General features: G+C 48.1%; 2 protein-coding genes across 5 annotated transcripts; both read right to left on the bottom strand.

Annotated features, from left to right (window-relative positions):
* Nucleotides 1–10,834: 10,834 nt before the first annotated feature.
* LOC309637413 (protegrin-2-like) lies at nt 10,835–45,840 on the bottom strand. Of its 3 annotated transcripts, none has more exons than XR_014250522.1 (5): nt 42,614–45,840; nt 41,870–41,977; nt 39,048–41,727; nt 24,533–24,661; nt 10,835–14,987 (listed from the first exon to the last, which is right to left on the bottom strand). XR_014250522.1 is itself a non-coding variant. In XM_082412021.1 (4 exons), the coding sequence occupies exons 1-4, from the start codon at nt 43,043–43,045 to the stop codon at nt 40,988–40,990; spliced, it is 675 nt and encodes a 224-aa protein (XP_082268147.1). In that variant the 5' UTR covers nt 43,046–45,824; the 3' UTR covers nt 39,876–40,987. The 3 variants fall into 3 exon arrangements, 1 of the variants encoding a protein (XP_082268147.1); XR_014250523.1 differs by lacking the exon at nt 10,835–14,987 and adding an exon at nt 17,655–21,279; XM_082412021.1 differs by lacking the exons at nt 10,835–14,987; nt 24,533–24,661 and having other exon boundaries at nt 39,876–41,050; nt 41,656–41,727; nt 42,614–45,824.
* Nucleotides 45,841–55,697: 9,857 nt separating this feature from the next.
* LOC309638202 (protegrin-2-like) lies at nt 55,698–60,058 on the bottom strand. 2 transcript variants are annotated; one of them, XM_082413816.1, is made up of 4 exons: nt 57,599–60,058; nt 56,854–56,961; nt 56,640–56,711; nt 55,698–56,033 (listed from the first exon to the last, which is right to left on the bottom strand). In XM_082413816.1, exons 1-4 carry the CDS (start codon nt 58,028–58,030, stop codon nt 55,923–55,925), a joined length of 723 nt encoding a protein of 240 aa, XP_082269942.1. In that variant the 5' UTR covers nt 58,031–60,058; the 3' UTR covers nt 55,698–55,922. The 2 variants fall into 2 exon arrangements, with proteins under 2 accessions (XP_082269942.1, XP_082269941.1); XM_082413815.1 differs by having other exon boundaries at nt 55,951–56,711.
* Nucleotides 60,059–70,764: the final 10,706 nt, after the last annotated feature.

The following is a 70,764-nucleotide window of genomic DNA, read 5'->3' as shown; positions in this document are numbered from 1 at the left end:
AGCCCACGTGCCACAAACTACAGAGCCCACGTGCTCTGGAGCCCGCGCTCCACAACTACAGAGCCCACGCACCACAACTAGAGAGAAGCCCATGTGCTGTAACAAAGAGCCCGCGTGCCGCAGTGAAAGATCCCATGTGCCACAACTAAGACCTGACACAGCCAAAAATAAATAAATAAATAAATATTAAAAAACAACAACAACAACAACAACGATTCATTCTTATGTGTCTGTGGATTGGCTGGGTGATTCTGCTGGGCTCGCTGGGACTCACTCACATGGCTGCATTCAGCATTTGGGTCCAACATGGTCTTTCATCCTGAGCTGCTTCATAGCATGGTTGTTTCAAGGTTCCAAGAGAGCAGGCCCCCATTCACAAGCTCATCACGCTTCTGCTTGTGTCATGTTTGCTGATATCCCATTGACAAAGGCCAAGTCACATGGCCAAGCCCAGAGTCCACGCATAGGGCATGGACAGTGGGAGGTGTGAATCTCTGGGGGCCATTACCATGACAATCTACAAACTGAAAGTCGTGAGGAGCCTTGAATTTATATAGAACTTATGAAAACAAATATTTGCACAGGTCAACAAAGGAGATGAAGAAATAGCCAGAGAAGGAAGGAAAAAACCGAGGGTGTGTGGATCAGGAAAGCCAAGAGAAGAGAGTGTTTAGATACTGAAGCAATGTTGAATGCTGTTGAGAAGTTCAGAATAATGAAGCCCTTAAAGTACCCCCTAAATATGGCAGCATGGAGATCGCTGTGACCTTGGCAAGAGCGGCAGCTCTGGAGTGGTAGGGAGCTTACTTTGTGTGGAAGACAGTGGGTTGAAGCATTTATACTGTCATACTACCTGTGGGTTTAGAGTGGGATACCTAGGAGTCTTAGAGAATCTTCTTACAACTGAATCTGTAAGTGTATGTCTACATATGCCTCCATCTTCTTCTATCTTCCTGTTAACAACATAGGAAGGGTCCTGCTTCCTGTTAAGCCAGTCCTTCCGTGTTGCTCTGAATCCCATCTCCTTGCTTTTTTGGTTGTCTAGTGTTTACTGCACTTTTACCCTTCTCCACTGAGTCCTTCCCCTTTGAATTCAAACATGTTTTGGTGTCTCCCATTTTTCAAAATCATTTTAACCTCATTTTCCCCTTTGGCTACCTGTTTCTTCATCTCTGTACAGCCAAGTTCATATCAGTTGTCTGCACTGACAGGCTCACTCCCATTTTCTCAGCAGCCCATTACAGTATGGCGTGCACACTCACCATTTGAGAGGAGACTGGTTGGTTTCTTTTTCTTCTTCTTTTTAAATATCTATCTATCTAGGCTGTGTCGGGTCTTAGTTGTGGCATGCGGAATCTTTAGTTGTAGCATGCAGGACCTTTTTAGTTGCAGCATGTGGGATATTTTACTTGCGGCATGCAGGCTTCCTAAGTTGCGGCGTGTGGACTCTTAGTTGCGGCATGCATGCGGGATCTAGTTCCCCACCAGGGATCAAACCCGGGCATCCTGCATTGGAAGCATGGAGTCTTACCCACTGGACCACCAGGGAGGTCCCAGGAGACTGGTTTCTTCATGCCTTTATTGCTGTTGCCCAGCACAGTGCCAGACGTGTATATCATTGCTCCATAAATAGCAATGGACTATCCATCCATACCCTGGTCTTTGACATCACTTAGAATTCCTACATCTCTAAATTCTTTAAATCCTACTTTAAAATCATTGTCTTCTACATCCCTCTCTCATGTCTTCCAAACCTAGACCATTCACTCGTCCATTCTCCTAGGTAACTTTCTTGTATATTCTTCTCCCTCTTCAAACCTCCAACACTTCTTCCTCCTTCCTCACTCTCCAGCTATTGACCTTGCTTCCTCTTTCAGGAAGGTAACAGAAACAGCCAGAAGAGACTCCTCACACTCCCAAGACCACATTGAGGACCTACCTGCATCTGTGCTTGCATGCTTCCCTCCCGTTAGGATGAACAATGAACAAACCTTCCAAGCTCCTGTTTAGAGCCATCCCCATTCTGTGCAGGAGATCCTATCTTCTCCCACATACTCAAGGCATTGCCCCAGCAGTTATTTTCTCTCTCTCCTACATCATCAGGAGATGGATCTTACAAACATGCTATAGTCTCTCTCATATAAAAAATAAAATAAAAGCAAACTTTCTTGATACTACATCTCTTTCATGCCACTGTCCCATTTCTCTGCTCACCTTTACAGCAAAACTCTCAAAAGATTAGCCTAGAACATCAGTGGCCAGTGACTTTCACTCTAGACAAAACAGTGTAGCCCCATTTCTCTCTGCTCCTCCCTGCTGAGTACAACTGTATACCTGAAAATAATACAAGACACAATCGAGAAAACTCTGTAAGGTTCTCTGAAGAACTAGTTTGGGACCTGAGGACTGGAGGAACATCACAGCAGCGGGGCATGTTCAGTCTTCCCACACAACAGAACAAGGCGGTCCAGACAAGGCATTTCTCCAACCCTAACCCAGCAACAGATGGAAGCCTGGCTGGCCTATTCTCCCCCGCAAAGCTAAACAAAGGCCAGCTAAAAACACCAGGCAAACTGACAAGAGAGACCGATCAGGAGCCCCAGCTATCGGTAAACAGCCAGAGGAAGCACTCTCCTTCCCTCCATTTTTCGTATCTAATCCTTAAAGCTCTGTACCTGTGGATATTTCTTGCTCCACGTGCCCCTCAGTCCCTACCTATATGGCCACTGTAGAGAAGACTTCCTTGGTGACTGAGTAGAGTGAAATGACTAGAGATTTAAGTGAAGGGAATGGATGTGACTGGCAAGACAGAGTGCACAGAGTGGAGGGGAGGGAGGAGAATGCTGGGACTGAAACAATCCAGCATGCGGTGGTGAAGTAACAAAAGGCTGAGGGTGACCACAGAAGCTGGAAAACAGTTGAAAGAGTGTGGAGAGAGGATAGGAATAAGAAAAAGGTAATCAAATTCTGCTGAGGCTGCAAGAGAAATGAAGACTGAGCAAAAAGGGGGATTAAAAAAATATTATTGCTGTGCTCCAGCAACAGTGTCCACTAAATGGTGGGTATAGAAAAGAGTGGAGAGGACTGAGAAGTGTTTGGGATGAAAGACTGAATAAATGGGGATTACTTCCAAGTCTGTTAAAAGATACAGTAGATGGAAAGAAAATCGGATTAGACGAGAATTTTTCAGAATAGTAATAATTTGAACATGCTTAAATGCTAAGGAAGTGGAGTCGTTAGAGACGGATTGGTTTACAATAAATATAATTTATAATCATTAAAATTCCTGAGAAGCAGGAGGGACTAGGACGCAAACACACTTTAGAGGAAAAGGTCAATCTTGGAATTAAAGATAGCTCCTCCTTCACTATAGGAGAGAGGCATAGGAATGCTTGCATGTTTCATTGTGGGGATGTTAGCTCTTTCTTCAGCAATATCTCTTTCATTTGTCAAACAGGAGTCAAAGCCATCTATTGAAAGTGAGGGGAAAGATGAAATTCATAAAGCATGAAAAGGTTTGAAATAATACTTATGAAGCATGGGAAAGGGAACTGACTCATGAGACACAGTAGGATTACCAGGCATTTCTGAGGGCAAATTAAGAACTCTGTGACCCCGTATTTGGAATATGAGTCGCATGCCTTGTCATGTGTTGTGCTGAGTTGCAGCCATGAAATATGCAATTGGTGGAATCATCTAAGATCAGGGATTTCATGAGCAGGTTTGGTGAAAGATCAAAGGGACAAGGAATATTTAGTCTTGGCAAGTAAATAGTTGAAACGATCATCCAAGGATTAAACTGGACACAAAAAAGAAATGGACAGAGAGGACAATGGAGGGTTCACACTTGGTGGCAAACCTGTGTGCACAAGATGTGAGTGAACAGGTTGGCAGTTTGGACACTGTGGTCGGGGTGAGGGTGTTCTGAGTTATTTGAAAGGTAGAATGTGCGGGTGAACACAGTGTTTCCTCTCAAGTTGTTTGGAAAGGAGGTGCAGGGATTAGAAGCTGGAGCTTTGGTGACAGATCGGAATTCAAATCCTGGTTCTATCACTTTCTAGCTATGTGACTTTAGCTATATTTGTCTCCACTCAATTCAGTTGTTAAATGAGAAAGTCATACTTAACTTTTAGAGTTACTGTGAGGATTAAACTAACTCATGCACATAAGGTCAAAAACCCAAGATCTCAATAAATGACAATTTAAATGATCTCTTCTTCTCTTTCTTTGGATTTCAGATAGAAAGAGTTAAGTTAATCACATCTCTCAGTGTATGACTTAATCTCACACTATTTTCCTTTGTCTATTTTAGCACATTTAATTACTGACAATGTTTTTGACAAGACTGTACAATTAAAAGTGGCTTTCTCATATACAAACTTAGGTAATGCATAGAGATAGCTGATAGATTATGATTAGGGTAGGACACAATTCTAGTTACCACTTTACCAAGAGGAGTTAAAACCAAATGAAATCACATAAGTTGATCTCACACTCTTTACGCTGAGGTTAAAGTAAGCATTCCTGTCCCCTGTAGGGAATGTAGACCACAGAAACGGCACCATGGCCAAAGTACACGACTGATTTCTTATGAAAGTGACTGTAATATTAGTCTAGCAGAAATAGAACTTTGATTCATTAAACCCATTAACAAAATAAAATAGGCTCTTTGACAGCTCAGACAGAAACCCAGCTCAGTGGAGTACAAAGCTAGGATTCAGGGTTGGAGGACCGAGACTGCCTGAGTCTCTCACAGTGAGAAGCCTGGATGACCGTGGAAGAAGGTTTCCAAAGGAGCAGAGGGCAGGGCAGGGCAGGGAGGGTGTGTGGCTCAAATGAGCTGGGCTGGAGGCTTAAGGAAACATGTTAGTGAGTTAAATCAAGTGATGGAAGTTGAGAAATTCCAGCAGTTTTCCCCCTAGAAGTAGAAGCCACAATCCTCATGTGACTGAGTCCCTCTGAAAAACATGTTATATATAAACCTCTGTGGTCCAGAGTTTTCTCACAAACAGAGATAAGTCTCTTCCATGTGGGCATCAAGAGCTACAAACTTATTTGGGGTCCTGGGAGAAATTGGCTCCTCCTGTCTCTCTCAGAGCATTTTGCATAAGCAGGTGGGCTGGGGGCGGGGGGGGGGGGGTTGGTCATCTAGTTAGTGGTTTAAGATTTTTAACTCACAGGTCTGGGAACTGTGGACAAGATGAGAATTTCATGGAGTCTTTCTCCTCTTTCAGCTTTGCCTGTCACTACAAAGGTAGTATTGTGGTAACTGGGTTACTGGCAGTGTAGCCACAGTTGAGTGGCCTTTTTTTCTCCTGAAGTAACAGCATAGCAGGAAATGAGGGCTTATATGTAGCTAGTTTATTTTGGGAAGTGATCTCAGAAAATAAGAGTGGAGGCACTGGGAGAGTGGGAGAGTAAAACAGCGAAGAGAAAGCCAACCCAAGAAAGGGGTACTGAGGTGGTCACCACTGTGGACAACTGGCCTCCATCTAGCTGGAAGTCCTCTCCCTCCCATCAGAGACCAAGAAGCTGGGGACCTGCCCACTGGTTTCCATCATCCATTGTTAAGCATTTCCACAGGAAGACTGAACTCCCCTGCAGGTCCAAATCTGCGTATTGCCAGAAAGGCTTCCTGCACCGCATCAGTAGAGAAGCGCCTGGGAGGAACACAAGAGAAATGGACTTAAGGAGCTCTCTGATTTCACCTGGGTGCAGCAACAGCCATGGTAAGGATGTGGCCAAGAGATGGAGTATAGAAGTTGTCCAAGGCCATCCTTCCCTGTTCATGCTTTGGTCTACGTGTAGCTCAGCATAGCCCAGAGCCAGGCAAGATGCTGGTGAGCCACAATCTCTATTTAAGACTCAATATAAGCCGATTAGTGGGGAAAAAAACCTCCCCATTTCCTACTACTGCAACTAGACATGAGGCCACAACTGATTCTTATTATCTCCATCCTTTACCAACCATATTATAATTCCTCCCCCCAGAGTCAGCACTTACAGGTCTAAGATGCTTATATACTGATCCCTTACATGTTTCACCCTGATGTAAGAGCTGACGGCTGTGAGGGTCCACTGAAGATTATCCCTGGTATGAAGCACATCAGAGAATCCCCTGGGATCAGATGTACTCTTCCCTTCCCCTTGGGGAGAAGCAATGTCAGCAACTCATGATGATCAAGGTTGATTACTTACATATGATAGCTCTTTGTTTTCCTGGTGGTCCACCACCATGACAAGCCCCAAACGACCCAGTTAGTCATAGCATTACTTCAGTGTATGCTTCCTGTGATGCTCTTTGGCTAAAGGATCTCCCCCTTTCCTCCTCCATTCCCCTCCCACCCCCAGTAACAAGGAAAGGGCCTTTCTAGGCACAGAAAGCACAAATTTTTGCCAGGTGCTATTTCTGCAGTGCCCTATCACAGAGGTTTCCACCTTGGAAACCTTCAATATGCTACCCTGGAATCCTTATTCCTGAATACCAAGCTGAATCCAAGTACCACCCCTTATTAGTTGTGTGAACATGGGCAAATTATCTACATTTCTGGGCTTCTCTGGTGGCGCAGTGGTTGAGAATCTGCCTGCCAATGCAGGGGACACGGGTTCGAGCCCTGGTCTGGGAAGATCCCACATGCCACGGAGCAACTAAGCCCATGTGCCACAACTACTGAACCTACGCGTCTGGAGCCTGTGCTCCGCAACAAGAGAGGCTGCGATAGTGAGAGGCCCACGCACCACGATGAAGAGGGCCCCCGCTCGCCGCAACTGGAGAAAGCCCTCGCACAGAAACGAAGACCCAACACAGCCAAAAATAAATAAATTAATTAATTAAAAAAAAATTATCTACATTTCTGATTTCTTCACCTACATAAGACTGGTTGTTCTTGTTACCAACATCATATATTTGGATTTTTTCCTTGTCTCTCTTCTTTACTTGTGGACAATCCACCATGAGTCCTAAGCATCCCTCTAAATGTTCATTTGGCAATGAGGATGTGATGCTGTGATAAAGACATGGCTTTCTGGAAGAAAGGCAAAGGATCCCATAGGCCAGTTCCAGGGATATGGTACTGGGATCTATCAGAAAATGTTCTCGCCCAGTGGGGCCCCACTGTCCTACCTGTTGATAAAAATTTATAGGCTGGGGCTTCCCTGGGGGCGCAGTGGTTGAGAGTCTGCCTGCCGATGCAGGGGACACGGGTTCGAGCCCTGGTCTGGGAAGATCCCACATGCCACGGAGCGGCTGGGCCCGTGAGCCACAATTACTGAGCCTGCGCATCTGGAGCCTGTGCTCCGCGACGAGAGAGGCCGCGATAGTGAGAGGCCCGCGCACCGCGATGAAGAGTGGTCCCCACTTGCCGCAACTAGAGAAAGCCCTCGCACAGAAACGAAGACCCAGCACAGCCAAAATAAATAAATAAATTAATTAATATTAAAAAAAAAAAAATTTATAGGCTGACTGATGAGAGGTAGGATTGTAACAAGCCCCTAGATGTGGCCTTGATTGTTGCTTACTTTCTTCCAGGAGAGAAGGGACGAATGCTCTGACAATGGGACAGACAGCTCTGCAGTCAAGCTGAAAGGTGATCCTTAGCCAAGCAGTCTCCGAAGCTGAAGTAAATGTCAGCAATGAAGACAGAACTTTCTGAGGAGTGAAAACACTCAGAAACCAAAGTTCCTTTGGTTGAGCCATGAGGCAGCCACTTAAAAGTGAAAAATGCAAAGCCTTCCATACTGGCACAGAGCAGCATTCTCCAAACTCCCTTCCTCTCTATCCCAACTGCAGCTGCTTCCAGGAGGGACCAGGCTTCCCTGTCCCCAAGGGGGACCAAAGGCCACAAGTATGCTGGGATATTTTCTTTTTTTGAAAGATTTATTTATTTATTGTTAATTTTTTTGGGGGGGGGCTACGTTGGGGCTTAGTTGCGGCACGTGTGGTCTTCACTGAGGCATGTGGGATCTTTCGCTGCAGCGCACAGGCTCATTGCGGTGTGCGGGCTTCTCTCTAGTTGTGGCGTGCAGGTTCCAGAGCGTGTGGGCTCTGTAGTTTGCGGCACGCAGGCTCTCTCGTTGAGGCGCACAAGCTCAGTAGTTGCAGCACGCGGACTTAGTTGCCCCACGGCATGTGGGATCTAGTTCCCTGACTGGGGATCGAGCCCACATCCCCTGCATTGTAAGGTGGATTCTTTACCACTGGACCACCAGGGAAGTCCCAGGGGTATTTTCAAAGAGGAGAGGTTCAAATTTTTATATCTCTGCTGGATACAAGTGCCTAAGTCACCATCCTACCTGGTCCTGTGGGAGGGAAGGGGGTGCTGAGTGCAGGTGTGGCCAAAAGCACTGAGGACTGCAGTGTAGAGTCACGGTGGCATGGTGGCCATGGAGCCATACAGATAACCCAGGAGCTCACTGGATGCCAGGAGGCACACAGGGAGGGGTAGCAGCACCAACCCTGGGGTGAGAACCCAGAGGAGGAAAAAAGCCTCCCTGCTGTCCCCCATGGACTCTGCCTTCCACGGTCTCCTGGTGGCTGTGGCTTTAGCCCCTGATGTACATGTACTAAACTCCTTGGATGGTCTTCCAATAGGGGGAAAAATGCACCCAAATTCAGTTGATGGGTTTGCAGTGGGGAAGGGCAGCTAAAGTGACCTTGGGAGTGGGGCTTCTGAGCTGACCCAGTGTACTGTCATTGTGGCTTTCACTGCTGACTGCATAACTGATGTGATGTTTTACACGCTTGTAATGAGAATGTGCATGTGCATTTAGGGACTGTCACATATACAGAATTGATCTGTCCTTCCGACTGGTTCAACAGACACAAGATAGAATCCCAGGAGCAGGAGAAATCACAGCTTTAAAGACTTAACAGCTGTTGGAAAACTCAGAGTGGACAAGGTCAGTGGGACAGAACGGAAAGAGCCCTGGATTGAGAGCTGGACTTCAAGAACTGGTTCATCTTCCAAAGATAAGTTTGATAGTGGGAAAACAAAATCATAACAGATCCTGCATGTTGTGCAACTACTATCTCCCAGATGCAGATACACCTTCTATATGACCATTATTTCCTATGAGAATAACTTCTAAAATTTAAAAATGATTATTTACAGAAGACGGCTGTATGTATTTGTCTCAACCTGAAATCAAGTAAGTTCATTTTCTATTTCTACATTTGCATATGTTTCACTTAAAATCAAATAAAATTTATTAAAATATAATTTTAAAATAAATTTTAAAATTTATTAAAAATACTTTCAGTACAGATTCAGCTTGAGAATAGGGAGTAAAATAGAAATCCAGCAAAATTTGGATATTTCAAAAGACAGATACTTCTTCACAGTGTCTTTCAGAACATTCACAAGTTTTCTCACCTGTCAGCCTTCCACCACACAAAATTCTTTCTCATTAAATTGGAATATCCAAGTTCAAATACTCTTCTACCCAAGAATTCCCTCCCACGAATTCATCATTCCACAAATTCTCCCAGAGGCTTATTTTTGGTCATATATGGCCCTGGGGAACATGAGCCCTTGAATCACCCAAGGTCAAGATGAAGAGTGGGATTCACTTGCCCAAATGAGCAGCCCTGGATGCCTAATCTGATGCTCCCTTTATCCCAGTTCTCCAGGAGCCACTTAGGATTCATGAGTCTGGGACTCTAAGGTTCTGAGAGCCCATGATCCCCTTATGACTCACAAATGCCTGGGCCTCATGGCCATCCTCCTCTCCTCCTCTCCTGAAGAGGCTAACCCTAGCGCCCAGCATCTGAATAACAGAAGCCAGTTTTGGGGGCCTTAATTCCACCTCTCACCCTAAGGCCCAGAAATAGGTATTACTGAGGTCAGGGTATGAAGGGCTCTTCATACCCTCTCAAGATGTGGAAAGTAGGGGCAACAAGGCAAGGGAGAAGAAGGAATGATGATGGAAACAGCTGCAGAAAACCAGGACCCCTGGGATGGAGTCGAGAGATCACTCCCACAAAGCCCCATGGGAAAGTGGCTCTAAATGCAGACCCACTGACGTGTTAAAACTGTGCGAAAGTAGGGTGAGGTAGTGGGGGTGCCTCTATTACCCAGGGAGGCGGAAGGTAGGGAATCAGTGACAGCAACTTGAGCTGATGTTGAAAGGGTCTATCCTCACCCCAATGGAAACTGGGAAACAAGCAGATGTAGCAAGTAGCCCCTTGGGTGCCCTCTCTGGTCCCTCCCAAAGCAAAAGAGGTCCCTCCTCCCCACAGTTCCATCCTTCGGGCACTTCAGCATTAGAAGAAAATTTGGGAAACAAAGGGAGAAATCTGCACTGGGGGACAAAGCTCAAGAAAAAGGGGCGAGGCATTTGGAGGGCTAAATGAAACTACCCCGAGAGAGACAAAGCCGAGCGCTTTTGGGGTGAGGTTGAAGGACAAGGCCAGCAAGAACACAGAGGCTGCCATGATCTCAGTTTTACTTACCAGGTCCTGCAGCCCTGAGTCTGAGATGCCTTATCACCCATCAGAAATGAGGCACCAGGGCTTCCCTGGTGGCGCAGTGGTTAAGAATCCGCCTGCCAAGGCAGGGGACACAGGTTTGAGCCCTGGTCCGGGAAGATCCCACATGCTGTGGAGCAACTAAGCCCGTGAGCCACAACTACTGAGCCTGCGCTCTAGAGCCCGCGTGCCACAACTACTGAAGCCCGTGCGCCTAGAGCCCGTGCTCCGCAACAAGAGAAGCCACCACAATGAGAAGCCCACGTACCGCAACAAAGAGTAGCCCCCGCTCACCGCAACTACAGAAAGCCTGCACGCAGCAACGAACACCCAATGCAGCCAAAAATAAATAAATAAACAAATTTATAAAAAAAAGAAAAAAAAAGAAAAGAAAGAAAGAAATGAGCCACCAGCCCCTACAGCAAACATCCAGCTATTCCTCCCTGGCAGGAAATTCTATGAAGCCCAACAGTCCTGGAAGTGTTTGCCTCCTTTTTCCATCCCGTCTCCTCCCACAATCCTTTATTGTGAAGATCTCACAACACCTCAAGACTATCACTGCAGAGATGGGGCCAATTTTAACCCCTGTCCATGAAGGAGTGACTCCTGACTGGAAGGCACCCAAAGCTATCTGCACCCACCTGGACAGAGGTCCCCTCTGCATCTCTCCCTGATTCCTAGGCCTGACAGTGGTCTTGCTGGGCCAGACTTGTGTGCTGTCTCTACAGTTTCTGCATGGATTTTAAGAGAAAATAAACATCTTTTTCCCATCATGTTTAAAGCAAGGTGTAAGACTATTAATTTTTCCACTTTTGTTGCCCTATCAGGAAGCAGCTTTGAGGTCACATGGAATGATGGTGGGGGGGCCCCCCCTTCTCTGCTTGGCAACCCCTAGAGAAAACACAGACTTCCCTCTGTGGGTTTTAGCTAAGGCCATGGGAAAAGGGGCAGCACTATGGTGGTAGACCGGGCAGTAGTGCCTGAGTTGAAGTGTGGGGGGGAACCTACACTCCAGGTGCTCCCAGCCCTTACCCCCAACCAGGCTAACTTTGGAGACAACCACTACCATGTGAGAGGCTGTGGACAAAGGCATCTGGACCAACAACCCCTTTTATCTCTCCTCCAGCCCCAAACCAAGCCAGATTTTGGTGGTGGTGGTGGGGGGTGTTACAAAAAATCTCTCTCCTTCCTCTCTGTGGCAAATATCCTCTTGGCAAATAAAGACACTGGGGCCTGAGTAGACAGCCCTCCAGGGTATACCCACTGATATACAGCGCTAGGGCCAAGAAGAAAGTTAGGTGAACTATCAGGAACCTGGGCCACATGGGCCCTGGGAATGTAAGATAAGTGAGAGTGGGTTTGGTTCAAAGGGCCTTAGAACAATTACTGGAGGACTGATGTGAGAGTGTGGCTAAAAGACTGGGCACTGAGATTGAAGGGCTCAGGAGGTGCTGTGTTTAAAAACACTAAAACCTGGTATTGGAAGGCTGATGGTGGGGCATTGCTAGTAACCTTATCCCTGTCCTTGGAGGGCCAAATAGCATGGTTTTCAGGTTTAGATCCTGAGACTGAAGAATTTGGGGGTGTGGTTAAAGGGACCTGGGTTTGGAACTGGAGGGTTAGGAAGGAGACATGGTTAAGGAGTCCCTCAGATTGGAGGGTGAGACTGAACCCTGAGTAATACCTAAAGTGGGGTAGAAGAGGATGCATCAAAGGCTAGAGACGTAGACAAAAATAGAACAGGAAAGTGTCATAGAAGCCAATAGAAGGACACAGCTGAAGAAGGAAGTAGGTAGAAGCAAAGACCACTTCTCCAAGAGGACCATCACTTGGTACCTCTGTTCTCAGAGGCTAGACCTCTGCCATCTTCATACTCACAGAGGGTGTAAGGGGTCAGAAGACTGTCTCTGAAGCCCTCGCAGAGCTCTAGCAGGGTGGTAATGGATGGTGGAGAGATTTGACTCCCAGTGTTTCTTATGAGCTCACCTCCAGCTAACACCTTACCCTCACTCCCTGTCAGGCTTCTCCCTGAGCATGTCCTCTGCTCTGTGATGAGGAGTGATGTCCAGCTAAAGCCTCACCCACACTACCTCACAATCAAGGCCTCTCCCTTGAGGGTGCCCTCTGATGTGGCTGACAACTGACTTGTTGCTAAAGTCACACCCTCACTCCTCGCACACCTAAGGCTTTTCCCTGAGTGTGTTCTCTGGTGTCTGATGAGGGCTGACTTATGGCTAAAGCCTTGCCCACATTCCCTGCACACATAAGGCTTTTCCCCTGAGTGCACCCTCTGATGCATGCTGAAAGCTGACTTGTGGCTGAAGTCTTGCCCACATACCCTGCAACTCGTAAGGCTTCTCTCCTGTGTGTGTCCTCTGGTGTGTGTTTAGGATTATCTTGCGGCTAAAACCCCACCCACACTCCCTGCAAACAAAAGGCTTCTCACCTGAACGTGTCCTGTGGTGTGTGATGAGGTGTGATTTCACCCTAAAGCCTTGGCTACAGTTCCTGCACACATAAGGCTTATCCCCTGTGTGAATCCTCTGGTGCTTAATGAGGTCTGACTTTTCACTAATGCCTCGCCCACACATCATGCAAAGGGCTTCTCCCTTGTGTGCGTGTGACTTGTGGCTAAAAGCGTGCCCACACTCCCTGCATACATAAAGCTTCTCACCTGAGTGTGTACTCTGGTGGTTGTAGAGGGGTGACTTATCTATAAAGCCTTGCCCACAACTCCCCACACATATAAGGCTTTTCCCCCGTGTGTCCTGTGATGTCTGTTGAGATGTGACTTCCTGCTAAAGCTTTGCCCACACTTTCTGCACACAGGAGATATCCCCGCTCGTGACAGCCTGTGTCTGAAGAGGTCTGACTTCTGGCTAAAACCTAGTCCACACCTCTAAACCTGACTGCTCCAAATCCTGAGAGTTCTACCCTCTCAGGAATGTTGTCTGCTTCCCCAGAGCTTACCCTCTGGGCTGGACTGAGCTGTACCTTCAACACTTTGTTGCCTCCCTGAGAGCTTACTGGTGGTCCCTGGGATGGGCAAGAGAAAACCACTTAAGTCCCCTTCTCATTTGTACTCCAAAACAAAGGTGTAGAGACTCCCATTCCTTGATCTTCTGCTTTGGCCCCCCAGTGGTTTTTATCAGAATGTTGTTGCTGCCACTGCTGGTGGTCATCTGGGCAAGGATCCCGTGGTTGGAGTTGATTTCCTGCACATGAACCTGGAATAAGATGACTGCAGGGGCTTCCCTGGTGGCGCAGTGGTTGAGAATCTTCCTGCTAATGCAGGGGACATGGGTTCGAGCCCTGGTCTGGGAAGGTCCCACATGCCGTGGAGCAACTAGGCCCGTGAGCCACAACTACTGAGCCTGCGCGTCTGGAGCCTGTGCTCCGCAACAAGAGAGGCCACGATAGTGAGAGGCCCGCGCACTGCGATGAAGAGTGGCCCCCGCTTGCCACAACTAGAGAAAGCCCTCGCACAGAAACGAAGACCCAACATAGCAATCAATCACTCAATCAATAAAATAAATAAATCTTTAAAAAAAAAAAAAAAAAGATGACTGCAGAGTTCATGGTGGCTGAGAAACTGCTGACCGCCAAAGGCCAGAGGGCAGAGGGCAGAGGGGCCAGGGATGGACTTCTGGCTTTGAATCTGCTGAAGAAAGAAAGTTTTCAGTCAAAGTAGTCAGAGGAAGGGCTGGCTGGGCTTTTCTTCCTTGTCTTATAGTAAGATCTAGCCCATTAATCATTCACAGCTGTTAATGTCTGTCTCTCCAAGACATGCTTCACCAGACCTGTATTTCCATTCAACTTCTTTTGACTTTTTATTTGGAAATAATTTCAAATGCAACAGAAAAGTTGCAAGAATAAGAACAATACAAAGAATAGCTGTATATCCTTTACCCTAATAACCTACTGCTAACATTTGTATTTTATAATATGTATATGTGTGTATACGCATATGTATATATATATTTTTTCTTTGAATCATTTGAGAGTAAACTGCATACATCAATGCCCTTTACCCCTAAATACTTCAGTGTGTGTCTCATAAAAGTAGGGATATTCACTTTCATAACCACAATACAGTTATCAACTCTGGTAAATTTTTTTTTTTAAATAAATTTATTTATTTATTTATTTATTTTTGGCTGCCTTGGGTCTTCGTTGCTGCTCACAGGCTTTCTCTAGTTGTGGTGAGTGGGGGCTACTCTTCATTGTGGTGCACGGGCTTCTCATTGTAGTGGCTTCTCTTGTTGTGCAGCACGGGCTCTAGGCACACAGGCTTCAGTAGTTGTGGCACATGGGCTCAGTAGTTGTGGCTTGTGGGCTCTAGAGCACAGGCTCAGTAGTTGTGGTGCACGGGCTTAGTTGCTCCGCGGCATGTGGGATCTTCCCAGACCAGGGATCGAACCTGTGTCCCCTGCATTGGCAGGTGGATTCTTAACCACTGTGCCATCAGGGAAGTCCTCAGCATTGACTTTTAAAGGGAGAGATGATGAGATCTGCTGGAGGGCTGCAGTCATGGGGTGGGAGAGAAAGAGGACTTGAGGATGACTCCATGGTCTGAGAAATTGACTAAGCTGAACTGCTGTTACCTTGATGGGATAGTCTATGGAAGAGGCAGGTGGGGGGTGGCAGTCATATCAGGAGCTTAGTTCTGGGCATGTGGAGACACTCATGGGACATCCAACAGATGTCAAGCAAGTAGTCTGATATATACGAATGTAGATTTCAGGGAAGGAGTCCAAGCTTGGGAGGATGACATAGACGGATTGACAAAGGTCTGGGACCCCTCATGCTCCTCTGTAGGCAAAGGTTTTCTGCAGTAGGGGCAGAATTTGCAAGTTGGTTCAACACCTTTGCCACAGTCTGGACGGGAGATCATGCTTTATGGGGTCACGGTCTGGCCCTCAGACTCACTGGGCTGGAAACTCCATCTTAACTGTGTCCTTCTCAGGTGCCCCACAGAAACTTCCGCTTGAACTCTGGTAAATTTAACATTTACATAATACTTTAACTATCATATATATTCCAATTTTGTCAATTGATCCAATAATGTCCTTTATAGCATTTTCCCTACAGTACAGGATTTAGTCTACAATCAGATATTACAATTAGTTTTCATGTTTCTTTAGTTTCCTTTAGTGTCTCTTTCATGAGACTGGCATTTTTGAAGAATAGAGTTCTTTTTTTAGGGAACATTCCTCATGTTCTAGAATATGTATAGAATGTTGCTGACATTTTCCTATGATTAGATTCAGATTATGTACTGTAGTCAATTTTTACATTTTACATCTTTTACTTGAATCAAAAAAAAAAAAAAAACCCACAGCAGAACCTATTATTCTACATATTATTCCAATAAATAATCTTCCAAGTAAGCATCAGAGGCATCTTCAACTTTGTATCTGCACTTACACTAAAATTATCTTCTAAGCCATAACCAGTTACACTGACACACACAGCTACAACCGTTTATTTCCAACAAGAGAGAACAATCCTATGACCTACATGGGAACGTACTTTGTGACTTTTCCTATGAGAAGAAAGAGTGGATTGACGTAGGAGTCACTCAGTCTGGATGTCTCCAATGCAGAAGGCAGCAGAGAATAGTTTAGCAGGGTTAAGTAACTTGTTCACAGTCACAAAGAAAGAAGAAACAAAACAGGGTTTGGGATGTGCTCTTAAACACTATACAAACCACAGATAACTCTGAACTAATCAGCATACAAAGGTTTATTTTCTACTAAATCTGTCCTTAAAGGAAAAAAAAAAAAGCTTCTAAGCAAATAATGAGACTCTTGCTGCTTTGACTAGGTCTCTGGAGAAAAGAAGCCAGTGAGAATTAAACCCCCTGACATAGAACAATCTGTTTGGGGAAAAACTAACCAAATTTGGCCTATAGACTAAATCTTGGGATAGGAGGTATTCTGGGCTTTGACCATGGTCTAGGGCTACAAAGCCATCCAGATATCCTGATCAGGAGATTCCCAGACACCCAGTCCAACTGCACTGACTCTCTCAGGACAGAATGAGGGGTGGCTAAGCCATGCTGCTCCAGAGGATCTACTGAGCCCAGTCCTGCCAGGACCCTCATCCATCCAAAGGAAGTATTCCCTAGAGCCATGAGAGTTCTGCCCTGGGATCAAGAATAGAAGAATGGGATGAGAGCAGGTCACTAAAGCCCATTCCAATCTCTTCCTTCTTTATTCTACATTCCTAATAAATAGAACTCTTTACTTTATTTTTAAAAAACCCAAAAAACCCCGTAATGTTCAGAGTAAAAACCAAGCCCTGAGAGTGGCCCACTAGGTTCCACATTCTTTCATAACCTATCGGCTTTCTGACTCCATCTATACTCCACCCTTCATTCCCTCCAATCTGAGCCACACTGAACTCCCTCCTGATGCCTTGCACTGGCTGGCTCCTATGTCTGGAACACGCTTCTCCCAGATATACTACTGGTATATTCCAAGAACCCAGAAGTGGACCTAACATATAATGGTTAATAAATACTTTTGCATGAATAAGTGATAGGAACAGAGTTAATTAAGAAAGAACTTAAAAGGTTAGGCAGAAGACAGACACGTTCTCAATACTGTCAGAATCAAAGGCTCCTTTTCATAGTCTATGTCTTGCAACATCTCATTTACTGTCTTGTAATGAGATTCATATTTAATAAAATGTCCCCATACACAGAATTTTTTAAAAATAATGTAATGCCCTAACCAAAATATAAAAGAGAAATAAAAGAAAGTAATTTACAATAAAAAATTATGTATTTCAATATGAATTTCACAGGACTACATTAGGAGACATAATGAAGCAATGAGATGCTTACAGCTACAGGCAGATCACTGTGGACATGACAGTTACAAATGCAGACAGACATGGATATGCCTTACTGATGACATGTGTATATTCTATTGGTGACAGACATAGGTGTGCTGTATGGGTGGTAACTCAAACACTACAACCAGCAATGCCATTGGTGATGTGATGTTTTCATTTTTTTTTTTCCAGTCGTGCTGCGCAGCTTGCAGGATCTTAGTTCCCTGACCAGGGATTGAACACGGGCCACGGCAGTAAAAGCGCCGAGCCCTAACCAATGGACCACCAGGGAATTCCTATGTTCTTCATGCTGATGAACACTTCTGGTTTTTTTTTTCTGCAAATGGCATTTTTATCTATCTATCTATTTATGGCTGCGTTGGGTCTTCACTGCTCCACGCGGGCTTTCTCTACTTGCGGTGAGCAGGCTCTAGGCATGTGGGCACCAGTAGTTGTGGCACGTGGGCTCAGTAGTTGTGGCTCGTGGGCTCTAGAGCGCAGGCTTAGTAGTTGTGGCATATGGGCTTAGTTGCTCCGCAGCACGTGGGATCTTCCCAGAACAGGGATTGAACCTGTGTCCCCTGCATTGGCAGGCGGATTCTTAACCACTGCGCCACCAGGGAAGTCCCTGGTGGACATTTCTTGATAAAGTTCAAAATTATTCTCCCTTGATTTATAATCTACTATGTAAAAACTACTTTAGAATATTATCTAAAATAGATTTATATTCTAGATTCAGAGCATTACAAACAGATCCACGGCCTTGAGAGAAAAACCAGAAGAGGGAGGAAGAACTGATACAGATTTAAGGGACATTTAAAAAAAATGGAATGTGTGGATCTTGTCTGGATCCTGATTCAAATTCTCAAAAAGACTTTTTTGAGATGATCAGGTAAATTTGAACAAAGACCAAGAGTTAGATGATACTGAAGCCCTACTGATAATGTGGTTACATATTAAAAAAAAAAAGTCCTTATTTATTAGTTACATTGTGATATATTTAGGAGTGGTAGTATGTCACATTATTTGGGATTTGTTTTAAGTAATTCATCAATAAAAGAAAAAAAGATATACAGAGAAAAGGAAGGATGAATCAAGTACAGCAAAACAGTTTAAAGTCTGAAATGGACCCAACAGGATCCAAAGTTTCCATGTAAAGATTACTTTGAGATAATTTTAATATAGTTCTCAGAATCAATGAAATGCATGAGCACAGAGACACAGAAGAAGACCACCAGACGAAACAAGGTAAAAACAAGACCAAATCAGTTTGGCCAGCCGAAAGCAAATTTAAATGGGTGAATCTTCACTGAGACAGATGGAGAAACTAGGTCAGAAGCCAAATGGAGTGAAATGGGGCCAATTCAAACCGAGGAAAGCAGTTCATAACAGATCCAAGCAGACAAAAATAAATCAGAACTACTTAATTCATAGCTATGCCAAATAGAGAAAAATCTTGAAAAAGCTTCTGACATAAATTTATGTGCAACTCTGAAAACAGGACTCTTAAGAATGCAGGAATATCCAGAATAATTTTGTATTTACCATCCTAGACAAATAATCAGTTTCAGGTTTTAAATAAATGAAGAAAAATATGATTTTGATATCAAATAACCTATAAAACACAAAACGGACAGATTTAATTACACTATAAGCTTTTTTAACTTCTAGGACACAGAGAGGCCTCTCTTATTACCTTCCTCTCCTCCTTGCTCTCTGTGCTCCGATCACGCCGGCCTCCTTCCTTTCCTATCTCGGGGTCTCAGCACTGGTTGTTCCCTGGCACAGAAGAGTCTCCCACTACATCCACATATCTAACTTTCTTACCTCCTTCAAGCCTTTGCTCACACCCATCTCCTCACAGATGCCTACCCTGATCACCCACCCCTGCCTCTACACCCCGGCACCCTGGATCCCCCTTATTCTGCTCTACTTATATTTGTATATATTATACGTATTTTAAAACTATGTAGAGCTTATTATCCTCTAACATACATAATTTACTTATATATGCTATTTTTTGTATATGTCAGTGTCACTATACTAGAATGACCAAAAAAATGCTTTATAGTTTTATTCAGAGATGTGTTCTAAGAGCTTAGAACATTGGTTGGCTATATGGTCAATAAATATATGAATGGAAAAATTAAGGAAGAGAACATATCCTCACCCAACAAGACTAGACTCCTGAAATTCTCCAGCATCACTTCTTTGTATAGGTTCCTCTGCTCAAGGTTCAGTCTCTTCCACTCTGCCTCAGTGAAAATCACAACCACATCCTCGAATTTCACTGGTCCCTAAATCAACCAACAAATTCATACTCATCGAGTCACCATCAATTTTCACATGGAGAATGGAACTGGCTGTCCTGAAGAATCTTGCTACATAAGTAACGGATCTGAGGGTTTGCAGGGTTGGGCATTACTCCACACTTGGCTTGGTGTTATAACATGCAGAAAGCAGGACTAATCTATAAGACACACTCCTTGCCCTAAAACACTTACATTTTAATTGGGAAAATTATTTTTGAATCAATGAGAAAACATTAAAGCAGAGTTCAGGAGTATGAATGTGACAACTTATAATGGATGAAATTCGAATGGAGGGTGGAAGACAAGCTGTAGAAGTAAAAAGGCAGCACAGAAGCAGGGCTTATACTGGGCATTAAGAAACGATGAAGATTAGAGAAAAAATAAGAGGCAACTCGGACTATAGAGAAAAATGTGAGTGCCTCATGCCAGGTCTAGAATGAGTATTTGTTAACACTGATTAAAATATATTTCTCTGAACAAAAGGAGATAGTGCTGAGGCACGCCAAGCTTTATCAAAGGATTCAAACTGTATTCCTTCAGCCTGCTGGTTAATTGCCAAAGTATCAGCCGCTCTGAAGGCTTGCGCCTAAGAGCATTCATCAGGAGTGGACAGTTGCTGCCTGAACCAGTCATGCGTGTGGGTTCTGAGAGGTGCCTCTATGTGTGGGGCCTGGGTGAGAAGCGGAGCACAGGCAAGGAGGCAAGGTGGGGCACTGTAGTGAACCAGCCTGGTCAAGACCTACTATGGGACTTCCCTGGTGGTGCAGTGGTTAAGAATCCACCTGCCAATGCAGGGGACATGGGTTTGAGCCCTGGGCCGGAAAGATCCCACATGCCGTGGAGCAACTAAGCTCGTGCGCCACAACGACTGAGCCTGTGCTCTAGAGCCGGCGAGCCACAACTACTGAGCCTGCATGCTGCAACTACTGAAGCCCTCGCGCCTAGAGCCCGTGCTCCGCAACAAGAGAAGCTCACGCGCTGCAACAAAGAGTAGCCCCTGCTCGCCGCAGCCAGAGAAAGCCCACGGGCAGCAACGAAGACCCAACGCAGCCAAAAATAAATAAATAAATAAATTTATTAAAAAAAAAAAAAAGACAACTATGTACTGAACATCTGGCCAGCTTAATAAAGGTCACTGGGTGCGTGCGTGCGCACACACACACACACACACACTCACAAACAGATTTCTCTGCTTGAGAAAAGGGATTTATAAGATCCCTATCACTGTATGTATTTTGACATTGCCTTTTGTAAAGCCCTCCAACCTCTCACTCAGTGTGTAGGGCAATATTTGAATATATAAAATGGTTGGCAGCGAGGATGGCAAGTAGTGGTTCCTGAGAATGGCATTTCCAGATAAATGAAGTTTAACCTTAATCTATGGAAAAATTTTTAAGGAACATATTTACATTTTATGAAATTACATTGCAAGATCATCACTGTAAGAATGATATTACAGTCTTTATTTCAGAGAAAGAACACTGAGGCCCAGAGAACTTTCCCAAATGACAAGAAAACAACCTGACTGGAAAACAGTCCTTCACGGTTCCAGAGCCCTTATTCTCTTCACTGCAAGCTGTTTTTTCTTCCGTCATGCACCAGTTTTCTCTCACCTCTTTATTTCTTCCAAGTCTCAGCAACCTTGCTTCAACTTTCTGCATACTAGAACCATACCACATGCTTTCTCATCAGGTCTCTTCTTATTAGAATAGGTATATTCAGGGACATTTTCTCTCATTAGTTATGCCTAAAAGGTGGTGTTGCCCTCAAGTCTCATGGTAGTCACCAAATTACTTCCTTCTATTGAATTCAAGCAATATTTAATCCGTTACCACCTGCTGCAACCTCTGGGTTGTCTGTGTCACTACTGCCTTGCCCTAGATTTTTAACTACTAAGCTCCTTCAGTCTGTGGAATTGAGGGACATGTGTACATCATTCTCAGCTGTCTTTGATCACCCTGAATGCCTATTTTCTGACTTGCTTCCTCCTACTCTCAGGTCTATTTCAGTCTTCTATCTAGCCCACCTTCTAAGTGGTTTTTCACACCCTAGGAGTTGGTGATGTATACTCCAGGTTCTACAGCTAAACTAATTAAGCTTCTGTCACATCAAAGACCACAGCTGGGGGGCTGAGGTGGTGGACTGAGCCACAAGGTTACCAAGCCAGAGCTTCTAGGCAGTCTTGCTTCAGAGCTAGATTCTAAAATAGATTTAAAATCCAATACACAGAAGTGGCAAAAGGAGTAAAGAATAATAATGATGCTGCATTGAGAGTGGGAAACTAGGTATAAATACAGAAATCACTGGGTGTGTGGGTTTGGGGAGGGCTGTCAAATACACACCCTGACAGCCCAGGCAGTCAGGCTTTGTATAGTGTAGGAGGGAAGACATATGTCTAGACAACAAGCTGGGACCCACAATTAGGCAGCCAAGACCTATGGGGGGAATGGCGTGGGGGCCCTCTCAGGCTTTCCATGACCAGCTTCTTCTGGCATATTCTGGCCCTCATATTCTTTTTTTTTTTTTAACATCTTTATTGGAGTATAACTGCTTTACAATGGTGTGTTAGTTTCTGCTTTATAACAACGTGAATCAGTTATACATATATATATGTTCCCATATCTTTTCCCTCTTGCGTCTCCCTCCCTCCCACCCTCCCTATCCCACCCCTCTAGGTGGTCACAAAGCACCAAGCTGATCTCCCTGTGCTATGCGGCTGCTTCCCACTAGCTATCTATTTTACATTTGGTAGTGTATATATGTCCATGCCCACTCTCTCACCCTGTCACATCTTACCCCTCCCCCTCCCCATATCCTCAAGTCCATTCTCTAGTAGGTCTGTGTCTTTATTCCCATCTTGCCACTAGGTTCTTCATGACCTTTTTTTTTTTTTCCCTTAGATTCCATATATATGTGTTAGCATACTGTATTTGTTTTTCTCTTTCTGACTTACTTCACTCTGTATGACAGACTCTAACTCCATCCACCTCACTACAAATACCTCCATTTCGTTTCTTTTTATGGCTGAGCAATATTCCATTGTATATATGTGCCACATCTTCTTTATCCATTCATCCGATGATGGCTGGTCCTCATATTCTTAATAATCTTTCCCCTATTCTTCTTACATCAGGTCTCACACTTTCTCTTGCTCACACCTTGTGTCTTTCATGTTCCAGCAACTTCTCCATTTCTTTCTTGCTTTCTCTTCCCCCTCTACTTCCCTCACTTAAGCATAAGACTGGCTCAGCTAGAAGGAAAGCCAGGATTTTTGCACAATGGATGTGTTAAGAACCCAACCTGTAGAACCAAATGCCACAAATCCAAATCCCAGCTCCATTACTTTATAAAATATGTAACCTTGGGTAACTTACATAACCTCTCTGTGTCTTAGTTTCTACATCTATAAAATGGGTTTGATAATGACATCTACTTTCAGGATTGTGCTTAGATTAATGCCTGACATGAAGTAAATATTTATTATTGCTATTTATTATAATTAAGCAACATAATGTTTTATATTTAAGTGAGAACTGACTTTAAAGATAAATAATTTTTAGTTCTCAAAAAGTAATCAAACACTCCAGCCAAGGCAATAAGGCAAGAAAAGGAAATAAGAGCATAGACATTTGGTAAGGAAGAAACAGAACTGTCCCTATTTGCAGATAACATGGTTGTCTTTGTAGAAAATCCAAAATAATCTACAAAATAGATCACAGAATTAATAAATGAGTCCATGAGGGCCACAAGATACAAGATGAACACACGAAAGTCAATCACATTCCTATATACTAGCAATGACCACATGGAAACAAATTAAAAACATAATGCCATTTGCAATCACTTCAAAAAAATGAGATAGCTAAAACATAAATCTAACAAAATTTGTACAGAGTCTTTATGGTGATGAAAGAAAGCAAAGATCTAACTAAATGGGGAGACACACCATGTTCATGGTTTGCAAGACTTGACACAGTGAAGATGTCAATTCTCCCCAAAATGATCTATAGATTTAAAACAATTCCTATCAAAATCCCAAGAAGATTTTTTGTAGATACAGACAAGCTTATTCCACAGTTTATATGATAAGGCAAAGGAAGCAGAAGAACAAAGTGAGAGAGTCACTATACCTGATATTAAAATTATTACTTACTATTTGGTCACTACAATAACCAAAACAGCATAATATTGGTGGAAGAATAGACACAAATCAATGAAAGAGTACTGAGAACCCAGAAAGAAGCCAACATGAATACATCAAATTGATTTTTGATGAAGGTGCAAAAGCAATTCAATAGAGGAAGAAGAGTCTTTTCAACAAATTGTGCTGGAACAACTGGACATCCATGGGTAAAAAAATTAACATCAACCTAAAACCTCATACTTTATACAAAAAATTATTCAAAATGGATATTAGATTTAAATGTAAAACTATAAAACTTTTAGAAGAAAATATAAGAGAATACCTTCAAGACCTAGGGCCAGGCAGAGTTCTTAGTCATGACACCAAAACCATGATCCATAAAGAAAAAATAAATAAACTGGACTTCATCAAAATTAAAACTTTTGTACCACAAAAGACTTCCACTCCTCTTCCAGAAAACAGAAGCAGGGGGAACCCTTCCTAACTCATCTATGAGGCCAGCATTACCCTAATACCAGAAAAGACATTAGAATACCTCAAACCAGACAAAGACATTAAAAAGGAAAACCACAGATCAGTATATCTCATGAACACAGACACAAAAACCCCCAACAAAAGACAAGCAAATCAAACCCAAAAATGTATAAGAAGAACTATACACCACAACCAGGGGAGACTTATTATAGGTTTGCAAAGCTGGTTCAACACTTCAAAAGCAATCAATGTAATCCACCTTAAAAACAGGCTAAAGAAGCAAAATCAGGGACTTACCTGGCGGTCCAGCGGTTAAGACTCTGCGCTTCCACTGCAGGAGGCACGGGGTCCAGCGGTTAAGACTCTATGCTTCCACTGCAGGAGGCACGGGTTCGATTCCTGGTCAAGGAACTAAGATCCCACATGCTGTGCAGTACAGCCAAAGGAAAAAAAAAAACAGGAGGGTTTGGCTGGTGAAGCAAGGATTTTTTTAGAGGGGTGAAACTATTCTGTATAATACTGTAATGGTGGATACATGGCACTACGCACTTATCAAAACCCCAGAACCTTACAGCACAAAGTATAAACCTTAGTGTGTGTAAATTTTAAAAATTCATTTAGGAGGTCAGGGAATCCCAGGATGGAATGCAGAATGTGAAAAAAATGTATTACAAATATATGAAATAACCTCCCTAAAGGTGGTGGAGAAAAAAGGAGCTAATCTAAGTAGCTTACTTTGGAAATGAGTGGAGTCTGTAGACAAAAGGGACTATATATAAATAAGTACTATATGCTAATTGATAAAGTTGTTTTCCACAGGGGCACAGGTAAACAATTCTGAAGTCACTATACTTATAAACTAGAATTGAAAAATTAAGTGAATGGATGGTGAATAGTGGAAGTCAGGTTTCTCCCTGTTGGTGGGAGGTTATAAATAAGCAAGGTGAGGAGGCTAGAATGATCCATGTGGTAATGGATTTGAGTTGGAGGCATCAGAACAAACTCACGTTTAGCTTAATATAATTACATAAAGAAATATTTATAAACGAGTATATACAGAGATTAGTATACACAATCACATTTCTTTGCTCTGTCAGCTGAGAGGGCCTGGAAGCAATGACACTCCAGTAGCAAAGGGCACACCTAGCATACAGATCTTGGTTTCTAATATCATTCTCCAATGAAAGGAGCAACGGCTGATCTGAGGACTGGAGCAGGACATAAACAAAATGAGCCTGGAGCATACTGTAGAGCCAGAAAGTAAGGAAGTACTTAAAAAAGGCAAAAAACCACAATAATGGGAGTATGTCAAAGGGACACAAGAACCAACTAAAGAGCTCCTGAAACAATATGAGCAACAAAATAAATAAAGTGATACTAGGTTATAACCCAAAGTATAAAATACATATCCATGACTCATACTGATATAAATAAATGATCAAATAAATAAATGGAGGAGAATAGACAAGTTTCCCATGCAGAACAATTCCAAACAATTTATGTAGTTACTCGACCCTCAGAGAGGTGGAGTGTAACTACACACGCTTCAAGTGGGCTCTGCATAGTGACTTCTTTCCAGAGTATAAGGTATGGGGAAGGCAGGGTAGTAACTTTACAGTGTAGAAACCTGACAACCCTCCTTCTGCCAAATGATCAAGGTTAACATTAACAGTGGTAAGTAATGCTTATACTATCTACCATTGGCATGATGTGATAAGAATAGTATTTCACCTCTGTGGTGTTCCTCCCAGAAAACCGTATCTCAGCCTAATCAGAAAAAACGTCAATATCTCAAGTCTCACCCATACCTGATTTCAATGATAAATAGATGAGAATTTGGACTTGGAATATGCTGGAATGGGTTAAAACTTTTGGGGCTGTTGGCTTGGGGTAAATGTATTTTGCATACTAGAAGGATGTGAATGGGGGGGCGAGGATGGAATGTTATGGACTGAACTGCATCCCCCCAAAATTCATAGGTTGAAGTCTAACCCTCAATGTGACTCCATTTGAAGACAGGGCCTTTCGGGAGATAATTAAAGTTAAATTAGGTCATAAAGTTATGGTGTCCTTATAAACAGAGGAAGAGACACCAGGAATGTGCATTTGAACAGAGGAAAGGCCATGTGAGGACACACAGTGAGAAGGCAGCCGTCTACAAGCCAGGAAGAAAGTTCTCACTAGAAACCAACCCTGCTGGCACCTTAATCTTGGACTTCCAGCCTCCAAAACTATGAGAAAATAAATGTCTGTTGTTTAAGTCACCCAGTCTGTGATATTCAGGTATGACAGCTGAAGAATACTAAAACAGTATCTCTTACTCAAAGTGATGCCTAAAAAAAATGAGGATTTGTACCCACTTTCTCTGGTTACAGGAACCCTGGATGTTTATTTTTGTAATAAAAAATGTCCCAAATGTAAAAAAAAAAAAAAAAAAAAAATGGGACAAATCCCAATTAAGGGACAATCCACAAAATACCTGCCCAAAACACCTCCTTGGAGACATGACAACCAATGTAGTATGATAGCCTGAATGGGATATTGGAACAGAAAGAGGACATTAGGTAAAAACTAAGGAAATCTGAATAAAGTATGGACTTTAGTTAACAATAACATAAAAACTGGTTTATTAATTGTGACAAGAATACCATACTAATGTAAGATGTTAATAACAGGGAAAACTAGATGTGGGATATATGGGAATTCTTTTTATATACTATCCTTGCAATTTTTCTGTAAATCTGAAACTATTTTAAAATTAAATTTTTATTTTAAAAAACCTTAAAAAATAGTGTCATTCCAATACACTAACATCAAAAAAAAAACATGAAATACTGAGAGATAAATTTAACAAAATATGTGCCAGACATGTACATCAAAAACTGTAAGATTCCTAAGATAAAGATCTATATAAGTGAAGATATACTGTGTTGATGAACCAGAAGACTCAATAATGTTAAGATGTTAGTTCTCCCACATACTGATGTAAAAATTCAAAGCCATTCTAATCAAAATCTCATTGTAGGGCTTCCCTGGTGGCGCAGTGGTTAAGAATCCACCTGCCAATGCAGGGCACACAGGTTCGAGCCCTGGTCCGGGAAGATCCCACATGCCGCGGAGCAACTAAGCCTTTGCACCACAACTACTGAGCCTGCGCTCTAGAGCCCGTGAGCCACAACTACTGAGCCCACGTGCCACAACTACTGAAGCCCGCATGCCTAGAGCCCATGCTCCCCAACAAGGGAAGACACCGCGATGAGAAGCCCGCACACCGCAACAAAGAGTAGCCCCTGCTTGTCGCAACTAGAGAAAGCCCGCGCACAGCAACGAAGACCCAACGCAGCCAAAAATAAATAAATAAATTTATATTAAAAAAATAATCTCATTGTAGATACTGATAAGCTGATTCTAATATTTAAATGAAAATGCAAAGGACCTAGGTTATACAACGCAATCTCAATAAAGTGTTGGGGAGGTGGTAGAAATAAGGCAGTTACTTCCCTGTTAGAAAGTGATTTGCTCCCAAGTCACTCCCATCTCTGACAATCAAGGTTGGTATCTGTGGTCCTAGGGCCTGGAAACTGACCATTGCTAATGCAAAATCCCCTGAGGAAAATACCAACGATGTAGCTGCTGTTTTCTGTCCTGTATCCTTTCACGAAGCTACCTAGATTTAATGCAGAGTTAAAATGCATTGTGTACCATTAATTTGATTGTCAATCCAAAACCTAAGACCATTGTTTGTGGCTGTGCATTGTTTTAACAGCTACAGGCTAACACTTAGTCATGTCTTTCCCTTAACTATTTTGTTTTAACTGTCTTCATCATAATTACCAGGTGTCATTATTTCCTATTTCTATGCATTATTTCCCAAAGACTACTGGCTCCTTGAGAATAAGGACAGTGTACTTACATTCTGTTTGGCTAGTTCACAGAATTTTACACAGTCCTGTACCCAAGAATCAATAAATTACACTTTTGGTGTAGAAAAGAAGATGGGATCAGGGGAGCAAGGGTGGGATGAAGCATCAGAACAGGAAGGTGAATTCTCCAAGTTCTTCTATCATTGAATAGTTTTCTAGGACGAAAAAAAGTCAAGAAGGCATCACAGAAAACTCATGGTTTTGAGAGTCAGAGCAATCTGGGTTCAATTTAGGTGCTCATGTGTGATTATAAGAAAGTCAAGGGGCTTCCCTGGTGGCGCAGTGGTTGAGAGTCTGCCTGTTAATGCAGGGGACACGGGTTCGAGCCCTGGTCTGGGAGGATCCCACAGGCCGCAGAGCAACTAGGCCCGTGAGCCACAACTACTGAGCCTGCGCCTCTGGAGCCTGTGCTCCGCAACAAGAGAGGCCACGATAGTGAGAGGCCCGCGCACCGCGATGAGGAGTGGCCCCCGCTTGCCGCAACTAGAGAAAAGCCCTAGCACAGAAACGAAGACCCAACATAGCAATCAATCAATCAATCCATCAATCAAATCTTTAAAAAAAAAAAAAAGTCACGAAATCCCTCTGAACCACATGTCTCCCAAAGGAGGACTCTCTTTACCTCATATAGTTGTTTTAAGGATAAACACAGGACTGAAATTATGGATGAAACAGTATGATGTCTTAAATTTGCTTTAAAATAATCCAGTAAGGTTGGAGATGAAACAAAACTGGCCATGAGTTGATAGTTACTGAAGTAGGTTGATGGATACATGAGGGTTCATTAACTCTTTTCTTCTACTTTTAGACATGCTTGAAAATTTCAATAATAGTTAAAAAGAAATCCAGTGTATAAGACCAGACTATGAGATACTATTAAGGTAATATAATTATTTGTGTGAACTCTGATGAAGGGAACTTTAATAGTGCATTTTAGGACTTTAATAACCCCACGTTTTTATTAAAAGTTACCCTTGTGTTTTAGAATGCCCTAAATTCTTTACATTAAACTTAGTAATGTTTTTCTATAAGCTCAAAAAGTTTAAAAAAACTAAATGCAGAAATCATTATAAAGCGCCTAGCACAACGGCAAACACAGGCATGAATGTTGATCTGATGAATGTTGATGGCCACCTCAACGTTCATCTCTGCCTCCCGCCCCGAGAAAGAGAGACGCACTGAATCTCTGAGAAATAAGCTAGCATTTCAGAGAAGAGAAAGGTGGCCCCAACTCACCAGATATCTAGGCTTCTCCTCTTTACCGAGTCTGGCAGAGTTCTTAAAAGACAGAACTGGGGAAAGAAATAGTAGCCTTGAGAACCCAGGCCTATCAGGATTATTCCTGAGAACCCTTCCGAGTCTCAGCTGTGGCCACTTGTGCCTTCTCACCTGAACCAGAAGTCTCAGCCCCTCCTTATCCCATCCAGGACCTCAGCTCCTCTCACCTCTCGCCTTAACGCTTGAGTTAACCTCCAAGGTCTACACCCCTTCCCTGTTTACTTATGTTTTTAGAGAAATACTGATCTTAATTAAATATAATAAGGTAAATGCTAGGCACCCATCATCTTTCCACCCTAAAAATCAGCAAAACTGTTCCGACAAGGCATAGTTTTTTTCCCCATACTTGTTACATGGCTCCAGTTACCCCACCAAAAAAAAAAGTTTATGAAAATTTTAAACACAGAAATATAAATGTGATTTAAGAAAAATGAATTTTTAAAATTTCAAAGTTTTTCCTTACTTTATACAAGAGCACTAGTAAAGAGTAGAAGGTATTAAAGACCACTACAACAGCATTTCTAAAATGCAGCTTGCCTTACTCCCCTTAAAAACAAATTACCTTGGTGGCGCAGTGGTTAAGAATCCACCTGCCAATGCAGGGGACACGGGTTCAAGCTCTGGTCCGGGAAGATCCCACATGCCGTGGAGCAACTAAGCCTGTGCGCCACAACTACTGAGCCTGTGCTCTAGAGCCCGTGAGCCACAACTACTGAGCCTGCGTGCCACAACTACTGAGCCTGCATGCCACAACTACTGAAGCCCACATGCCTAGAGCCTGTGCTCTGCAGCAAGAAAAGCCACTGCAATGAGAAGCCGTGGCACCGCAATGAAGAGTAGCCCCTGCTAGCTGAAGAGAAGCCCCCGCTCACCGCGACTAGAGAAGCCTGCACACAGCAACAAAGACCCAACGCAGCCAAAAATAAATAAATAAATAAATAAATTTAAAAACAAACAAACAAATTACCATGGAATTTTAAAAGGCAAGGCTTTAACATCTTGGGTGCCTGAAACTAACACAAGATTGTAAACCAACTATACTCCAATAAAAAAGAAAAAAAAACCACCACAACCACCACACACACACACACACACACACACACAAAACCATCTTGGGTGGAAGCTTAAGCTTTCCCTGCCATCTCTTCAATGAGAGGAAACAAAAAGAACATGCTTCTGATCCCTGTGGAACGCAGTGCATCACTAGAGGAGGGTCTTAGCTGTAGCCCTAAGCTTCCTCCTTGACACCCCTCACATCAGTGAGAAAGAGAGGGAGATACTAATAAGGCATACCTGTCTACAAGATATATGGAAGCTTATAATTTGACCCACTCCTTCTTGGGCTCCTCAGAGGGTTACAGTGTGGTTAGTTGGAGGGATTTAGCTAAGGGTGGCCTTGTTCTCGGTATTGAAAAAAAAAAAGGTCCTCAAAGTGATGATGATGTCAGCTCTGTTGAAATAATCACCATCTGGGGAAACACTCTAAATGGACCCCAACAGCAACCCTGGCTTCTGTACTAAGCTGAGGAGAATGTGTCAGATGATTCAAGAAAGACATTTACACAATACAGCCTCCTACATGCCTTAGAAAACCATCATTCTGTCCCATAAAATGTCCCAAATCTACACGTTCATCCAGAACTGCACACCCCTGTGAAAAATGAAGCAGTTTAAAATTAAAAAATAAAATTATAGTGTCGTTTGATAAGGATCTTGGGCAATTTTTCAAGTCACAACCGTAGTTAGCACTGTGGTTTGAGTGACTTAGCTACTGTTTTTCTGACATGGCCTTCCTATAAGCAACCAGGTTCCTGAAGATAAATGCAAGAGGGGAAAAAAAAATCCAGTAATCTTACTATTGCAAGTTCTAAAGTTTTAGAAGAAAAAAATGAGTACCACATTTGACCACTCCCAGTGGCTAGATCTGAGCGGCACACAAGGAGGTGGCTTCTCAGTCTGCTCAGAGCCTCCCCCTGCCAGAGACAGGGTGGCTCTGATCCCACTAAGCAGGTGGGAAAACTGAGGTACACAGAGTAGCCTCACACAGTTGAGGATCCCTCAACTGACTCTTAGGAGTCATCCTCTCTCCCCGTCATGAGACCACTGAGCGGCAAGAGGTGTTGGATGACAGGCACAGTCCAGGACTTCACCAGCAGGTGCCTCTGTCCATGTTGGACACTCTGCACAGCATTCAAGGAAGTCAAAGATCCTTTCTAGCTCAGTGTACTAGAAAACATCTTTGCCATTCATGACAACAGGGAAAATCATTCTCCTTTTAAAGTTCAACTTGGTGGTTACTGTCTCTACTTTCTTCAATTTTACTGTCCTTCAATTGAACTGGACCTGGCACATTGGGCAGAGGTAGAGCCCATCCTCAAAGAGTGGACGGAAGGAGACAGAGATGCCCCTACCACAGGACAAAGAGCTAAGTGCTGGACCAGGGGTTGGCAAACTATGCACAGAACAAATCTGGTCTACTGCCTGTTTTTATACCATTCATGAGCTAAGAAGAGTGTTTATATTTTTAAACGGTTGAAAAAGTAAAAAACAGAATATTATCACATGGCACATGAAAATCATACGTAATTCAAATTTCAATGTCCACAAATAAAGTTTTATTGGAACATAGCAATGTCCATTCATTTACCTATTTGGCTGCTTTTATACAACAGCAGAGTTGAGTAGTTGCTACAGCAACCATGAAGCCCACAAGGCCTAAAATATTTACCATCTGGCCCTTTACATAAAAAGTTTGCCAAGCCCTATTCTAGACTTCACTTGTTTGTTATATCCAAAGTTATTTGCTTTGGACTCTGGTCTTCTCCCCTGAGGTCTTTGCCATTATTGTAGCAATCTGACTTTTGGCATTCAGATGGTGGGCAGTTGTCAGAAATGGCAGCTGTGTGTCTTCAGGTCCTGTTTTCCTTTTTTTTAATTCCATGTTTCACTGCCTGCACAACCCACCTTCAGTTTACCTGCTAGTCAGTTGTTGGGTTGGAGGCCAATCAGCTTGAAGCCCCTATGGGCCCATTCCAACATGGACTCTGGTTGATCTCCAGCTCTTCAGGACTGCTGAGAAGGGCTTGCCAATTCATACCCTGGTTTTCTCCAAGGCCTGGTACATGGCCTTCCTATAAGCAACCAGGTTCCTGAAGGTGGCCAGGTTAAAGTACTGGCTGAGCAGTCTCAGGGCCACCTGCTTGCTCAGAGACACCTCAGAGAACTCACCATCACCAAAACACTGGACCCATCTCAGGCCAGAAATGACCTAGGGCTTGAAGGCAGCCTTCCAGAACACCACCATGACAAGCCACCAGGGAAAACCCTTGCGTTTTCCCAGATGAAGACCTGTCCTGATCCCTCACTGCCCTTAAGTCTCTGTCCTCTGCAACTTCCTTCAGGGTCTCTAAGCTCTCCTATGGGATATCCTGGGCACAGGGAATTGCTTCTTTGGGGTGCCACATCTTCCATTAGGTCTGGGGTATGGTAGGGGCTAGCAGGGGACTACCATACCAGGCCTGCCCTAGATACTGCCCATTGCCTCAGGGACTTGGTAGTTGAAGACTTGACAGGAAAGACATCCACAGGACTCCTATCTGCCAGACTTGAGCGGGGCACTGGGGAGGAACTATGCCTCTCCCAGTTGGAGACAGTCACTATTTCAGGTTTGACAGCTAGGCTTTCAGATGGAATCCTGGTTCCAGAAAAGAGTTTTGGCATCACTGGAGTGTCAGAGCCAATCCCATCTTCCCCTTCAATACCTCAGCGCCCATCCGCTCCTGACTATAACTTAAGAGGTCTAGACACCTCCCTCTTAGACAGTCATGAACTTGATCTGCAGCTGCCACTGGTCTCTGGGGTGCCAGTGGTCTCTAGGACTAGGGCAAGGGAGCATCTTTGGCAATGGAGTACCGGTTGCTATAGGCCCTATGGGTGATGCGGAACTCTTTTCTTCCCACTGGTATTCTCCCCTCTGCTGAACTGTGTAGTGTCTCCTTTCATTGACTCCTTAAGTCCAGGGGTTCAACTCTGGCCACTTCAAAAGAGTAAAGGTTGGCCCTGCTGAGAACTTGGCTCAAGCACAGCTTCCCAGCCAGATGCTAGGCATTCAATGCCTTGGCTTCCAAACTTCTCTGGCACTGATACCAAAATTACATTTACTTGGATCCCGGTATCAGGGGTCCCCAAGATCACCATCCCCTCCCCCATTCAGTGACTCACTAGAAGGACTCTAAGGATTCAACACAGTTGTACTCACTGTTAGGGTTTATAACAGCAAAAAGATATGCAACAGGATCAGCAAGGGAAAATGACACACGCAGAGTCTGGAGAAATCCAGGCACATGCTTCCTCATGCTCTCTCCCTCCCATAAGGGGACAAAGTGAGTTTCCAACAGTGAAAAATTCAGTAACATATGTGCAGAGTTTCTACTCAGGGAAGGCCACTAAAGCCTCAGATGCCCAAGGTTTTTATTGGGGGTTAGTCATGTAGGCACCCTCTGCTGAGAAGGTATAAAAATTCCAGACTCCCAGAAGGAAGGTAGGTGTCAAGGTACAATGAACTATACCTGTTAGTTAGGGAATAGGGCAAGTGCCAAGTTCCCAGATGCCAGCAAAGGGCCAACCTTGCAAGCAGGCCTTCTAAATATAGCAGCCTCAATCCTACACTGTTAAATCTTTCCACACATTCTCTTAACCCTTGTACCACCTGTTGGACACAGCTCACTGACTCACCTGTTAGTCTATCAAGGGAAGCTCTGAGCATCCACCACACAGGCTATACTATGGAGCCCACAGGCTGCTGCTTTTGGTACAAGGAAGTATCACGGGCCTGATCAGGGAGCGGGACCCACCTCCTCCAGCCCCACTTCCACAAGCACCAGCCCCTGCCCTCCATACCTGGAAAATCACAAATGGGAATAACATACATTAATGGGGGATCCCCAAAGTCCCCCAAAACTTGAGACCCTCAGCCCCACAATATACACACCTGCCTTGGTGTGAGTGCCAGAGAGGGAAAGGCCCCTACTGGAGCCACACAGCAGCCAGAGGCTCCCCTCCATCAGCAGTGCCCAGGTACAAAGCCACCTGAGCACTGCGTGCTCCCGCCAGCTACCTCACTCAGGACCATTTGGCACAGCCTCCCTCCCTTCTTCCCATCACACTTTGGCCTTTGTCAGCCATCTTAAAGGAAGGAGACGGGAGGGGAAGAGATCAGGTCCTCAGCTAGCAGCCCAAGGTCTGGATTATCAGGTTGCTGCTAGCACCAAACAGCTCAGCCATTTTGGATAAGCCCCACGATTAGCATACTATTTCTTTTAAGGCAGAGACTTCAACAACCCCCACTACTCTCACGTCTCCAACTCTTCATGGAAGCGGCAGGTAATACCATGGCCATGACGGAACAGTACCTGGGCTTCTATTCTCAGACCCTGTGCAGGGCATGCAATGCCCAGCTTCTGGCTCTGCTGGTCTAGGTTCCAGCTGTAGTCAATTCCCTGTGCTCTAAGGAGTTTCTACAATACTGAGTTTTGAACCAAGTCCCATCAGTTAGGTAGAGCCCCAGGCCCTACACTGTCTTCTGGGAAGCTGTCTATCTTCCATTCCGGTATCTGTAAGGCATATGACCCCATCAGAAGTTTGCATTATCTGTCTCCCCACAAACCTGAGTCAAAGACCTCCAGCAACATGGCCCAGAGAAAGGCAAGCAGTGTTAGGGAACTGCTGTTACAGAACCTGAAGTGCTGCAGACTCCTTGACTAGAGTCTCAGTCCACTGCTGACTACTGCCCCTTTGTGACCACTCAGGTTCTCCTGCTCCAGTAAGCCTTCCTGACTCATACTCCAATGCCACAGGCAGAGGTGTAACTCCCTCTTATGTCCAACCTGGGTCTCTTCTCAATCACACCACACTACATGTTTAAGTTTAAGTTTCTCCATTTATCTCCCTTCTAGAATGTGAGTTTATTCAGGAGATCATAATAGGATATGCAGGTAGATGAAGAGTCATACCATGCTTCTGGACAAGGTGAATTATACTGCAAGCCAATCAATTCCTTCCAAATTAAATAAACTCAATGCAACACCAGTCAGAATCACAACAGAGAATTTTTATGGCTCTAGACGAGATAATTCTAAAATTCCTTTAAAGAAAATATATAAGAATAGTCAAGAAAATTATGAAAATAAAGACTAAGAAGACTTGTCTTCTAAAATATGACAACACACTGTCAAGCCATAGTAAATAAAAGTGCTTTAGCAGTAGTACAGCAATAGATAGAGTAATGAAACAGAATAGAAAGAAGGGGATGCATACATTGAACTCTTTTCAATATGACTATTTATTTATTTATTTATTTAGGCCGCATCACGTGGCATGCAGGATCTTCGTTCCCCGACCAGGGATCAAACCCATTACCCCTGCAGTGGAAGCACAGAGTCTTAACCACTGGACCGCCAGGGAAGTTCTTCAATATGACTTTTTAGGAGAGAGGAAGTTGAAGGGAAATTCTGACCCTGAGACTATGCCAATTTGTCCTCACCAATCTATAAAAGCTGGAACAGAAAAAAGAAAGTCCCCAGATATAACTTCATGTTCTTACAGTCTTTTTCTGACTTATCCTATTTTCTCCAGGACTCCCCCAGCTACCTGTCCCTGACAGTGCTTAATACAATTCTTCAGACATTTTTGTAATCCTAGCAATTAGGGTAAATTCCTCGGACTGGATTGTGCTATTCCCAAGTATTGGCTTTCCTTCTCTGCAAATGGGTTACACTTCCCCACCCACTGACATCAGGCACATACAAGTGACTTGCCTCACCAGTGAAATATGAGTGGAAATGACGTCTCTCTTCTAAACAGCAACTTTTAAGAGCCACCGTGTGGTTTCATCTCTCTTGCTCTTCTCCCTCTGTCACAGTGCTCCTTGCCCACATAGGGTCTGCCCTTCCACCCTTGGTCATGGATCTAAAGGACACGAAGTAGAGGCAAAGCTAACCCAAGAGCCAAAGCTAACCCACTAAGGGTTAGATAGGATTCCAGTTAGACTGCTGTTGTTAGACTGCCATTGAGATTTGAGGTCATTTATTACTGCAGCATAACTTATCCTACACAGCTCTTCTTTTAGAACTACCACTAGCAGTAGCTAACACTGATTAAGCAGGTACCACTTACCAGGCACCGCGCTAAGTCCACTGCTTCATTAATCTTCATGACAAAGCCATGATGTAAATACTGCTGCTACCTCTATCTCACAAAAGAGGGAGCCAAGAACTGGGACGTTAGGTCACTGGCTCACAAGACTGTATCACTCCCAAGTGGCAGCGCCAAGCCTAGTATCTAAGTTTCTGGTTTCAGAGCAGCTTCACTTATCACTGCTTCAATAAATGCCTATCGAACCAACGACTGAATGAAAATGCAGAGTGACCAGACATCTAGAATTCACACTGAAGAAGCCAGACTTTTCAGACTGACATGGAGAAAAGGATCACTATCTGACTGATAAGCTAGGTTATGCTCTGGCAACAAGTGACCTCCAAAACTCTAAGTGCCTAAAAGCAATTAAGGTTTTTTCCCCCCTCCCTCATGATACAGGTCAATCACAGGTTGGTCATATCTACAATTCAGATTGCAGAGTAAGAAGGATGGAAGGATGAATGAATGGATGGATGGATGGATGGGTGGGTGGAAGAAAGGGCAATCTAATCATAGTATGTGGCAAATATGGCATCTCAACTCAGTGAGGAAACAGTGCCTCTTTAATAATTGGTGGGAGCAAACTACCATCTACATGGCAGTTCAGTATCTATTAAAAGTGTAAACATGTCTTCTAAAACCATTAGAATCTTCTTCACCTTGGTAGAAAAGAAAACATGAGTCTCAGGAGACATTTGGTTGTGAGAGATGCATCCTCCTCCAATCTCATGCTCTCAAATCACCATCATGTCCTTACTTTTCTCTCTACAGCACAACCCACCCCAGGAAGGCTCATGGTGGCTAGGGAAAAGGGGCTGAAAAAGCCATTCTGCAGGAACCTCCAACAGAAACATGCAATGTGGTAGATACAGACCCCTCAGACAAGACAGGGTAAGAATGCCCTCCAGACACATCAGCTCCTCTAGGAAGCCTTCCCCAAGAGGCTAGGAAGGCTCTACCAGATGCAAAAATATCCCTTCTCACAGGGCAGCACTATCCAAGAGCAATATGAGAGCTACAGTGCCAACCAAATATGTAATTTAAAATTTCCTGGACTTCCCTGGCAGTCAAGTGGGTAAGACTCCGCGCTTCCACTGCACGGAGCATGGGTTTGATCCCTGGTCGGGGACCTAAGATTCCGCATTGCCCCGCCGTGCAGCCAAAAAAAAAAAAAAAAAAAGGTGAAATTCGGGACTTCCCTGGTGGCACAGTGGTTAAGAATCCACCTGCCAGTGCAGGGTACACGGGTTTGATCCCTGGTCCGGGAAGATCTCACATGCCGCGGAGTAACTAAGCCCGTGCGCCACAACTACCGAGCCTGCACTCTAGGGTCCATGAGCCACAACTACTGAGCACGCGCGCCTAGAGCCTGTGCTCCGCAACAAGAGAAGCCACCGCAATGAGAAGCCCGCGCACCGCAATGAAGAGTAACCCCCACTCTCCGCAACTAGAGAAAGCCCCGGCGCGCAGCAGCGAAGACCCAACGGCAGCCAAAAATAAAAATAAATAAATAAATAAATCTTTTAAAAAATAAAAAGTGAAATTACCTTTAATAACATTTAACCCAACATATCTAAGATATTATCATTTCAATCAATATTTTATACTTTTTTCCCAGCCATCTCTCTCTTTCTAAAAAATATTTATTTATTTTATTTACTTATTTAGGCTGCGCCAGGTCTTAGTTGGAGCACGCGGGATCTTGGTTGCGGCATCTTTAGTCGCGGCATGCAGACTTCTTAGTCACCGCATGCATGTGGGATCTAGTTCCCCGACCAAGGATCCAACCCGGGTCCCCTGCATTGGGAGCGGAGTCTTACCCACTGGACCACCAGGGAAATCCCCCCAACCATCTCTTGGAAATCAGGTGTGTATTTGACACTTACAGCACATCTCAAAAAGACGTTAAATTTTCAAGGATTAAAGGGAAGTGTAGTCTTAGCAAAACAATAACCTTGTGTCTGATGGAAAAATGTTTTAGACTTCTTCATTATTCAGTTAGATATTAATTAACAGGAAGTAAAATTAAGAATGCAGTTCCTCAGTAGCATTCGCCACACCTCAAGCGTTCAATAGTCACTGGCAGCCACCGGCTGCCGGAGTGGACAGCGCAAATGGGACCCCCGCGGCGGAAGTCGAGGCGGGGAGATTTGGAGAAGTAGCTGCAAACCACGAGGACAGGGTACTGGACACCACAGGAGGAAACCCCGCCCCACCCACAAGGAAGGCGAGCAGTCGGGAAGGGTGATCTGCACAGCCCACAGCGCGCACCCTCCACCTCCACACCTCCTGAAGGACCAGCCTCAGCCTCGGATACCGCCCACGCCAGCCCGGCGCCTGAGGTCGGAGCGCCGGAGGGAGGGGGGGTGCGGTCACCCTCTTCTCGCCCTGGCACTTCGCCAGCTCGCCCGACTCACCGTCCGCTGCCAAGCCGGAATTGCTCCTGCGGGGTCCACATCTGCGCCTGGGTAGGCGAAGCGGCAGCAACAGCAATACCACCCTGGGCGTCCACTCGCTAAAAGCTCTCACAGCCCGCCCCTGGCCACGGGCGGTGCAAAGGGAAGGACGTGCGTCTGCAGGAAGTGCGTCACGGCGCAGCGCGTGGCCTGCCGGGAAGCGTAGTTTCGGAACAGAGCGCGACCCTCGCGGTTCGGAGAAAGACTGTATTACCGCGTTGACCTGCTGATTTCTCCTCCGGCACGTTTTCTGTTTTTACCACTGGTACCCATAAGCAAAACGTAGTCTTCTTTCCATGCTTTTGAACATTCTATAAATAGCCTTATAACGTATCTACTAGCTCATTTTGCAGTTTCTTTAATGATATACGGTAATCCGTTCATTTTTGTTCACAGCTGTATGGGCTTCCCTGGTGGCGCAGTGGTTGAGAATCTGCCAATGCAGGGGACACGGGTTCAACCCCTGATCTGGGAAGATCCCACATGCCGCGGGGCAACTGGGCCCGTGAGCCACAACTACTGAGCCTGTGCGTTTGGAGCCTGTGCTCTGCAGTAAGAGAGGCCGCGATAGTGAGAGGCCCGCGCACCGCGATGAAGAGTGGGCCCCGCTTGCCGCAACTAGAGCAAGCCCTCGCACAGAAACGAAGACCCAACACAGCCAAAATAATAAATAAATTAATTAATTAATTAAAAAAAAAAGTTCTATTGTAAAAATAGGCCAATATTCCAATTGGCTATTATCCTGTATGTCTCCTTGCACACCCATGGAGAGTTTCTCTAGGGCAGCGGTTCACAAACTTTTTGCTGCAATAATCCTTTTACACTCTTAAAAAGTACTTTTTTCCTGTTTCATTGAGATATTACTGACATACAGCACTGTATAAGTTTAAGGTGTACAGCATAACGATTTGACTTACATATATTGTGAAATGATTACCACAATGTTTCATTAACATCCATCATCTCTATAGATACGAAAAGAAAAAAAAATGTTTTTTTTACTTGTGATGAGAACTCTTAGGATCTACTCTCTTGACAACTTTCAAATATACCACACAGCAGTGTTAACTATAGTCATCATTACATCCCTGTACTTATGTATCTTATAACTGAAAGTTTGTACTTTTTACAACCTTCGTCCAATCTCCACCCACACTCTGGTAACCACAAATCTGATCCCTCTTTCTATGAGTGTGGTTGCTTTTTGTTTGAATGGCATTGAGAAACGGCCACAGTGATGTGTTCAATGCCAGAGGAAAAGCCATGAGGGGTAGGCTTTTCCAGAGTTACGACTGTCAAGGGGAAGCGAAACGTTATGGGTATTGTAACTGCAGGCTTAGCCCTGAGACTGAACGTCTCTGTGAGTGTTTAACAACTGCCTGGCCCCTCCGGACTGTCACCTCCATGTGAGCAGGGACAGCATCCCCACCAGCACTGCACACAGAGCAGGTCTCCTTAAGTCCCTACTGGGTGTTGGAGGAGGAGGGCAGAGGCATGTGAAGCGCACGAGAGGGACCCGAGAATGGAGACGCTGTGCTGGACCTCTTGGCCCTGCTGCCTCTCCCCATGCCTGCCTGGAAGGAACAGCTGCCTCACCCATCTCTATGTTAACAGGAGTGATCCTCTCTCTCTCTCTCTCTCACACACCCACACACACACTCACACACACACCCACACACACCCACACCCAAGAGGACTCTCAGAGTTAAGGACTTGTTCCTGGTAAGACGGAGGAGAGGAGATAAGTGAATTTGAATGCGTAGGAAATTGTTTTCAGAAGAATTTATTTTTCAGAGTCCAAAAGTCTGAGCCAGGATAAGCTGATTCTTAGCATTATTCACTGGGCTGAAATATCCCAAAGATATCTTTGATTCTCTGACCAATTCTCTCAGTCTTTTTGCCTATCTTCTCCTGCCTCTCCGGAACAAGCCAAGCAGCCAGCGAAATAGGCCCACACTCTGAATCTGTGAACCAGGAGGAAACAGACTTCTTTTGGGGACTGGCTCAAGATTAAGACAGGACCACACCCCACCTGAACACCCCCATTCCTGGGCCACTGCAGGAAGCTTGGGGCCCCAATTCACTTCCAGTGTGACACTTGGAGCATGTGGTTGAATACCTAAACTCACAGACAGATGAGAAAACTGGGGCCCACAGATGGCAAGGGGTTTCCCAGGATCACAAGCCCATCCCAACAAAGCTGGATGGGAGCAGGAGCTGAAAGCACATTACTCTAGTCAGTGCCTCTCAGAATTCAGCACAGTCAGAATCTCCTGGAGGCCTTGTGAAAATGCAAATGGCTGGGCCCCAGCCCAGAGTCTGATTCAAGAGGTCTGAGTGGGGCCTGGGAATCTGCCTTTCTGTCAGGTTTCCGGGTGGGGACCCCACTTAGAGAACCACTGCTCTAAGGGATGGCAGAGCCAGTCCTGGGGACCTGGGGCTCGGGTGAGGGAGGGGCCAGGGTAGGAGGGCCTTTCTCTGCCCTCGAAGGGGCAGCGGGTATTTGGTCCAAAGGATGTTCCACAACCCATCCCATTATCAGCTCCACAACACAGAAGGGGCCACTCACCTCATTACAGTTTATGTCAAATTGGTCCTTGGACTGGTCCAGGGTGACTGTCCCCACACACTGTTTCACCAGCTGGAAAGGGAGGCTCGAGGTCAAACTGGAACCCTTGAGTCATCACCTCCCAAACTCAACACAGGGGCTGGAAATCTTCCCCGAAGCCCCCTGTTCACATCCCTGGGAAGCATCCGCCAGTGCCCCCAGTACCCAGCCTCACCCCATTCTCCTTGAAGTCACACTGCTCCGGGGGCTGCTGGGTCGTGCTGGGGCACACGGTCTCCTTCACCGTGAAGCTTACAGGCTTCGGGGTGTCCGGGTCCTCGTCCTGGTCCAGGATCAAAGTGGGGTGACTAAGCTGAGCTCATGCTCCCTCCTCTGATCTGTCTCCCTGCCCCCACCTAGACGGCAGCCTCTCCAGCCCCTCCTGTGTGCCTGGCCCTGGGCTTGGTGCTGGGTGCACAGGGGAAGGGGACAGAGCCCACTCCTGGCCTCGTGGGCACACAGAGAGCAGGAGGGGACCTCACACCAGCTCTGATGAGAACACCTTCCCCACGGAGGGGCAGAGGCAAGTCAGGGACCACCTGCAGGGAGACATATTGTCACTGGCACCTCCAGGCTGAGCAGAGTCGTTCCTGGGTAGGGGGACACCGAGTTAAGAGGGAACTTAAAGCAGGGAAGTCACATGGCAGAGCCAGTGACCACCCTCTATCCCTGGAGCTCCCAGAGAACCCTTAGGCCCAAAAGGGGTGTACAGGGCGCCTGTTCCCACAGTAGAGATGCTAAGGCAGGAAGCCTCGTGCTGGGAGGGGACCCAGCTCTGGGAAGGTTTCCTGGAAGAGGTGGGAGCCCACCTAGAGGGAGAAGTGCCTTCCTGACAGGAGGTACAGCCTGAGCAGAGGCGGTGACAGTGTGGCCAGGGCTGGCGGGAGACAGCCCCCTCCCCAGGCCCCTCCTGACTCACGGCCTTGGGAAGTGGGTCCAGCTCCAGGAGGCGGTAGAGATTAGCTTCTGAGGACTGCTCGTTGAGGCGATCCACAGCACGGAGCACAGCTTCCCTGTAGCTGAGGGCCTGGGCGCTGGCCGAGGGCACCACTAGTCCCAGCAGCAGTAGCCACAGTGGCCACCGCCCCAGGGCGAGGCTGGCCCTCTGAGTCTCCATGGTCCCCAAGTCGGTCTCCTCCCAGCATGCAGGACCGTCCTTTATGTCCCTCCTGGGCCTGATGCAATGGCCCAACCACACGTCTCCCTGACCTGCCCCATCCCTGATCTCCTCCCCGGCTGTGAGCTGGCCTTGCCTCAGCTCCTGCTGTTGCCTCACGGGATTGCTGGGCAGTGGGCGAGGGAAGCCTCCTGTGAAGGTGAAGAAATGGTATCTCCATCTCCCTGACAACATCTTGGCCTCTCCTGGGGCCCATGGGGGGTGTCATAGGCAGGGTTGCTCAAGAGCGTTGAGTCCTTCAGGAGAGGGAGGACCAGGCTCTGTCTTACGTCCCCTCTGCCTCCTCACTCTGGTCTCCGCAGGAATAGGGTAAAGGAGTGTATTCGGCACCAACCTCCAACTCCAGGCACTGCCTGGAACCCAAGCGGCACTCAGTTAACGTTGGATGAATGGATGACAGCACCAACCCCTACTAGAGTCTTACCCGCCCAGCCTGTCCCTAGGCAGACTTCAACCTCCACCTTCCTGTCCTTGGGTCCAGCCCTCCGCCAGTCAGGGGCTTGGCTGCATCTGTCTCCTGTCCTGGATTCATCCACACTGTTTTCTGGGTCAAATAGTTCTCCACAGGTCCCCACCAGACATGGCCTGTTCCCCTGACCCCTCCTCAACCAAGCATGGGAGGGGTCATCTGCACTGGGACCCCAATTCACTGCCGTCTCTCACACTCAAGGCCACTGCAGGCTGGCCAGTCCTCACTGGATCCAAATTCACACTCAAGCCTTGTCTTCGACTATACAGACTCTGGGGACCCCTCTGTCCTCCTGAAATGGCCCTTGACCAGTTCTCCCCTGATGCCCCTCTCCTGGGTGCCCTCCTGCCTCCCCCGTGGCTCCTGCTCGGTCTCCTCCAAGGACCCTCCTCCGAAGAGGCAGGGCTGGCACAGGTGCATCCGGGCTGCTTCTCCTCCCAGTCCTCACACACTCCTGGGGACACCCTTTCTCAAGATACCAGTTATCAAGGACACACATCACTGGTCTGTATCTCTGAGCTCAAGACTCCCATGAGTGCCCCTGGTGGTCCGCACTGGGCTGTTGGCTGCTGTTGGCTGGGTGCCGCCGCAGGAGCCCTGAGCTGAAAGCCTGGGAGCCCCACCTGCTCCTTCTTCCTCCTGAGGACACTCCCTCTGGCCTCCCACCAGCCCGGCCCAGCTCCTACCACCGTCTTCTCTCCTCTCAAGCGTAGCCACAGCCTCCGGACTCCACCTTCTCTGGTTCCAGGCTCTCCCCAGACCACTGTCCGCCCTCCACACCATTGTCTAGGGGCTCACGCCAAGCACTGATGTGGCCATTTCCCCCGCTGCCTTGAGGCAGGGGCGTCAGGGTCTGGGTCGTGATGCTCCCTGCTGCCCTCAGCCCCTGCCCTGAAGGCCTCAGGTGTCAGGCTGCCCCATCCACCGCAACCACTCAGACAGCGCTGAGCCCCCTGCTCTTCCCCGTCTCTGCGCCTGATCCCTCTGCTTGCGCTGCCCTTCCTGGGGAAGGCTTCCCTGACCTCCAACCAGAAATGGCACCTCCTCCTCTTGGCTCCCACAGCCTCAGGAAGTCTCTTCTGATTTGACCCCCAGTGGCTCCCTGTCCAGTGCTGTGGATCAGACACCAGGCTGGGGGGGCCAGTGTGGGAGGTGGTGAGAACACAGCCGGAAAGATCATGGGCCAAAGCAATAGAGGGGCCACAGGCCAAGAAGGAGATTCTTGTACAGTTTTCTGGAGGAATGACCATGTAGTTGTGAGGCCTGGGGTAGCTCCTGGACTCAGCCGGCCTGCAGGACTCTTGGGGGCATGGCCAGGGCACCTCAGAAGGTGGCAGCCTGGATGGATGGCGCTGGTTGCACACTCAGCCTTGGAGAAGGAAGGAGAGCTGGGCTTCTGTGCAACCTGGTTTCCCAGTCCAGGTGTTGCCCCAAGGGCCTCTTGGTCAAGCTGTGTCTTTTCCCCAAGTCAAGGGAGGAAAAGGAGGTGATTACAGCAGAAAATAATTCGCAATACACATGGTTACTGGGTATTATGAAACCCTCCCTGTGCATTCCTGTCTCTGGACCTTTCCATTTGCTCACACTTCAGACTCAAGTCCCCTTCCCCATCCTCCCTGCATCCCGTGTAGGGTCCTCTGCCAGGTCCTCACACTGCACCTCCTGTAATGGGGGGCCTGCCTTCCATGCCTCCAGCATCTGGCTTTCCTGGTTTAGTCCTCACAGCCTATCAGAGCGGAGGTCTTCTCAGGAAAGACATCACAGCCCTTGTCCCCAGGCAAGTTGCCCCTGACTCCACATCTGGTCCTTGAGAAATCCTCATGTACCCTTCACCCCAACAAACTCAGGTATGAGCCCTGATCCTACATCACCCACTCCTTTGCTCCTCTCAGCCATCCTTCCTGTCCAGACACTTCACGGGAAAGAGAACTGGACCCTAGGCTGCTGTGTCCCCAACTGTGGGGACACCCACTAGCTCTCTGATTTGACCAGCTGATGAGTATAAAATGAGACCCACAGGCAATATCATTCCAACAAGGCCCCCCCACCCTCTGAAAAATGACAGACCTGGACGTGGATCAACTGCCCCCGACTCACCCACCACGCTCGCCCTCCTACAGGGACAAGGGGAGGGAATTCAGCCCCCGCTCCTGCCCTCTGCAGTGAGCAGGGAAGGCAGCCATGGATGCTGTGAGGGTGGGAATTTGGGTCAGGGAGGAAGGTCAGGACCCTCTGCTCAGGGTCAGCTTCCTCCTTTCCCTTGTACCACTTCATGTGAAGCAAAGAGCTGGGGAGGTTATGTCCTCCTGGAAAGCCCTCAGCCAGACTGGGATTTCCCAGGCATGGGCCTAGGAGAAGGAGAGCAGCTAGCAGGAGGGCAGCGCTACCCCACCTCGATCAAACGCCTAACCAGCTCCTCTCCGCAGCATCTGGGGCTGTGTGACAAGGTGAGCTGGGCCCAGGTGGAGGCTGAGTGAGTGGGTGCCTGAGCTTTGCAGAAGAGGATCAGGCTTAGGGCAAGCCCCAGAAGAGGATCAGGCTTAGGGCAAGCCCCTCCCCAGAGGGGACTCTGGATGCCTCAGGTACATCTGAGAAGGCACATCCTCCCTCTTTCTTCTACTAGAACAAAGACCTGCAAACCCCAGGGTCTCAGGGTCGGCCTCCAAGAGGCCATGTGCTGCAAGTAGGAAGCAGGTCAAGCCTATCTGGACCCCAGCTTCCAGGAGGATGGAGTGAGACGGGGCACTGCACACGAGGCCCACACACCTTCACCTTTCTTGGGGGCCTCTGTGGTCCCTCCCCACAGCCTGGCTTGTCTTAGTGAAGGTCAATGCATCTGGTCATAGATGCCCTGGGAAGGCAGAAACTGCCCCTCCAGAGGCACTGAAGGGCTGTTCTGGGGGTCCCCTTCTGCTCTGTATTCCCACTCTCTTCCTTCCCTTCCTGGGCTCTCCCCTGCCCTCTGACTGCTCACGGCTGAGGGCAAGGACTCAGGCATTTTCGAGGCAAGTACCCAGGGATATAAGTTCTCTCAGAATGGCTTCCAGGACCTCCTTCCTGTGTTGTGACAAGTGTGGAGTCACCACTGGCCAGGACAGGCTACATCATCTGCAAAATGAGAACGTGGGGCCCCTAGTGCAAAATCATGGGAATTTTAAGACCTCAAGCATAAGTCAAATCTCCAAAATTTACAAGCAGCTCATGCAGGTCAATATCAAAAAAAAAAAAAAAACAACACAATCCAAAAATGGGCAGAAGACCTAAATAGACATTTCTCCAAAGAAGATATACAGATTGCCAACAAACACATGGAAGAATGCTCAACATCATTAATCATTAGAGAAATGCAAATCAAAGCTACAATGAGATATCATCTCACACCAGTCAGAATGGCCATCGTCAAAAAGTCTACAAACAATAAATGCTGGAGAGGATGCGGAGAAAAGGGAACCCTCTTGCACTGTTGGTGGCAATGTAAATTGATACAGCCACTATGGAGAACAGTATGGAGGTTCCTTAAAAAATGAAAAATAAAAGAAATAAATAAAAATAAAAAATAAAAAATAAAAAATAAATGAAAAATGGAACTACCATATGACCCAGCAATCCCACTACTGGGCATATACTCTGAGAAAACCATAATTCAAAAAGAGTCATGTACCAAAATGTTGATGGCAGCTCTATTTACAATAGCCAGGACATGGAAGCAACCTAAGTGTCCATCAACAGATGAATGGATAAAGAAGATGTGGCACATATATACAATGGAATATTACTCAGCCATAAAAAGAAACAAAACTGAGTTATTTGTAGTGAGGTAGATGGACCTAGAGTCTGTCATACAGAGTGAAGTAAGTCAGAAAAAAACAAATACCATATGCTAACACATATATATGGAATCTAAAAAAAAAAAATGGTCATGAAGAACCTAGGGGCAAGACGGGAATAAAGACGCAGACCTACTAGAGAATGGACTTGAGGATACGGGGAGGGGGAAGGGTAAGATGGGACAAAGTGAGAGAGTGGCATGGACATATATACACTACCAAATATAAAATAGATAGCTAGTGGGAAGCAGCCGCATAGCACAGGGAGATCAACTCAGTGCTTTGTGACCACCTAGAGGGGTGGGATAGGGAGGGTGGGAGGGAGGGAGATGCAAGAGGGAAGAGATATGGGGACATATGTATATATATAGCTGATTCACTTTGTTATAAAGCAGAAACTAACACACCATTGTAAAGCAGTTATACTCCAATAAAGATGTTAAAAAAAGAAAAAAAAGAATAAGTCATTACCAAGTACCAAGCCCTTCTGAGCACAGGGGCCTGTGTGACTGCACTGGTGACACATTCGTGACACTGGCCCTGCCCCCAACCCCAAAAATACAGTCATGGCAGGAAGAGCTCCATGTACCTGCTTCAGGAGTTGCTCAGATGGCAGAGATTTTAATTCCCTGGGAAATACAACACACACTTATCACTTTGATTTACTGGTTCTCTGAAGTCTTCTTTAAGAAATAAAGAAGGGCTCTAAACACACACAAACATACACAAGTGTAGCAGCGCTAACTATAGCAACTCCCATTGCTCAGAAGGGCAACCAGGCCCCAGGAGAGCAAGAGACAAGGGGGCTCAGCAAGGCTGCGGCGGGGCGGGCACGTGGCAGGGCTGGGGCTGGACTCCCGGGCCAGTGCTCTTTCCATCGCCCACAGCACCCACAGCCGTCCAACTCTGGGGGCATCTGGAGCTCGTGACAGGGCCCATGGCCTCTTCTCCAGCCCAGCACCCCCCTGCCTCCAACCTGCTCAGGCCCAGTGGGACCCACACAGCAGGCTGCTTCCTGGGCTGGAACAGCCTCCTGTAGCTGCCCAGCCCAGCCGGCCTGACCTCCAGAGTCCTCGCTCCTCAGGACAAGCTCCCCTGTGCTCTGAGACACTGAGCGTGGCGTGGAGAGCTGGGTACCCGGCCCTGTGAGCTGAGGAAAGGAGGCTCAGGGGACTTCCCTGGTGATCCAATGGTTAAGACTATGAGCCTCCACCTCCACTGCAGGGGCCGCAGGTTTGATCCCTGGCTGGGGAACTAAGATCCCGCATGCTATGCGGTGCAGCCAGAAAAAAACAAAAAAACAAAAAAGAATAAGGAAGGGAAGCTCAGGATCATCCCAGGTCCTCCCACAGAATGGGCACCAGAAGCTGAGCCAGGAAAGACAGGAGCACCCGGGCTCCAAAAGTGCCCTTCTCAGCTTTTCTACAAGGAACAGGAGATCTGGACAGGGTCCGCTGAAGACAAATGGGAACTCCTCCAGAAAGTGGATCTTCTGCTCTCCTGGGGTCAGGACAGATGGGACAGGTCCTGGGGAAGTTGGTTCTGATGACTGACATGCCATAAAATGGTCCAGGGCACGGACCCTGAAGCCAGAGTCCAAGTTCAGGTCCTAGCTCTGCCCCTCACTTGCTGTTTACTTTTGGGCAAGAAGCTCCCAGTCTCTTTGTGCCTCCATTTTTCTCTCTGTAAATTTGTCCTTGGAAAGCACACACCTCGGGTGGCTGATCAAGGATGAGGTCTGATAAAGGAGTCAACCCTGGGAAAGAACTTAGGGAACCGGTGCTGGAGGGTGGACAGAGCATAACTGGGAGAGATAATGGGCCAAAGTGTTAGAGAGGCTACAGGCCAAGAAGGAGATTCTTGTACAGTTTTCTGGAGGAATGACCATGTAGTTGTGAGGCCTGGAGTAGCTCCTGGACTCAGCCGGCCTGCAGGACTCTTGGGGGCATGGCCAGGGCACCTCAGAAGGTGGCAGCCTGGATGGATGGCGCTGGTTGCACACTCAGCCTTGGAGAAGGAAGGAGAGCTGGGCTTCTGTGCAACCTGGTTTCACAGTCCAGGTCTTGCCCCAGGGGTCTCTTGGTCAAGCTGTGTCCTTTCCCCAAGTCAAGGGAGGAAAAGGAGGTGATTACAGTAGAAAATAATTAGCAATACACATGGTTACTGGGTGTCTGTAATCCTCCCTTTGCTTTCCTGCCTCTGCACCATTGCATTTCCTAAACCTTAGGACTGAGGTCCCCTTACCTATCCTTCCATGGGAACAGGCAATCGGTTGTTCAAGGACAAGGTCTGATAAAGGAGTCAACCCTGGGAAAGACCTTGGGAGCAACTGGCCTATAACTGATGCTCCATAAAGAGCAGCTATTAGTATCAACAGGCCAGAAAGCCGTCCCCACGGCTACCCGGTCCTTAGACTCTGGAGTCAGGCAGACGTGTGTTTGAATTCTTGGTTTGCCTCTCACCAGCTGTGACTTCCTTGCAAATACTCTGCTCTGGTGGAACTCTCAGCAGCAAGGGAGAGTGAATCCAGCTCCAATGGCCTCAGAGAAACCCACATGGCTCCATTTTCCTGCAGTTCTCTCTCTGGGCTCTTGCTTAGAGAGAGAGAGAGAGAGAGAAGCAGGGGGAGAGGGAAGCGGGGGGCGGTGGGGTGGATAAAGGAGCAGCATCAAGAGAGGGAGGATCTCTGCGGCCACAGTAGCTGTGCCCTGAGATGGTCAGGCTGGGCCCTGGGCACTCTCCCCACACCCCCTCCTAACCCAACAGAGGACACACCAGCCAAGAGATGGGAGCAGAGGCTCCTGCAGAGGCTGCTGCAAGAGTGTTGTCACCACCTTGTCCCCAACCTGGGGCTCCCACCTTTCCCAGCTCCCCTCTATTTCCCCGCCCAGTCTGGCTGAGCCAGCCATCCTTTCCCATCATGCTCTGCACTTAAAACCCCCAACTGGACAAAGCACAGCCTCACCTGTGCTTTGACAAATGGGACAAATTCCATGTCCTGTGTTTAGACACATCCTCATGCTGGCCCCAGAGCCCAGGACTTCCAGGCAAACAGAGCAGAGTGGTTAAGAGAAGGAGCAGGGCCAGGACTGAGCGCCCTGGCTTCTGGTCCCCCGGTTCCGGCCTCTGCCCAACCTGCTGACCACCTAGGTCAACTTAAACCAGACTTTCACCAGCTGCCCCTCCTTCTCTTTGTCTGTAAAATGGAAGATTTCTTACAGTTGCACAGAAGGCCCTCCTCTCCCCCATGGAGAAATTCCTCCCATCTGAAGTTCAAGGTGAGGTCCAGAGACTCAGTCTCCATAGAGCCTTCCCCGACTCCTGGGGGTAAAGGGGGACAGCAGCCGTCCACTCCATGCCCAGCCCCCTGGACATGCTCACTTGGAGAAGCCTGGCACAGTGCAGGCCATTATCAGTGTCCCCCCAAGAAGTCCCACTTTTCAGGAGCCTCCCTCAGGGACGTTCACTCATGTGCATGAGGACAAAGGAAGCAAGATGCGTCCTGCATCTTCTTTTGGCCTACTTGGGGACTGGAAACCTTCCAGACATGTGTCGGTGGGAATGCTCTGTCCTTTCTATGTCCTAGAGTGCAGCCATTTAAAAAGAATGGTGTGTAAACTCCACAAATATCCATCAATAGTGAAAGTAAACATATTCTGGTATATTCGTACAGTGGAATACTAACTAAGCAATAAAAATTTGCCCAACTGTAATACATACAGAAACATGGTAGATTCTCACAAACATGTTGCATGAAAAAATTGTGCACAATACAGTATATATGTTTTTGTTTGTTTGTTTGTTTTTGACTACAATTTCTGCCCTAGAAATTAAATTTCTAAGACATAGTTCGTCATGTGTGCAACACTGTCTACATGAGAACATTTGGAGCAGTATTTCTTTTCTTTTTTAATTTATTTATTTTATTTTATTTTATTTAGTTATTTTTGGCTGTGTTGGGTCCTCGTTGCTGCACGCGGGCTTTTCTCTGGTTGCGGTGCATGGGCTTCTCAGTGCAGTGGCCTCTCTTGTTGCGGAGCACGGGCTCTAGGACGCGGGTTTCAGTAGTTGTGTCTCGCGGGCCCTAGAGCAGAGCCTCAGTAGCTGTGGCGCACAGGCCTAGTTGCTCCGCAGCATGTGGGATGCTCCTGGACCAAGGCTCGAACCCGTGTCGCCTGCATTACCAGGCGGATTCTTAACCACTGCACCACCGGGGAAGCCCCTACAGTATATATGTTATAGTTCAATTTTCTATGAGTTTCAAATTCTGACAACACTAATCTAAGGGTTTCAAAGTCAGGGTCATGGTTATGGGGAAGGGGTAGCAACTGGAAGGGAGATAAGATCTCTAGGTGCATTACAAAAATGTATACATACAGCAAAAACTCCACAAGACGTACACTTATCATTAGTGCACATTTGATATGTACATACAATATTTCAACTCCCTGGGCCTCGTGGGCTCCTGTCCTACCCTGACCACTTTGTAAAATCCTCAGTGCCCCTTGGCTTACAGCACCACGCCCACCCCACTCCCCTCCTGCACCACCACCCTGGACGCCTCGGGCTCGTCTCTCTTCTCTGCACATCAGGCCCCGCACCTGACCCACCTGGGACAAGTGGATGAACTCTGCACAGCTCCACCGCCATCACAGGCCACGTTCCCTAGAAGCAGAGCCTCAGCTGGGAAGTGAGAGGCATCTGATTTATCGAGGGGTGTTGTCGGGAGGAGGGAGGTGGAGGGGAGCAGGATAGGGCAGAGGAAGGAGCTGAGCAGGGACGTGTTCTACCCTGAGACGAGCTTCAGCCTCACCCACAAAAGCCTGGAACCCCTGCTTTAGGACTGACTGAGGCGAGGACTGGGCTTTGATGTCCCCTCATAGTCAGTCCCCATCCACAGGCTGAGGGCAGAGCGGACACAACCCCCCAGGCATCTCCTGGGAGGCTGTGAAGGCAGCTGTGAAGGGGACACCTGTGAGCCATTAGCATCCGTATTGCACATTTCAAACAGCTGGGGGACGGGGTGTAGCCGCCCAGTGAGGGGGACCTGGGCAGGGCACTCACAGCACCTACTGCCCAGTGCCCCACCCAGGGACCAGCATCCCACTGGCACCTAAGAACCAATGTGGTCAAAACCGAAGTATCACGTCCCCCAACTCTCATCTCATACCTACACCAGGACACTGACCAGCCCAGTACCAGGCTCTCAGAACCCACCACCTACATTGTCCAGCCTGTCAGGGAATCAACCTGCTTCATCGTCTCTGCAGTGACTCCATCCCAGTCAGCCCAACACTCTGCCAGCCTCTTGGGCAACCCTCCTTCCATTCTCTCTTCCCTCCTCTCCCCTTGGCCACTGCCTGGGGGGACACATCCTTGCTGGGCCCCTCATGATTCACCCTTCGTGGACACACACACACACACACACACACACACACACACACACACACACTGAAGCCAGGGTGATGGCTAAGATGGACAAGGATGTGCTCTCCCCGTGCTAAAATTATCACTGGTTCCCTAGTGCCCCTTAGTACCTGGGTTTGTCCATCTCTCCACTTCCACACTGACCCACCCCTTGCATGCCTCACTTGAGCACTGAACTGAGTGTCACTTCTCACTTCTACTGTGCCGGTCACTGTGACTTCGCCTAAGCAGTTTCCTCCTAGGAACACTCTCCTTTCCCCCATGCTGGGCTGGGGTCCACTCAATTCCATGCTTATAAAACTGCGGGCATTACTTGCCTATGGAACTCACCATCCAGAGGTCTACTGTTAGGAGAATTGACAAGCCAGGGTACCATGACTTGATGCTCCAGGGAATCCATGAAAGGGTCCGATACTTGATTTCTCAGGTAAGTGGTCCTATGATACTCTCACCAGTCAATCACTTTAGAAGGCTCTGACAAGGCATGCAGACTTCCAATCTCAGGCTCAGATGAAATGAAATGTAAGCATCCATTCCTTTCTGGTATCATTTGTCATGTATGCATGTTGAGGGCCTAGTCCCTGGCAAGGGACATCTGGCCAACATCCATGTAAAATATGAAAGTGTTACTAAGAGTGGGTCCGGTTGCTCGCCGCTCTGAAGCTGATAAAGAGCCTAGGTTGGGGACTTCCCTGGTGGCACAGTGGTTAAGAATCCCCCTGCCAATGCAGGGAATACAGGTTCGAGCCCTCGTCCGGGAAGATGCCACATGCCACAGAGCAACAAGGCCCGGGTGCCACAACTACTGAAGCCCGCACGCCTAGAGCCCGTGCTCTGCAACAAGAGAAGCCACCGCGATGAGCAGCCTGCGCACCGCAACCAGGAGTGGCCCCTGCTCGCCGCAATTGGAGAAAGCCCGCGTGCAGCAACAAAGACCCAACGCAGCCAAAAATAAAATAAATAAATAAATAAGTTTATACCAAAAAAAAAAAAAAAAGAGAGAGAGAGAGACTAGGTTGGTGGAAAGGAACGTTTGCTCAGAGGTGGTAAGGGGAGTAGGGGGACTCCTGTCCAAAGGCTGAATGACCCTTCCACTGCCAATCAGTGGGCAAGAGCTTTGATAAGCGGAGGGAGGAGGCTACATGCAGAAATAGCACGGTCAACTCTGACACTCATCTTGAAATTGCTCATGTGGTGATCTGACCAGTGTCATCTTGCTTGTTTTAAGTACAGTTAATGTTCAGTTCCAGGGCTGCTTAGTTTCCATTTCTTTGAGGCCAGTTCTTGGAATTGTGGCAGCTTATGTCATGGCTACAGCCTGGTCATCATGTAGTTAACTTCTTCCACCTGGTGGGGTCTCAGTATCTACAAAACAGCTCACAGGATATGGCTCAGAACATTATCTATAGCCCCTGAGGAGGAACGAAAGGTCCTTGAATTTGCTGAATGACTAAACTATTATTATTTGGTCTTGTTGAACTGTTTTCCTTTCTTTCTGCATTTTCTCACTTCTTTGAATAAACTTCTTCTCTGGCTAAAGCTTTTTTCACAGGCAAAAGGCAAGTGGAGGACATGGTAGGGAAGGACCATAGGGTCTTGCTTCATTTCAAAAGGACAAGGCAGGGCTGAGGATAGAGAAGGGATGCCATGGAAGCAGGAAGGGCAATCATGAGGGACAATTGGAAACAGATGTGATCAACACAGACCCCCATAGCATCCTGATGAGTGATCCCTCTCTCAGGGTGGGCAGTGATGTACCAGCTATGACAAAAATGATAGGTAACATTTGCTGATTTCCATGATGGAAATACTTCCACCAAGGCCAATTTCAAGCTACCAAGAGTTTAACAACGAGCTCAAAAAAATCCTGACCATTTAACAATTGGCACTGGCAAGCCTGTATCCTCTGGCACAGACACAACACAGCCCCCTGGGTGTCCTCTGTAAAGTTTCCTCCCTCAACTTGGGTTGATGTAGAGTGAGAAGCAGGAGGTTCCTCTAACCTGCCTGAAATCAGCCCCACCTGCTCACCAAGAGGAGACAAGCCTGACAGGTAACAAAGTAAATGCTCTGTGAGATCCTGTCCTCTGTCCCTCTCAGAGAGGGGAATCTCTGTCTTGGTTCAGGTTGGCCCACAAGCAGACCTAAGACAAGCATTTAGTGGAAGTAGTTTGTTTGGGAGGTGATTCCAGAAAGCTCCAGCACGAATGTAGAGAAGGGAGACAGGGCAGGACCCGAGTCAGAAGAGGACGCGTCAATGAACAGGTCACAGAAGTGGGCGACAGGGGCTCAAGCCAGCTGGGGACCTCAGGGGGAGGTGTGACACGTCTGGGAGTGGGCCCCCCAAGGAGTGAGGAAGAGGAGGTATTTTTCCACTAAGTCCCCCCAGTGGTTGGTTGAGGCTGCTCCCTGGGTTCAAACTCCCCAATGTTTCCAGTCTGCCCCAGAGCAAAGGTCAGCTAGAGAATGAGGAGGGGACAGGATGTGCACAGTGTCTGAAACACCCAGGCACACAGAGATGTGACCCGTGTGTCACTCTGTGTGTCTCTCACATTCATGCAGAGCTGTTCACCCAGATGAGCAGCATGCTTGTTTTTAATGGTGCAAATTTTTGTACCATGTGATCCCTACACACAAGCCCACCACAGAAATCTGAGACCCAGCTGAAGAAACAGTGATGTGTCTCAATGCCAGAGGAAAAGCCAGGAGGGGTAGGCTTTCCCAGACTTCAGATTGTCAAGGAGAAGTGGAACGCTATGGGCATTGTACCTGTAGGCTTAGCCCTGAGACTGAACTGCGTCTCTGTGAGTGTTTAACAAATGCCTGGCCCCTCCTGGACTGTCACCTCCATGTGAGCAAGGACAGCATCCCCACCAGCACTGCACACAGAGCAGGTCTCCTTAAGTCCCTACTGGGGGTTGGAGGAGGAGGGCAGAGGCATGTGAAGGGCACAGGAGGGACCCGAGAATGGAGACGCTGTGCTGGACCTCTTGGCCCTGCTGCCTCTCCCCATGCCCGCCTGGAAGGAACAGGGGTGTCCCCCATGACTGTGTTTACAGGAGTGATCACACACACACACACACACACACACACACACACACACACACACACACACACACACAGAGGAGGCATCCCAGAGGTAAGGACTTGGCCCCAGTAAGTGGTAAGAACGAGAAAATTGAAATTGAAGCCTGGAGGAAGTTGTTTTCACAAGAATTTATTTTTCACCATCCAGAAGTCTGAGCCAGAACATATCAGACCCTTAGGACTCTTCCCTGGGCTCAGGGTTCACCAAAAGCCCTTAATGGGTATGACATCAGGCAATCCTTCACCGTTTTCCGGGAATCCTTGGAAAGGGGAACCTCGGCGGGATCCACGGGCGTGGCCTTGGCCTTGGCAAACGTGGAGGCCGGAAACGAATTCTGCTGACACTCTGAAGCTGTGAACCACAACGAAATTTATTTCTTTTGTGACTAGGCAGGAGTCAACACGAGGCCCCTCCCTCCCCACATGAACAACCCCCTAACAGACACACCAGGAGCACTGGGCCTTGTTCACCTGTAAGCTGTGACCTTTGGAGCATGTGGTTGAATCCTTACAGCCACAGACATATGGGGAAACTGAGGCCCACAGATGGCAAGGGTCTTCCCAGGATCACAAACCCATCCCAGCAAAGCTGGATGGGAGCAGGAACTGAAAGCCCATTATTCTAGTCAGTGCCTCTCAGAATTCAGCACAGTCAGAATCTCCTGGAGGCCTTGTGAAAATGCAAATGGCTGGGCCCCGGCCCAGAGTCTGATTCAGGAGGTCTGAGTGGGGCCTGGGAATCTGCTTTTCTGTCAGGTTCCCGGGTGGGGACCCCACTTAGAGAACCACTGCTCTAAGGGATGGCAGAGCCAGTCCTGGGGACCTGGGGCTCGGGTGAGGGAGGGACCAGGGTAGGAGGGCCTTTCTCTGCCCTCGAAGGGGCAGCGGGTATTTGGTCCAAAGGATGTTCCACAACCCATCCCATTATCAGCTCCACAACACAGAAGGGGCCACTCACCTCATTACAGTTTATGTCAAATTGGTCCTTGGACTGGTCCAGGGTGACTGTCCCCACACACTGTTTCACCCGCTGGAAAGGGAGGCTCGAGGTCAAACTGGAACCCTTGAGTCATCACCTCCCAAACTCAACACAGGGGCTGGAAATCTTCCCCGAAGCCCCCTGTTCACATCCCTGGGAAGCATCCGCCAGTGCCCCCAGCCCCCAGCCTCACCCCATTCTCCTTGAAGTCACACTGCTCCGGGGGCTGCTGGGTCGTGCTGGGGCACACGGTCTCCTTCACTGTGAAGCTTACAGGCTTCGGGGTGTCCGGGTCGCCATCCTGGTCAAGGATCATAGTAAGGAGACTGAGCTCAGACTCATGCTTCCTTCTCTGATCTATCTCACTGCCCCTCACCTAGACGGCAGCCTCTCCAGCCCCTCCTGTGTGCCTGGCCCCTGACTTGGTGCTGGGTGCACAGGGGAAGGGGGCAGAGCCCACTCCTGGCCTCGTGGGCACACAGAGAGCAGGAGGGGACCTCACACCAGCTCTGATGAGAACACCTGCACCTCTGAGGGGCTGAGGGAAGTCAGGGGCTGCCTGCAGGGAGAGATCTTGTCACTGGAACCTCCAGGCTGAGCAGAGCCCTCCCAAGTAGGGAACAAAGAAGTGCAGAGGGGACTCAAAACAGGGTAGTGACATCTCAGAGCCAGTGACCACCCTCTATCCCTGGAGCTCGCAGAAGGCCCTTAAGCCCGAACAGGGTGTACAGGGCGCCTGTTCCCACAGTAGAGATGCTAAGGCAGGAGGCCTCATGCTGGGAGGGGACCCAGCTCTGGGAAGGTTTCCTGGAAGAGGTGGGAGCCCACCTAGAGGGAGAAGTGCCTTCCTGACAGGAGGTACAGCCTGAGCAGAGGGGGTGACAGTGTGGCCAGGGCTGGCGGGAGACAGCCCCCTCCCCAGGCCCCTCCTGACTCACGGCCTTGGGAGGTGGGTCCAGCTCCAGGAGGCGGTAGAGATTAGCTTCTGAGGACTGCTCGTTGAGGCGATCCACAGCACGGAGCACAGCTTCCCTGTAGCTGAGGGCCTGGGCGCTGGCCGAGGGCACCACTAGTCCCAGCAGCAGTAGCCACAGTGGCCACCGCCCCAGGGCGAGGCTGGCCCTCTGAGTCTCCATGGTCCCCAAGTCGGCCTCCTCCCAGCATGCAGGACCGTCCTTTATGTCCCTCCTGGGCCTGATGCAATGGCCCAACCACACGTCTCCCTGACCTGCCCCATCCCTGATCTCCTCCCCGGCTGTGAGCTGGCCTTGCCTCAGCTCCTGCTGTTGCCTCACGGGATTGCTGGGCAGTGGGCGAGGGAAGCCTCCTGTGAAGGTGAAGAAATGGTTTCTCCATCTCCCTGACAACATCTTGGCCTCTCCTGGGGCCCATGGGGGGTGTCATAGGCAGGGTTGCTCAAGAGCGTTGAGTCCTTCAGGAGAGGGAGGACCAGGCTCTGTCTTACGTCCCCTCTGCCTCCTCACTCTGGTCTCCGCAGGAATAGGGTAAAGGAGTGTATTCGGCACCAACCTCCAACTCCAGGCACTGCCTGGAACCCAAGCGGCACTCAGTTAACGTTGGATGAATGGATGACAGCACCAACCCCTACTAGAGTCTTACCCGCCCAGCCTGTCCCTAGGCAGACTTCAACCTCCACCTTCCTGTCCTTGGGTCCAGCCCTCCGCCAGTCAGGGGCTTGGCTGCATCTGTCTCCTGTCCTGGATTCATCCACACTGTTTTCTGGGTCAAATAGTTCTCCACAGGTCCCCACCAGACATGGCCTGTTCCCCTGACCCCTCCTCAACCAAGCATGGGAGGGGTCATCTGCACTGGGACCCCAATTCACTGCCGTCTCTCACACTCAAGGCCACTGCAGGCTGGCCAGTCCTCACTGGATCCAAATTCACACTCAAGCCTTGTCTTCGACTATACAGACTCTGGGGACCCCTCTGTCCTCCTGAAATGGCCCTTGACCAGTTCTCCCCTGATGCCCCTCTCCTGGGTGCCCTCCTGCCTCCCCCGTGGCTCCTGCTCGGTCTCCTCCAAGGACCCTCCTCCGAAGAGGCAGGGCTGGCACAGGTGCATCCGGGCTGCTTCTCCTCCCAGTCCTCACACACTCCTGGGGACACCCTTTCTCAAGATACCAGTTATCAAGGACACACATCACTGGTCTGTATCTCTGAGCTCAAGACTCCCATGAGTGCCCCTGGTGGTCCGCACTGGGCTGTTGGCTGCTGTTGGCTGGGTGCCGCCGCAGGAGCCCTGAGCTGAAAGCCTGGGAGCCCCACCTGCTCCTTCTTCCTCCTGAGGACACTCCCTCTGGCCTCCCACCAGCCCGGCCCAGCTCCTACCACCGTCTTCTCTCCTCTCAAGCGTAGCCACAGCCTCCGGACTCCACCTTCTCTGGTTCCAGGCTCTCCCCAGACCACTGTCCGCCCTCCACACCATTGTCTAGGGGCTCACGCCAAGCACTGATGTGGCCATTTCCCCCGCTGCCTTGAGGCAGGGGCGTCAGGGTCTGGGTCGTGATGCTCCCTGCTGCCCTCAGCCCCTGCCCTGAAGGCCTCAGGTGTCAGGCTGCCCCATCCACCGCAACCACTCAGACAGCGCTGAGCCCCCTGCTCTTCCCCGTCTCTGCGCCTGATCCCTCTGCTTGCGCTGCCCTTCCTGGGGAAGGCTTCCCTGACCTCCAACCAGAAATGGCACCTCCTCCTCTTGGCTCCCACAGCCTCAGGAAGTCTCTTCTGATTTGACCCCCAGTGGCTCCCTGTCCAGTGCTGTGGATCAGACACCAGGCTGGGGGGGCCAGTGTGGGAGGTGGTGAGAACACAGCCGGAAAGATCATGGGCCAAAGCAATAGAGGGGCCACAGGCCAAGAAGGAGATTCTTGTACAGTTTTCTGGAGGAATGACCATGTAGTTGTGAGGCCTGGGGTAGCTCCTGGACTCAGCCGGCCTGCAGGACTCTTGGGGGCATGGCCAGGGCACCTCAGAAGGTGGCAGCCTGGATGGATGGCGCTGGTTGCACACTCAGCCTTGGAGAAGGAAGGAGAGCTGGGCTTCTGTGCAACCTGGTTTCCCAGTCCAGGTGTTGCCCCAAGGGCCTCTTGGTCAAGCTGTGTCTTTTCCCCAAGTCAAGGGAGGAAAAGGAGGTGATTACAGCAGAAAATAATTCGCAATACACATGGTTACTGGGTATTATGAAACCCTCCCTGTGCATTCCTGTCTCTGGACCTTTCCATTTGCTCACACTTCAGACTCAAGTCCCCTTCCCCATCCTCCCTGCATCCCGTGTAGGGTCCTCTGCCAGGTCCTCACACTGCACCTCCTGTAATGGGGGGCCTGCCTTCCATGCCTCCAGCATCTGGCTTTCCTGGTTTAGTCCTCACAGCCTATCAGAGCGGAGGCCTTCTCAGGAAAGACATCACAGCCCTTGTCCCCAGGCAAGTTGCCCCTGACTCCACATCTGGTCCTTGAGAAATCCTCATGTACCCTTCACCCCAACAAACTCAGGTATGAGCCCTGATCCTACATCACCCACTCCTTTGCTCCTCTCAGCCATCCTTCCTGTCCAGACACTTCACGGGAAAGAGAACTGGACCCTAGGCTGCTGTGTCCCCAACTGTGGGGACACCCACTAGCTCTCTGATTTGACCAGCTGATGAGTATAAAATGAGACCCACAGGCAATATCATTCCAACAAGGCCCCCCCACCCTCTGAAAAATGACAGACCTGGACGTGGATCAACTGCCCCCGACTCACCCACCACGCTCGCCCTCCTACAGGGACAAGGGGAGGGAATTCAGCCCCCGCTCCTGCCCTCTGCAGTGAGCAGGGAAGGCAGCCATGGATGCTGTGAGGGTGGGAATTTGGGTCAGGGAGGAAGGTCAGGACCCTCTGCTCAGGGTCAGCTTCCTCCTTTCCCTTGTACCACTTCATGTGAAGCAAAGAGCTGGGGAGGTTATGTCCTCCTGGAAAGCCCTCAGCCAGACTGGGATTTCCCAGGCATGGGCCTAGGAGAAGGAGAGCAGCTAGCAGGAGGGCAGCGCTACCCCACCTCGATCAAACGCCTAACCAGCTCCTCTCCGCAGCATCTGGGGCTGTGTGACAAGGTGAGCTGGGCCCAGGTGGAGGCTGAGTGAGTGGGTGCCTGAGCTTTGCAGAAGAGGATCAGGCTTAGGGCAAGCCCCAGAAGAGGATCAGGCTTAGGGCAAGCCCCTCCCCAGAGGGGACTCTGGATGCCTCAGGTACATCTGAGAAGGCACATCCTCCCTCTTTCTTCTACTAGAACAAAGACCTGCAAACCCCAGGGTCTCAGGGTCGGCCTCCAAGAGGCCATGTGCTGCAAGTAGGAAGCAGGTCAAGCCTATCTGGACCCCAGCTTCCAGGAGGATGGAGTGAGACGGGGCACTGCACACGAGGCCCACACACCTTCACCTTTCTTGGGGGCCTCTGTGGTCCCTCCCCACAGCCTGGCTTGTCTTAGTGAAGGTCAATGCATCTGGTCATAGATGCCCTGGGAAGGCAGAAACTGCCCCTCCAGAGGCACTGAAGGGCTGTTCTGGGGGTCCCCTTCTGCTCTGTATTCCCACTCTCTTCCTTCCCTTCCTGGGCTCTCCCCTGCCCTCTGACTGCTCACGGCTGAGGGCAAGGACTCAGGCATTTTCGAGGCAAGTACCCAGGGATATAAGTTCTCTCAGAATGGCTTCCAGGACCTCCTTCCTGTGTTGTGACAAGTGTGGAGTCACCACTGGCCAGGACAGGCTACATCATCTGCAAAATGAGAACGTGGGGCCCCTAGTGCAAAATCATGGGAATTTTAAGACCTCAAGCATAAGTCAAATCTCCAAAATTTACAAGCAGCTCATGCAGGTCAATATCAAAAAAAAAAAAAAACAACACAATCCAAAAATGGGCAGAAGACCTAAATAGACATTTCTCCAAAGAAGATATACAGATTGCCAACAAACACATGGAAGAATGCTCAACATCATTAATCATTAGAGAAATGCAAATCAAAGCTACAATGAGATATCATCTCACACCAGTCAGAATGGCCATCGTCAAAAAGTCTACAAACAATAAATGCTGGAGAGGATGCGGAGAAAAGGGAACCCTCTTGCACTGTTGGTGGCAATGTAAATTGATACAGCCACTATGGAGAACAGTATGGAGGTTCCTTAAAAAATGAAAAATAAAAGAAATAAATAAAAATAAAAAATAAAAAATAAAAAATAAATGAAAAATGGAACTACCATATGACCCAGCAATCCCACTACTGGGCATATACTCTGAGAAAACCATAATTCAAAAAGAGTCATGTACCAAAATGTTGATGGCAGCTCTATTTACAATAGCCAGGACATGGAAGCAACCTAAGTGTCCATCAACAGATGAATGGATAAAGAAGATGTGGCACATATATACAATGGAATATTACTCAGCCATAAAAAGAAACAAAACTGAGTTATTTGTAGTGAGGTAGATGGACCTAGAGTCTGTCATACAGAGTGAAGTAAGTCAGAAAAAAACAAATACCATATGCTAACACATATATATGGAATCTAAAAAAAAAAAATGGTCATGAAGAACCTAGGGGCAAGACGGGAATAAAGACGCAGACCTACTAGAGAATGGACTTGAGGATACGGGGAGGGGGAAGGGTAAGATGGGACAAAGTGAGAGAGTGGCATGGACATATATACACTACCAAATATAAAATAGATAGCTAGTGGGAAGCAGCCGCATAGCACAGGGAGATCAACTCAGTGCTTTGTGACCACCTAGAGGGGTGGGATAGGGAGGGTGGGAGGGAGGGAGATGCAAGAGGGAAGAGATATGGGGACATATGTATATATATAGCTGATTCACTTTGTTATAAAGCAGAAACTAACACACCATTGTAAAGCAGTTATACTCCAATAAAGATGTTAAAAAAAGAAAAAAAAGAATAAGTCATTACCAAGTACCAAGCCCTTCTGAGCACAGGGGCCTGTGTGACTGCACTGGTGACACATTCGTGACACTGGCCCTGCCCCCAACCCCAAAAATACAGTCATGGCAGGAAGAGCTCCATGTACCTGCTTCAGGAGTTGCTCAGATGGCAGAGATTTTAATTCCCTGGGAAATACAACACACACTTATCACTTTGATTTACTGGTTCTCTGAAGTCTTCTTTAAGAAATAAAGAAGGGCTCTAAACACACACAAACATACACAAGTGTAGCAGCGCTAACTATAGCAACTCCCATTGCTCAGAAGGGCAACCAGGCCCCAGGAGAGCAAGAGACAAGGGGGCTCAGCAAGGCTGCGGCGGGGCGGGCACGTGGCAGGGCTGGGGCTGGACTCCCGGGCCAGTGCTCTTTCCATCGCCCACAGCACCCACAGCCGTCCAACTCTGGGGGCATCTGGAGCTCGTGACAGGGCCCATGGCCTCTTCTCCAGCCCAGCACCCCCCTGCCTCCAACCTGCTCAGGCCCAGTGGGACCCACACAGCAGGCTGCTTCCTGGGCTGGAACAGCCTCCTGTAGCTGCCCAGCCCAGCCGGCCTGACCTCCAGAGTCCTCGCTCCTCAGGACAAGCTCCCCTGTGCTCTGAGACACTGAGCGTGGCGTGGAGAGCTGGGTACCCGGCCCTGTGAGCTGAGGAAAGGAGGCTCAGGGGACTTCCCTGGTGATCCAATGGTTAAGACTATGAGCCTCCACCTCCACTGCAGGGGCCGCAGGTTTGATCCCTGGCTGGGGAACTAAGATCCCGCATGCTATGCGGTGCAGCCAGAAAAAAACAAAAAAACAAAAAAGAATAAGGAAGGGAAGCTCAGGATCATCCCAGGTCCTCCCACAGAATGGGCACCAGAAGCTGAGCCAGGAAAGACAGGAGCACCCGGGCTCCAAAAGTGCCCTTCTCAGCTTTTCTACAAGGAACAGGAGATCTGGACAGGGTCCGCTGAAGACAAATGGGAACTCCTCCAGAAAGTGGATCTTCTGCTCTCCTGGGGTCAGGACAGATGGGACAGGTCCTGGGGAAGTTGGTTCTGATGACTGACATGCCATAAAATGGTCCAGGGCACGGACCCTGAAGCCAGAGTCCAAGTTCAGGTCCTAGCTCTGCCCCTCACTTGCTGTTTACTTTTGGGCAAGAAGCTCCCAGTCTCTTTGTGCCTCCATTTTTCTCTCTGTAAATTTGTCCTTGGAAAGCACACACCTCGGGTGGCTGATCAAGGATGAGGTCTGATAAAGGAGTCAACCCTGGGAAAGAACTTAGGGAACCGGTGCTGGAGGGTGGACAGAGCATAACTGGGAGAGATAATGGGCCAAAGTGTTAGAGAGGCTACAGGCCAAGAAGGAGATTCTTGTACAGTTTTCTGGAGGAATGACCATGTAGTTGTGAGGCCTGGAGTAGCTCCTGGACTCAGCCGGCCTGCAGGACTCTTGGGGGCATGGCCAGGGCACCTCAGAAGGTGGCAGCCTGGATGGATGGCGCTGGTTGCACACTCAGCCTTGGAGAAGGAAGGAGAGCTGGGCTTCTGAGTGCAACCTGGTTTCACAGTCCAGGTCTTGCCCCAGGGGTCTCTTGGTCAAGCTGTGTCCTTTCCCCAAGTCAAGGGAGGAAAAGGAGGTGATTACAGTAGAAAATAATTAGCAATACACATGGTTACTGGGTGTCTGTAATCCTCCCTTTGCTTTCCTGCCTCTGCACCATTGCATTTCCTAAACCTTAGGACTGAGGTCCCCTTACCTATCCTTCCATGGGAACAGGCAACCGGTTGTTCAAGGACAAGGTCTGATAAAGGAGTCAACCCTGGGAAAGACCTTGGGAGCAACTGGCCTATAACTGATGCTCCATAAAGAGCAGCTATTAGTATCAACAGGCCAGAAAGCCGTCCCCACGGCTACCCGGTCCTTAGACTCTGGAGTCAGGCAGACGTGTGTTTGAATTCTTGGTTTGCCTCTCACCAGCTGTGACTTCCTTGCAAATACTCTGCTCTGGTGGAACTCTCAGCAGCAAGGGAGAGTGAATCCAGCTCCAATGGCCTCAGAGAAACCCACATGGCTCCATTTTCCTGCAGTTCTCTCTCTGGGCTCTTGCTTAGAGAGAGAGAGAGAGAGAGAAGCAGGGGGAGAGGGAAGCGGGGGGCGGTGGGGTGGATAAAGGAGTAGCATCAAGAGAGGGAGGATCTCTGCGGCCCCAGTAGCTGTGCCCTGAGATGGTCAGGCTGGGCCCTGGGCACTCTCCCCACACCCCCTCCTAACCCAACAGAGGACACACCAGCCAAGAGATGGGAGCAGAGGCTCCTGCAGAGGCTGCTGCAAGAGTGTTGTCACCACCTCGTCCCCAACCTGGGGCTCCCACCTTTCCCAGCTCCCCTCTATTTCCCCGCCCAGTCTGGCTGAGCCAGCCATCCTTTCCCATCATGCTCTGCACTTAAAACCCCCAACTGGACAAAGCACAGCCTCACCTGTGCTTTGACAAATGGGACAAATTCCATGTCCTGTGTTTAGACACATCCTCATGCTGGCCCCAGAGCCCAGGACTTCCAGGCAAACAGAGCAGAGTGGTTAAGAGAAGGAGCAGGGCCAGGACTGAGCGCCCTGGCTTCTGGTCCCCCGGTTCCGGCCTCTGCCCAACCTGCTGACCACCTAGGTCAACTTAAACCAGACTTTCACCAGCTGCCCCTCCTTCTCTTTGTCTGTAAAATGGAAGATTTCTTACAGTTGCACAGAAGGCCCTCCTCTCCCCCATGGAGAAATTCCTCCCATCTGAAGTTCAAGGTGAGGTCCAGAGACTCAGTCTCCATAGAGCCTTCCCCGACTCCTGGGGGTAAAGGGGGACAGCAGCCGTCCACTCCATGCCCACCCCCCTGGACATGCTCACTTGGAGAAGCCTGGCACAGTGCAGGCCATTATCAGTGTCCCCCCAAGAAGTCCCACTTTTCAGGAGCCTCCCTCATGGACGCTCACTCATGTGCATGAGGACAAAGGAAGCAAGATGCGTCCTGCATCTTCTTTTTGCCTACTTGGGGACTGGAAACCTTCCAGACATGTGTCGGTGGGAATGCTCTGTCCTTTCTATGTCCTAGAGTGCAGCCATTTAAAAAGAATGGTGTGTAAACTCCACAAATATCCATCAATAGTGAAAGTAAACATATTCTGGTATATTCGTACAGTGGAATACTAACTAAGCAATAAAAATTTGCCCAACTGTAATACATACAGAAACATGGTAGATTCTCACAAACATGTTGCATGAAAAAATTGTGCACAATACAGTATATATGTTTTTGTTTGTTTGTTTGTTTTTGACTACAATTTCTGCCCTAGAAATTAAATTTCTAACACATAGTTCGTCATGTGTGCAACACTGTCTACATGAGAACATTTGGAGCAGTATTTCTTTTCTTTTTTAATTTATTTATTTTATTTTATTTTATTTAGTTATTTTTGGCTGTGTTGGGTCCTCGTTGCTGCACGCGGGCTTTTCTCTGGTTGCGGTGCGTGGGCTTCTCAGTGCAGTGGCCTCTCTTGTTGCGGAGCACGGGCTCTAGGACGCGGGTTTCAGTAGTTGTGTCTCGCGGGCCCTAGAGCAGAGGCTCAGTAGCTGTGGCGCACAGGCCTAGTTGCTCCGCAGCATGTGGGATCCTCCTGGACCAAGGCTCGAACCCGTGTCGCCTGCATTACCAGGCGGATTCTTAACCACTGCACCACCGGGGAAGCCCCTACAGTATATATGTTATAGTTCAATTTTCTATGAGTTTCAAATTCTGACAACACTAATCTAAGGGTTTCAAAGTCAGGGTCATGGTTATGGGGAAGGGGTAGCAACTGGAAGGGAGATAAGATCTCTAGGTGCATTACAAAAATGTATACATACAGCAAAAACTCCACAAGACGTACACTTATCATTAGTGCACATTTGATATGTACATACAATATTTCAACTCCCTGGGCCTCGTGGGCTCCTGTCCTACCCTGACCACTTTGTAAAATCCTCAGTGCCCCTTGGCTTACAGCACCACGCCCACCCCACTCCCCTCCTGCACCACCACCCTGGACGCCTCGGGCTCGTCTCTCTTCTCTGAACATCAGGCCCCGCACCTGACCCACCTGGGACGAGTGGATGAACTCTGCACAGCTCCACCGCCATCACAGGCCACGTTCCCTAGAAGCAGAGCCTCAGCTGGGAAGTGAAAGGCATCTGATTTATCGAGGGGTGTTGTCGGGAGGAGGGAGGTGGAGGGGAGCAGGATAGGGCAGGGGAAGGAGCTGAGCAGGGACGTGTTCTACCCTGAGACGAGCTTCAGCCTCACCCACAAAAGCCTGGAACCCCTGCTTTAGGACTGACTGAGGCGAGGACTGGGCTTTGATGTCCCCTCATAGTCAGTCCCCATCCACAGGCTGAGGGCAGAGCGGACACAACCCCCCAGGCATCTCCTGGGAGGCTGTGAAGGCAGCTGTGAAGGGGACACCTGTGAGCCATTAGCATCCGTATTGCACATTTCAAACAGCTGGGGGACGGGGTGTAGCCGCCCAGTGAGGGGGACCTGGGCAGGGCACTCACAGCACCTACTGCCCAGTGCCCCACCCAGGGACCAGCATCCCACTGGCACCTAAGAACCAATGTGGTCAAAACCGAAGTATCACGTCCCCCAACTCTCATCTCATACCTACACCAGGACACTGACCAGCCCAGTACCAGGCTCTCAGAACCCACCACCTACATTGTCCAGCCTGTCAGGGAATCAACCTGCTTCATCGTCTCTGCAGTGACTCCATCCCAGTCAGCCCAACACTCTGCCAGCCTCTTGGGCAACCCTCCTTCCATTCTCTCTTCCCTCCTCTCCCCTTGGCCACTGCCTGGGGGGACACATCCTTGCTGGGCCCCTCATGATTCACCCTTCGTGGACACACAGACACACACACACACACACACACACACACACACACACACACACACTGAAGCCAGGGTGATGGCTAAGATGGACAAGGATGTGCTCTCCCCGTGCTAAAATCATCACTGGTTCCCTAGTGCCCCTTAGTACCTGGGTTTGTCCATCTCTCCACTTCCACACTGACCCACCCCTTGCATGCCTCACTTGAGCACTGAACTGAGTGTCACTTCTCACTTCTACTGTGCCGGTCACTGTGACTTCGCCTAAGCAGTTTCCTCCTAGGAACACTCTCCTTTCCCCCATGCTGGGCTGGGGTCCACTCAATTCCATGCTTATAAAACTGCGGGCATTACTTGCCTATGGAACTCACCATCCAGAGGTCTACTGTTAGGAGAATTGACAAGCCAGGGTACCATGACTTGATGCTCCAGGGAATCCATGAAAGGGTCCGATACTTGATTTCTCAGGTAAGTGGTCCTATGATACTCTCACCAGTCAATCACTTTAGAAGGCTCTGACAAGGCATGCAGACTTCCAATCTCAGGCTCAGATGAAATGAAATGTAAGCATCCATTCCTTTCTGGTATCATTTGTCATGTATGCATGTTGAGGGCCTAGTCCCTGGCAAGGGACATCTGGCCAACATCCATGTAAAATATGAAAGTGTTACTAAGAGTGGGTCCGGTTGCTCGCCGCTCTGAAGCTGATAAAGAGCCTAGGTTGGGGACTTCCCTGGTGGCACAGTGGTTTAGAATCCCCCTGCCAATGCAGGGAATACAGGTTCGAGCCCTCGTCCGGGAAGATGCCACATGCCACAGAGCAACAAGGCCCGGGTGCCACAACTACTGAAGCCCGCACGCCTAGAGCCCGTGCTCTGCAACAAGAGAAGCCACCGCGATGAGCAGCCTGCGCACCGCAACCAGGAGTGGCCCCTGCTCGCCGCAATTGGAGAAAGCCCGCGTGCAGCAACAAAGACCCAACGCAGCCAAAAATAAAATAAATAAATAAATAAGTTTATACCAAAAAAAAAAAAAAAAGAGAGAGAGAGAGACTAGGTTGGTGGAAAGGAACGTTTGCTCAGAGGTGGTACGGGGAGTAGGGGGACTCCTGTCCAAAGGCTGAATGACCCTTCCACTGCCAATCAGTGGGCAAGAGCTTTGATAAGCGGAGGGAGGAGGCTACATGCAGAAATAGCACGGTCAACTCTGACACTCATCTTGAAATTGCTCATGTGGTGATCTGACCAGTGTCATCTTGCTTGTTTTAAGTACAGTTAATGTTCAGTTCCAGGGCTGCTTAGTTTCCATTTCTTTGAGGCCAGTTCTTGGAATTGTGGCAGCTTATGTCATGGCTACAGCCTGGTCATCATGTAGTTAACTTCTTCCACCTGGTGGGGTCTCAGTATCTACAAAACAGCTCACAGGATATGGCTCAGAACATTATCTATAGCCCCTGAGGAGGAACGAAAGGTCCTTGAATTTGCTGAATGACTAAACTATTATTATTTGGTCTTGTTGAACTGTTTTCCTTTCTTTCTGCATTTTCTCACTTCTTTGAATAAACTTCTTCTCTGGCTAAAGCTTTTTTCACAGGCAAAAGGCAAGTGGAGGACATGGTAGGGAAGGACCATAGGGTCTTGCTTCATTTCAAAAGGACAAGGCAGGGCTGAGGATAGAGAAGGGATGCCATGGAAGCAGGAAGGGCAATCATGAGGGACAATTGGAAACAGATGTGATCAACACAGACCCCCATAGCATCCTGATGAGTGATCCCTCTCTCAGGGTGGGCAGTGATGTACCAGCTATGACAAAAATGATAGGTAACATTTGCTGATTTCCATGATGGAAATACTTCCACCAAGGCCAATTTCAAGCTACCAAGAGTTTAACAACGAGCTCAAAAAAATCCTGACCATTTAACAATTGGCACTGGCAAGCCTGTATCCTCTGGCACAGACACAACACAGCCCCCTGGGTGTCCTCTGTAAAGTTTCCTCCCTCAACTTGGGTTGATGTAGAGTGAGAAGCAGGAGGTTCCTCTAACCTGCCTGAAATCAGCCCCACCTGCTCACCAAGAGGAGACAAGCCTGACAGGTAACAAAGTAAATGCTCTGTGAGATCCTGTCCTCTGTCCCTCTCAGAGAGGGGAATCTCTGTCTTGGTTCAGGTTGGCCCACAAGCAGACCTAAGACAAGCATTTAGTGGAAGTAGTTTGTTTGGGAGGTGATTCCAGAAAGCTCCAGCACGAATGTAGAGAAGGGAGACAGGGCAGGACCCGAGTCAGAAGAGGACATGTCAATGAACAGGTCACAGAAGTGGGCGACAGGGGCTCAAGCCAGCTGGGGACCTCAGGGGGAGGTGTGACACGTCTGGGAGTGGGCCCCCCAAGGAGTGAGGAAGAGGAGGTATTTTTCCACTAAGTCCCCCCAGTGGTTGGTTGAGGCTGCTCCCTGGGTTCAAACTCCCCAATGTTTCCAGTCTGCCCCAGAGCAAAGGTCAGCTAGAGAATGAGGAGGGGACAGGATGAGCACAGTGTCTGAAACACCCAGGCACACAGAGATGTGACCCGTGTGTCACTCTGTGTGTCTCTCACATTCATGCAGAGCTGTTCACCCAGATGAGCAGCATGCTTGTTTTTAATGGTGCAAATTTTTGTACCATGTGATCCCTACACACAAGCCCACCACAGAAATCTGAGACCCAGCTGAAGAAACAGTGATGTGTCTCAATGCCAGAGGAAAAGCCAGGAGGGGTAGGCTTTCCCAGACTTCAGATTGTCAAGGAGAAGTGGAACGCTATGGGCATTGTACCTGTAGGCTTAGCCCTGAGACTGAACTGCGTCTCTGTGAGTGTTTAACAAATGCCTGGCCCCTCCTGGACTGTCACCTCCATGTGAGCAAGGACAGCATCCCCACCAGCACTGCACACAGAGCAGGTCTCCTTAAGTCCCTACTGGGGGTTGGAGGAGGAGGGCAGAGGCGTGTGAAGGGCACGGGAGGGACCCGAGAATGGAGACGCTGTGCTGGACCTCTTGGCCCTGCTGCCTCTCCCCATGCCCGCCTGGAAGGAACAGGGGTGTCCCCCATGACTGTGTTTACAGGAGTGATCACACACACACACCCCTAAGAGGTCCTGGTAAGTTGGAAGAGGGGAGACAATTGTAATTGAAGGCTGGAGGGAGTTGTTTTCATAAGATTTTATTTTTCAGATGCTGACT

Source organism: Balaenoptera physalus (genome assembly GCF_965194825.1).
Source record: "Balaenoptera physalus genome assembly, chromosome: 11".
NCBI lineage: Eukaryota > Metazoa > Chordata > Mammalia > Artiodactyla > Balaenopteridae > Balaenoptera > Balaenoptera physalus.
The sequence above is the reverse complement of the archived record's forward strand: the minus strand, read 5'-3'. Positions and strand labels throughout refer to the sequence as shown.

Excerpts from the sequence above, each read along its gene's own strand:
- LOC309637413 (XM_082412021.1), bottom strand. The coding sequence starts at position 43,045 with ATGTTGTCAGGGAGATGGAGATACCATTTCTTCACCTTCACAGGAGGC. Across the intron at positions 41,728-41,869 it reads GTGACTTCAAGGAGAATGGG|CTGGTGAAACAGTGTGTGGG; the intron begins GTGAGGCTGGGT and ends CTCCCTTTCCAG. Across the intron at positions 41,051-41,655 it reads TTGACATAAACTGTAATGAG|ATTCAGAGTGTGGGCCTATT; the intron begins GTGAGTGGCCCC and ends CCTGGTTCACAG.
- LOC309638202 (XM_082413815.1), bottom strand. The coding sequence starts at position 58,030 with ATGTTGTCAGGGAGATGGAGAAACCATTTCTTCACCTTCACAGGAGGC. Across the intron at positions 56,962-57,598 it reads TGGACCCACCTCCCAAGGCC|GATGGCGACCCGGACACCCC; the intron begins GTGAGTCAGGAG and ends ATCCTTGACCAG. Across the intron at positions 56,712-56,853 it reads GTGACTTCAAGGAGAATGGG|CGGGTGAAACAGTGTGTGGG; the intron begins GTGAGGCTGGGG and ends CTCCCTTTCCAG.